The sequence below is a fragment of the Chlorocebus sabaeus genome, chromosome 1, assembly GCF_047675955.1.
Source record: "Chlorocebus sabaeus isolate Y175 chromosome 1, mChlSab1.0.hap1, whole genome shotgun sequence".
Classification (NCBI taxonomy): Eukaryota; Metazoa; Chordata; class Mammalia; order Primates; family Cercopithecidae; genus Chlorocebus; species Chlorocebus sabaeus.
Window position 1 is genome coordinate 16,228,492 of NC_132904.1, and position 60,948 is coordinate 16,289,439.

Sequence of the window (60,948 nt, forward strand, 5' to 3'; positions counted from 1 at the left end):
CTAAGTGGACTCTTTTCACTTTGTCTCAATTTTAATGGTTGGAAGAAAAATGAATGAATGGTTGGATGAGTAAAAGAACTATAGCCAGGACAATTCACCAACCCTCAGGGACAGAGAAGCTAGCCTGGCAAAGTAGACCCAGACAGAAGATCCATCAGGATCCCTCTGAGAAATACAGGCTGTTGGTATTAGACTGCAAATTACAAATGTAACAGGGAGGGAAACTCGTGTGTATTACACTTAGATATGCAAATAATCTGTACTTTTATTTTTTTCTATAATTAATTTCATCTTTATTATGAGCCCACATAATTCTAAGTAGCAGGGGCTACTACACTGAGTTCAATTTGTTAAATGCAATTGCACTGTTGATCTCAAAAACTCTGTATTTCAGATACCTCTTCTCCATACACCCCTCCAGATTGGCCTCTAGAGATATGAGGAAGGGGCTTTATGAGAATTTATGATGAATGGAATGGGAGAAGTCTCTTGGATTTACATGATAGCCCTCTGGCTTCCCTGTCTGTTATGGTAACTTTATTGTCAATTTAGTTGGGTCTCACCTTACTGGCTTCCTTAGCTGGTGATGTCCTGGCCTCTTCTTTAAGCACAGTCAGGAGAACAAGAACTGTGTTATTCCGTCTCCAAGGTCTCACTTTGGTTCAGCTGGTGATGATAGCGTGTGTTACAAGAAGAGGTGCAGAAAGTTTTGAAAGGATCAGATATCTGCCAAGTCAGTTTATAGACAGGTCAATATAGCTAGGTGTTTAAAGCAACCTAGACCTCAGAGTTTTCCTACTGTTAGGCTTAAGAGAGTACCTTCTATCCACCACTCCACCTTATAATCTCTCTTTCCAAATTAGCTTATACTAAGTTGAGAGTTGGAAGGGAGAAGAAGTGATGAAAATTCTTTTGATTAGTCAATGAATTTAGCAGGAATGGCCAGGAGTTCTGCTAGGAAGATTTGATTAACATCATCAAGAGGAATCTTGAGGAGACTTCAAAGATCAGGGACTCAGACTCCTGAAAAAAAATACCATAACTGTTCTTTCCTACCCACCATCCAACTTTGCCGGATGTTCTCTTTATAAGTGAAGTGACCTCTCTGAGTTAGACAAGCCATGAGGTACTCTGGCTCCCGGACAGTGAATAGATACTGATTGGAAAGGAACATTTGGGTTTGACTCCGAGTTATGAATCTCAGTCTTTTAACCTATCCCAGCAAAATTTATTCCAAGCTCAGAGGAAGAACGAGTGCACTACAAGAAATTAGTTAAAGCAATTAAAAATATAAATGAATATTTATTGAATACCAACCATGTGCCAGGCACTATTCTAGGTACTGAGGGAAAAACAGTGGGGCTGGAGGGAGGAGTGAGAAGGAAAAAAAAAAAAATAGACAAAATTATCCAATTTTCTGGAGTTTCTATTCAGGAAGGGATGTCAGATAATAAATAACATAACTAAGTAAACTATGCAGCACATTAACTAGTGATAAATTTAAAAAGAAATAAAGGAGGAAGGAGGATACAGGTAGAGTGGGGAGTGCAATTTAAGTTGGTTTGAACAGAGAACGTATCACTGAGATGACATTTGAGCAAAAACTAAGAAGGTAAAGAAGTGAGCCATGTGGTTGGATATCTGAAAGAGAATTCCAGTGAGAAGGTAGTACTGTTTCTGGTATATGTTAGAAGCACAGGACAGAGATCACTAGAGTTGGAAGGTACTGTCTGGTGAGGAGAAAATCTGTAAATGAGGCTAAAGAAATAAAGGAGTAGGGCTTTGATCTTGGAAAAGGATCTTGGTTTTTTCCCTTGAGCCCTTGAGCACAGGAGGTACCTGGTTTGATTTCAAGAATCATTTGTTTGCTGTGCTGAGAATCGACTCTCTCTACTATTCTAGGAGAAAAGTAGAAGCAGATAAACCAATTAGGATACTGTCACAATAATTCTAGTGAGAGAGATATTAGTAGCTTGGGATTGGGTATCAGCAAAAGAGAGGGGGAGAAATAATTAGATATGGATATATTTTGTAGTAGAACCACTAAATAGCATGGATTGGATATGGGGTAGAACAACAAAAGGAAAATCAAGGTTGTCTTCAAAATTTTTGGATTAACTAGAAAAATGGAATCACTATTAAGATGTGGAAGGCTTTAGGTGCATTAGGTTGAGGGGAAGATTAGAAGTTCGTTTTTGCACATATTAATTTTGAGATGCCTATAAAACATCCAATAATTATTTGTTGAGTAGGTATTTGGAGGCTGACTTTAAGGGACAAGTCTGAGCTGGACATATAAATTTGTGAATCATCAGCACATAGGTGATTTTGAAAGGCATGAAACTAGATGAGATCAACAAGAGAGTGACTGTAGACAAAACAAAAATGTAATAACATGGCAGAGCACTTTTTAGCATCCCAGGCCTTTAAATCCAGCTCTCAGTTGGATATCTCCACTTAGGTATCTCCAGGCACCTCAAATTTAACAGGTCCAAAACTCAATGTATTATCTGACCTCTTTCGAAACTTGCCATGTGAGCACAGTACTGATATTAAGCTGAATGATTATAGTAGGCACTATTTTTTGAGTGCATATTACGTGTCTGGCATTTTGCTAAGCACTTTACATGCATTATTTAGTTTAATCCTTACAGTATCATGTGAAGTAGATATTACTATTTTCTTTCTATCGCAGATAAGAAAAGCAAGGCTAGAAAGTTTGAATAAATTGCCCAGGGACACACGACTAGTAAGTGGTGAAGATTGATGGTAATCCCAGGTCTCTTGAATCCAGACCTTATATTTATAACAACTAAGTCATAAAGTATCTTGATATTCATGAAGAGTAAGTCTAGAGACTTTCTTAAATTTTTAATTTTGTAACTTGTTTTGCATTATGGGGTTCTTTGATAATCTGATGAGAGCTATAGATAATTCCCCTGGAAATATGCACATATGGAAAGAGATCTAACACTTTGTGTTCAATTCCAAGGTTCAATAGACGCTTTCAGATCCATCCATGGACCTTGTCCACTTAAATATCAGTGGGACCTCCACAAAAACTTTCTGCCTTATGATCCCCATAATTTCTCTCATAAATGGCACTTTCTCTTTTAGTAATTTACTGAAAAATTTAAGTGACCTTTTTTCAGGCTTTCATTTATTTATTTTAAAAGATATATATTCAGACAGGTAAATACTATAGACTTGTAGAAACCTCATTTCTATCTCTATTCTTATCTACTCCATCCCATCCCCCAAACCTCATAGAAAATGATGTAGGACTTTTCCTTAGTTCAGCTAAAGATGGGGTCCTTTTCCCATGGCCAAGAAAATTTAGGCTTGCAGACAATTTTAAGGGTGAGTAAGGCAGGGTTTTCCTGGGGAAAAGGAAAAAAAGGGGAACAGAGAATCTCTGCGAGGCCAGAGTTACTGCTAGTGTGCTTCCTGCCTGTCAGCTTGAATCCCCGGTTCCACACAGGAAGAGGTGGGGCTGCAAATGGCACAAACCTCTGTGACTGTATCCAGTGCTTATTCCTCCTAGTGCGCAGGCCTATTGGAAGCTCTGCCAGGGAGCCCTTCTCACCTGGCTGTCCCAGCAACAACTTCTGTTACTTCCTTTAGTATCTGTCCAGTGTTTATTTAACGTAAATATAAGCACGAATTTAGTTGTTGGTCCAGGCTCCATCTCTTTCTTATATAAAGACAACACAGTATGCTCATAATCCTTTGCTTTGCTTTTATTAATATACCCTGGGCATCTTTCCAGATCAATATGCAGAGAGCTTCTTCATTCATTTTTAATTGCCATCCATCTATCAGTCTCTTATGAATGCACATTTGGGAGCCTTCTATTTTTTTCTCCTTTAAACAATGCTGCAGTGGATAACTAACAAAAGTTATTTTGAACATATGCAGGAATATCTATCAGATAAAGTCCCAGTAGTGAGACACCAAAGTCAAAATGTAAATTCATTTGTATTTTTTGAACCATTTCTCAAGGCATTATTGCCATATAGAAAGCTGTGTATATTTGATGTATTCATCTCAATAAAGTTTGGAATAAAAGCACACACCCATGAAACCATCACAATCATCCAGGCCATGATTATATCCATCACCTCCCAAAGTTTCCTTCTGCTCTCTTTATTATTATTTTGTGGTAAGATAAAATAATAACATAACATAAAATCTATCCCCTTTTCATTTTAAAGTATACAATACAGTGTTGTTGCTATAGGCACTGTGCTACACATTGGATCTCCAGTATTAAATTCTCCTGCATAACTGAAACTTTGTCCCTTTAACCATCACTCCTCATTCTCCCCTCTCCCCAGCTCTTGGCAACCACCATTCTACCCTCTGCTTCTGTGAATTTGACTATTTTAGATTCCACATATAAGTGAAATCATACAGTGTCTTTCTGTATCTGACTCATTTTGCTTAATGTATAACCATGTTGCCACAAATGGCAGGATTTCTTTCTTTCTTAAGGCTAATATTCTGTTGTATGTATATACCATATTTTCTTTATCCATTCATCTGTCAATGGATAAAGAACAATGGATATTTTGCATTTATAATTTTGATAGCTGTTACACAATGGCATTCCTTAGAAGTTGAAACATACTGCACATTCATTAGCAATGTGAGAGAGTGCCTATTTCTCTAGTTTCCCTAGAAGCTGGTGTACTATTCAACTTTTGAATTTTTACCAAAGAGGTAAGAAATGTTATTTCTGTGTAGTCTTAATTTTCATTGTATGAAAGGGATGAGTATCTTTTCATAAGTTTAGAGCTGCAGTTACATTTCTTTTTCTGAGAACTTTCTGTTCTCTATTTTTCAGTTTGTTCTTTGGGCATTAATATTTCTATAAATATATGACTAAAGTAATGGATAAAGTTACTAAAATAAAGAATACTACTAAAATTTATTTCATGTGGCATTGTTGAAGCATTTTTATTTAATTTTATTTATTTTACTTTAAATTATGGGATACATGTTTTATCTCGGATACATGTTTTAATACATGAAAAAAATACTGGCATTATTATTCTTTCCTTTTTTTATGCTGCCAATATACCCTCAGTAAGTTCTTGTTCTCTCTTGGTATCATGGGGGTTTTCCTAAATGGTGAAACAAGTTCAGCTTAAAATGAAGACTTCAGCATTGTCCTAAAGAAGATGAGTCAGTTTTTACCTGCTTTATCCCAGCAGCTCATCTCTCCTGGGGATGTTTGTGTGCCAAAGCACTTTCATCTACTATAGATATATGCTGTCTGTGTTGAGCATTTATTTTGGTTTCTGATCTCCTCTGCTATGAGCCCCTTTGGTTTTTCAGTTCAGGAAAAACATAAAAACAAAAATATCTGATAAATCGGGAAAGTCAGTCAACGTTCTTTGTTTGATTACAATTATGTTAAGCAGGGGAAAAGAGCCCTGAAAATTATCTTACCAACTCAGTGGTAAACTTCTAACTCAATAGTGAACTTGGATTGGGCAAGCTCACTAGAACATTTTACTATTTATAATTTAAGAATGTGTATTGCCAAGTCTCTGACTTTGTCCTGAAGTACATTTCTACTAAGAAGCATTTGTTTTCCTGTACTAATCCTGGCATGAAAAGTAAACCACCTTTTCAGATTTCACTACTGTTGTATCTCTCACTTGACAAGTAGCTTTTTCAGTGTTGGCAATGCTCCTGAAATAGTTTCATTAAATTCTTCTCCTATTTCTGTGTAGGCAGCATTTGAACTTATTCAACTTGTAGGTACAAGCTTTTGCTAAATTTGATTTTCCATTTTTATATTATAGCAAATCTTTTGTTCTCAAGATGAGAACCATTACTCTTACTCTTTATTATTCTTTGTTTCCATCTCCAATACCAGAAGTTGGCTTTCTTTTTAAGGCCATTTAAAAAATAATCCCCCTACCCAAAAAGAGAAAAAGAGAGGTTCATAAGAGAGGTTATATGAGTTATCATATTTGCACTGAATATAAAGCAACAAAGCCTCGTACTTATGGGCGAATGGTTAGGCTCACTCACCAGCTCAGTGATTCCCCCTGGTATAGAATGTAAGACAAAAATTTGTGATACAAGAAAATTAAAGATGCCTGCAGAGCAAGTCTGGCAAGATTGCCCCCGGGTCCTCAGTATTCTAAGGGAGTATGTGTCTAAAGACGCTAAACCTTAAAATATGATGTGCTTATCCTCACAAACTGCCAAATGACAACGGCCTTTTATTCCTATAAACTTCCATTATCCTGCCACTGATGTAAAGATGAATTTCGTGTTAATCATTTAGTATCTGTATTTGTGTCAGGAGCCTCCCTGTCTAGACATTTTTAGCTGGAGGGATAGAGGCTGCAAATTAGCCACGCAGTCACGCAGCACAGAAGTGCTGTTCGCGTAAGGAACCTCTTAGGACTGGGGTTGAGAACCGCAGGGACGGCAGCATCTCTGTCGGTCCCCTGCTGCCACTCGCCATTTTGGTAGACTCAAACATGATGCCTTTTAAATCATCATTTTGTTGCAACACATTCTGATCTGTTAATGGGCATCCATATGTCTTTGGTGAATATCTTGCTTTTCTAAAAACATTTTCAAAGGAAGAAACTGTTTTTTACAATTTACCAAAAGCCTATTAAATTCAAATTCGAAGTGCCCATTTTCCACCTGTCCTCTGTTATTTTCCAGCACTCGAAACTTACAGGAGACACTCACTTTTCCACTTTAGAAATTTTTTCCTTCTCATTTCTGCCATATCGTCCCTGATCTCGCTTGTCTTTTGGTATTTCTCCCCTCCATTTGATGAGCAGCTTAGATGTCGTACATTTTCTGGTTTCAACTCCCCGGAGAGGGCAGTTTATTTTCCACTCTGATTTTCTTGCAAGGGTCTGTTCATCCCACTTCTGACCTTTCTCTTTGGAGAGAGAAAAAGAAGGCAGAGCACTAAATTGACCATGGCTAAATGTTTTGCCTGGACTGGGGAGCTGAAGAGAGAAAGCTGTACATCTAGATATGAGGACTGTTTTTGTTCATCACAGTCTTACCATGATCAATCTTTGTGTATTCCTGTGGACTGACACCCATGCCTAGTTTGCTTCTGTAGCCTTTTATTGAATTGTGAGTTTATCCCTGATGATTCTGGAATTGCTGCTGGGCAGAGCCTGGCTGAATACATTATTGTCCCTGCAAAAACCCTGGGCTGGGAAAGAGTTTTGTTTAAGAGTAAATTTATTAGAATTAGAATTTAGCTTCCCTCTCCATGACCAGATTCTTTGCTATGAACAGGAAATGAAATAAAGAGGAAAGAAGCCACTAGTTCTTAATCTCTGACTCCACTGTATTGGGATTTAGTCCATGTTTTCTGGGCTTTCCGATTAGAGGGTGAATGTACATCACTGCGTGACTCTGACTCCTTTTTGTGCTGTGTGGGAGGAAACCTGGGTCATGCGGTCTCTAACACGCACCCAGGTTGGCTGTGGTGGGGATGGCATTCACTCATCAACACTTTCAGGGCCCTCCTTGAGGTCTGCGTCTCAGTTCTGCATCCTGTTGTACATGAGATTCACTTTCTGTGTTCCCAAGTCATGTTTACATTCGAGTAGCATTTGGCTTCTTGGCATAGGGATAATTCCCAACCTTGTTTAATGAGTCCTGACTATATTGCTCAATCAAAAACTCAGCTTACTTGCTTATGAGCTTCCAAGCATTATTGTTTCTGTGGTTGGAAAATGGCGTGCTGGAGAATGGCATGCTACAGTGGCTTTTCAAGTCAGGACCTGAATCGTTAAACTGTCATCCAAATCCTAGTTGTAGTCCACCCTGATATACATTGTTTCTAGGACAGTGAGTCAGTCTTTTAGAGAAGCAGCAATTTTAATGGATTCAAGTCCATCAAAAGCCCTTAGGAGAAGGCTTGCAAAATATCCCAGAGATACCTCTGGGTCTGTGTGTCTTTGTGCTGCCTGCTCTATGTTCCTTCCTTGACTCAAAGTCCTTTCCATTTCTACTGCTGGAGAGTTCACCATGCAAATCCTGCAATCTGGGTAGAAAGCAATTTATGCAGGTAGGCTCCAAAGCTTGATATGAGGCCAATGCCACATGAGCAGCCAAGGCTTAAGAGTGTCCAGTCTTAACCACTGCAGAAGGTCAAAAGCTTTCATCTGTGGCAGGGACAGAAACAGTTACATCCCTTTTGCACCTGAGAGCAGCACAGTTACTGAGGCTGGAGAGAGAACTCACTAACTCCAGCAACAGACACGAGAGTAGTCAGCCATGAGTTGGGTATCAGTGATTCTCACAACTAACTCTGGCTCCAGGAGATCAGTCTCAATTGAAGCTGGAGTTCAAGAAGATTTTAGACACCTTCTGAGTCCTGATAAAGGCTGAAAGGGAAATATTTGAATGGGGGGAAAGGTACAGATGAGGAGTCGAAAAGGAGCCAGATATGCTGTTTCTATCATTGTTTTAACTGTTTAATTCTTAATTGTCTTCTGATTTGAGGAAGTGTTGTTATATACATAAAGACAAGATTAATCTCAGCTGATCTATTGCAATCCTATGTTTATTTCCAGGGATGCCTGGAGCCATTGTTGTCTAGAGGGAGGACTGACTTATTTCCACAGATTCCTGGAGACACTGCTAGAGCCTTAGCCAAATCAGAATATACTCAACTAACTGGTGATAAATATTCCTGTACTAGGACCTGAGACAGGCCAAGTGAGCTATCTGTAGTAGTTTATTAGCTGTGTTCATTAAAACAGCAACAACAACAAAAATCCAGATTAGTGTTTTTTAATCCAGGTTTTACTATTTTCTCTTCGTTTCTTCTGTTCAGTTTTGTCATGCAGCCCAATTTCAGTTATGAGACCAGACACATATAAAAGACTACTCCTTGGACAAGACTGTGATTCTCCAGAGCTCAAGTATCTTGGTAGTTCATGACTCAGATGAAAATCACATCCTAATCAATTGAAAAATGATCCTGGAAGCTGGGTCTGAAAGTCTTGGACTTTTCTGTGGTTTTCTGTGCTTTTTTCCCCTGGCTTAATAATATCTTTTACCTTTATTAAGACTGTACTCTGTGGAGTCTCATGAGTCATTTCAGTTGTTCAACCCTTTGTATTGATGCATTATGTTAGTTTTGTATTCTCTCTAGAATGTGATACAGTAAAAAGTCTATATATATTTTTTTCAACTCATCTAAAGTGTTTTAGATCTAGCTGGACTAGATCAAATGGCAATTGAGAAAGTCAGGCTTTAAGCAAGTCAGATATCTGGCTTTTGATTCTCCTCTTTCTCACTCTCTTCTCCTCATTCCCCTTAGATATAGAATACCTGCATATTTTTCTAATATCCTCCCATCAATGCCTTCTGTGGATTGCTCTAAGAAACTTCCCTAATTCTTTTCTACCCCATTTTCATTAAATAAAGTTAGTTTCCAGCCCTCTGCAGCCACAAGACCATGTTTTTACAAAACTGCTATGACACATCACATCCTATTAAATCATTCTCTCACCTGATACACTGTGAAATCTGTGAAAACAGAAGTCCTGTCTTATTCATTTCTAATTATTAGCACAGTCTCTTATAAGAGCAGGAACTCTTTAGATGCATTATCAAAGAAGTCAACGAATTCACAGATAGCTCTTTAGAGATAAAGAAGTTCTTTTACTTTGAAGAGTTATTCAAGTGTTGACCGACTGGCAACATATCTCACAGGTGTATTTGCATTCCAAATGTAACAGGTGGATAAAACCTTAAGCTAAAGTAATGCTATTTTAATCATGGCATGTCACATGTTGACAGACTCTAGCTGACTCAAGTGTTTGCATATGTTTTTCAGTGGGAGCACCAGGGACTTTCACAGAAATTTCAAATGGAGACACATAGATTCTTTTGACCGTAAATCCACTTTGGAACCTGGAAATGTCAGTGGATTTTCATCTAGTTTAAGTTGGGGTCAATTCTACCCTAAATAAAATCTCAATATTATTTTTATTGAGGTTATTTTTATCATGGCACCAGTGGCCACCATGGCATGGCAGTCAGTCTAAAGCTATGCCACCAAATAGCTGCATGACCATGAGTCAGGTTGCTTGTGTGAAAGTTTCATTTCCCTATTTGCAAAATAAAAGGTTGGATTCCATAATCTCTGGTGTGTCTGTCAGCTGAATATTTCATGTGACCATGAATACATCAATCACCCAGGTATACTTAACTAGAAAGAAGTGCTTTGTGTGAAATCAATGACATCAGTCACCTTTCACTGTCTTGGCAAATGGAAGGAAGGAGTGGTACATGAAAGATTAGCAAGTCACATTTGAACTGGGGAAAAAAAGCGTGACATTTTCAGTTGTCATTGTATTTGGCTTAAAACAATATTACAGCAAATTTGGTTCCTCCTGGAACATACTTACCCAATTGACTTTGATATTCTTTCTGATATCATCCAATTGTCTGATTGCCCATAAGGCTGAGAAAGAGACTAGATGGCAAATTAGCAGCCATCATAAAGTCTATGAAGTAGGTGAGTGACCGTTTTTCCATCCTGGCAGAGGACAAAAATAAGAGCATATTTGTAAGAAAACTGAATATGCCCAAAGCAGTTAAGTTGATGTATGAAAGGTAAGTCCCATAGACTTTAGGTGTCATGCGAGGAAGTGTCACGGTTGCCAAGAGATCTGAAAAAAATTTACGTTGGAGAAATCTGGTCCAGGATCGAATTAGGTTTTCAAGTACAGTATCTTGGTCTCAAGGGCAATTGGATATATGGGTACTGGATTCAGCCAAAGAATATCCAAAATGATACCTAAAAGTCCCTCAAAGCTCTCAAGAGAATGATACTTAAAAGTGGAGTGCCAGGTATCATTAGAAATGTATTTTTCTTAGGCAGGGACACTCACATGGGCCTGATTCATTCTGGCTTCCTGGGGAGAGGTTTTATGGTGGGGGTGCCATATGCTTATTTGAAGCTTGGTTGGTGAACATAACATGGGTAGGGAATATTAGTGGCATCTGGCTCAGCTGCCATAAGATTGACACTGCAGAGTTCCCTACTCCACTCTCCATTTTCTGCTTACTCCTTACTGCGTTTTGAGTGTTTTTTTTTTTTTTTTTTTTTTTTTTTTGTGGTTCCATTCAGCAAACGCCTCTTCTAATGGATCTGCTCTAATTTAGATAAGGAAATAATTGACTCTTATTGCCATCCGGTGTAATAAAACAGATCTTTCAAAAGCAACTTTGTGTATTGTTGTTCCCAATTATTTTACACTCACTTGTGGTTCTAACTTCAGAATGAGCAATCCTAATTTCCTTTTATTTCAAAGATTTGTTTTGGGTGGGAGGAGGCTGTCAGGGTGGAGATGAGACATCTTAACTTTCCCTTGTGAACTACCTGCAAAACATAAGGTAACATTTGCTACTTGATAAACACTAGAATGATTTAATCGGTAAATGTTAGGTGCAATGATGCTTTTAAATTTGTCAAGGTTGTTTTTGGTTCTGCAAATCAACAAACAAGGATTTCAGGAGCAAAGCTGTTGTGAGACATTGTGTTCTGAGTTGGTAACAAAGTTCGTGATTAGGATATTAGAAGATCACACAAGAAAAGGAGATACTGTGGCTTGGTCAAGATATTAACGGCTGAGTGTCAGGTTTTGTGTTACATTTCAGCAGGAAGAGGAAATAATTTGCTGACAGGAAATCAATACAGCTGGCTTCTTTGCATGTGGACGTGCTGCCACCTGTTGGTCTTTTCTTGTCATTGATGAGGTTTCAAAGACAGCTGAATCTACACTTTATTCCAGTTTTCTGCTCCTGGGATCTTAGAAAGTTTCCAGACTTTTTTGCACTAGGACTGGAATCAGAAGGAATGGGTTCTAGTTCCAAAAATGCGAGTAACTTGCTCTGTGATTTTGGGCTACTCATAACTACTCTGAGTGGTGGTTTTCTCATTTGCAAATAAGCCAAAAATATTGATCATGATAGCCAAATTTTTTTATGATTAAAATATAGTTTTAAAATACTTCAGATGTGTTATATGACTTAAACCAAACAATTATATCCACTTGCAATTAAGGAAAATGTGGCAGAGAGAGAGCAAGGAATTTGTTAGTTAAATGGCAGAGCCAGGATTTGACCATGATGCTAAACATGTTTTGCAGTTTCTTTCAGCTCTGGTTTTTCTACTTCTTTTCTAATTGAATTAACTTTAATGATCGCTAACACTTACTGGAAACTTGCTATTTGGCAACAAACTAGGATTTTTACATAAGTTCCCTCCTTTAATTATTGTTATAATAGTATAACACAGATACTATTATCCTTTCTATTTTATAGAACAAGAAAACTAAGGCTTAGATTAACTGATAGCTGACCACTTTAACTGGTGTGTCCCATTCTTTGTTTATCTTCCTGATGCAGCTGACAATAATATGCTACAAAACTTTTAAAAACTGGTATTTGGAAAAACTATATATATAATTAGTTTTTTTTTTTGTTTGTACAAAAAATTATGACAGTCAGTGTAGGGAGGGGGGAATACACAGTTTACTCTAATAAAGATCCAATCCTCAGAAAGAATTATGACTAATAGAGACCTATGTCATATGATTTATTGTGTATATTTGTGAGGTCCACAATGAAAAGGGTTCAGTTAAAGTATCAGGGATTCCAGTGTTCAGGGAGATGACAGCAGCCATATGCACATGCGTTCACACTTAGACATATGTACAAACAAAACTTAGTTCCATTGTAAATGTCAGTGAGAGGAAGTTTATCCTATCTTTGGTGTTTCTGAAGAGAGATTTAGGAAATAAAATATGTAGAACACACAGGAAAACAGTGTACCTATCATGCTAGGTGTCATCTGCAAAGCGTACTCTAGCACCACTCACAAGGCCATTCCAACATTCAGTTGGCTAGTAGCTTCTAGGTAATGTGACATGAAGGAAGCCATGTTGATTTTATGGTCATATGCTTATTGCTCCTTTCTCATCATAAACTATGTCCCTTGGTCTGAGATAATGTTAGATGGAATCCTATGATAATATATTAGACACTCTGTGAGATTTCAAAGTATAATATAGACAAAGCATCTGACATAGTTTGGCTGTGTCCCCACCCAAATCTCATCTTGAATGGTAGTTCCAATAATCCCCACATGTCGTGGGAGGGACCCAGTGGGAGGTAGCTGAATCATGGGAGCAGTTACTCTCATGATGTTCTCATGACAGTGAGTGAGTTCTCATGAGATTGATGGCTTTATAAGGGGCATTTTCCCCTTTGCTTGGCACTTTTCTCTCCTGCCACCATGTGAAGAAGGACGTGTTATCTTTCCTTTATAAATTACTCAGTCTTGGGTATGTCTTTATTAGCAGTGTGAGAATAAATGAATACAGTAATTTGGTACTGGTAGAGTGGGGTGCTGCTATAAGGATACCCGAACTATGGAAGCAACTTTGAAACTGGTAACAGGCAGAGGTTGGAACAGGTTGGAGAGCTCAGAAGAAGACAGAAAAATGTGGGAAAGTTTGGAACTTCCTAGAGACTTGCTGAATGACTCTAACCAGAATGCGATAGTGATATGAACAATGAAGTCCAGACTACAGCGATGAGGAACTTCTTGGGAACTGTAGCAAAGGTGACTCTTGCTATGCTTCAGCAAAGAGACCAGCGGCATTTTGTCCCTGACTTAGAGATCTGTGGAACTTTGAATTTAAGAGAGATGATTTAGGGTATCTGGTGGAAGAAATTTGTAAGCAGCAAAGCATTCAAGAGGGAGCAAAGCATACAAGTTTGGAAAATTTGCAGCCCAACAATGCAATAGAAAAGAAAAGCCCATTTTCTGGGGGGAAATTTAAGCCCACTGCAGAAATTTGCATAAGTAACATGGAGCCAAGTATTAATTGCCAAGACAATAAGGAAAATGTCTCCAGGTCATATCAGAGACCTTTACAGCAGCCCCTCCCATCACTGGCCAAGAGACTTAAGAGGGAAAAATGGTTTCATGGGTTGGGTCCCAGGATGCCCTGCTCTGTGCAGCCTCAGGACATGATGTCCTGCATTACAACTGCTCCAACCATGGCCAAAAGGGGCCAATATAAAGCTCAGACCATTGCTTCAGAGGGTGCAAGCCCCAAGCCTTGGTGGTTTACACATAGTATTGGGCCTGGAGACACACAGAAGTCAAGAACTGAGGTTTGGGAACCACTTGCCTAGATGTCAGAGGATGAATGGAAATGCCTGGATGTCCAGATAGACGTTTGCTGTAAGGACAGAGCCCTCACGGAGCTCTGTTAGGGCAATGAGGAAGGGAAACATGGGGATGGAGCCCCCACACAGAATCCTCACTGGTGCACTGCCTAGTGGAGCTGTGAGAAGAGGGCCACCATCCTCCAGATGCCAGAATAGTAGATTCACCGACGGCTTGCACCATGTGCCTGGAAGAGCTACAGACATGAAATGCCAGCCCATGAAAGCAGCCAGGAGGGGAGCTATACCCTGCAAAGCCCCAGAGGCAGAGCTGCCTAAATCATGAGAGTCCACCTCTTGCATCAGCATAACCTGGATGTGAGATATGGAGTCAAAGGATCATTTTGGAACTTTAAGGTTTAATGACAGGCCTATTGCAATTCAGACATGCATGGGGCCTGTAGCCCATTTGCTTTGTACAATTTATCCTCTTTTGACTGGGTGTATTTACCAGATGCCTGTACCCCCATTGTATCGAGGAAGTAACTAACTTGCTTTTGATTTTACAGGCTCATAGGTGGAAGAGGCTTGCTTTGTCTCAGATGAGACTTTAGACTTGGACTTTTGGGTTAAGGCTGGAATAAGTTAAGACTTTGGAGGACTGTTGGAAGGGTATGATTATGTTTTGAAATGTGAGGCCATGAGATTTGGAAGGGCCAGGGCTAAAATGATGTAGTTTGGCTGTGTCCTCACCCAAATCTCATCTTGAATTGTAGTTTCCATAATCCCTACATGTAGTGAGAGGAACCTGGTGGGAGGTAATTGAATCTTGGGGTTCTTACTCTCATGATGTTCCTGTGATAGTGATTGAGTTCTCACGAGATCTGATGGTTTCATAAGGAGCTTTTCCCCCTTTGCTCAGCACTTCTCTTTTCTGCCACCATGTGAAGAAGGGCCTGTTTGCTTCCTTTTTCGCCATGGTTGTAAGTTCCCTGACGCCTCCTCAGCCATGCCGAACTGAGTTAATTAAACTGCTATCTTTAATAAATTACCCAGTTTTAGGCAGTTCTTTATAGCAGTGTGAAAGTGGACTTACACAGCATCATACACTGGAAGGGCAAATTCATATCTAAAAATTTTGTTAATCCCAGTGAGATCCAAACATTGCTTCTTGCGATGTGGAAGGAATCTGATATGATCAACTTAACACCTGTGGCTCAGGGGATGGGGTAGTCAAGGGATGGGATTGTACTGATGGCCCAGAATCAGTCCTTTCTATTACAAGATGAACGTTCAGCAACAGTAACATCAACAGCATTAGTGAGGTTGTTTGATCCACCTTGGCAGGGGACAGCCCACGCTGTTGTGTTTCTGTATAGCTTCTATCCCTGCCACCATGGTTATGCTGTTCATGAATCCACTGCGTTAGCACTGAGGTGGTTGAGGAAAAAGGGTGGTTGCCATCAACTGGTTAAGTCATCTTGTCTACCTGTTCAATGACTTCCACAGGGGGGTGATATTTATTGACATTGAGATGAGACAAAGCAGTCTGCACCCATTGTGCACATAGCCATAGTTATATCCACATACTTCTTATCCAGGTTTCTTTGTCTCATATCTTCCAGTCATTTTTTCCCAGATATTTGAGTAACCAGTCGAACTATTTGCAACATCTCAGAAGTTGGAGTGTATTTTTAGTTCAGGCAACTTTTCCTTTCACTAACATGATGATTTCTTGCAGAATGCCCAGAAAATCAAGTGTGTTTCAAAGTGTACTATATACGAGAAGAGGAAATTTAAAATATCCCTGCAGCAAAACTTAATGTATACTACTATCCTTTCCAGGTGAACATAATATACTTCTATACTGTACCTGATAGAGATTGAAAATAAGTTGAAAAGGAGGGAATACTTGTAAAACATTTTATGAAGCCAGCACTATCCTAATACAAAGCCGGACAGAGGCACTACAAGAAAGGAAAATTACAGGCCGACATTCCTGATGAAGATAGAGGCAAAAACCCTGGACAAAATACTAGCAAACTAAATTCACAGCACATTAAAAAATCATTAAGGTTAAGTCGGCTTTACTCCTGGGGTGCAAGAATGGTTCAATATATACAAATCCATAAATGTAATATATTATATTAAAGTAGAAGTAAAACACCATTTGATTATCTCAATAGATGCAGTAAAGGCATTTGACAAAATTCAACATATTTTCATGACAAGAACTCTGAACAAATCAGATATGGAAGAAATTTACCTCAAAACAATAAAGGCCATACATGAAAAACCCAGAACAAATATCATACTTAATGGTTGAAAATTAAGTTTTTCTCTAAGATCAGGAGCAGGATGAGGATGCCCCTTTCATCTCTTTATTCAACATAATACTAGAGTCCTAGGCAAAAATGTAGGGAAGAAAAAGAAATGAGGCATGAATAAAGGAAAGGAAGACGTGAAATTGTTTCTGTTTTCTGACAACATTATCTTGTTTATGGTAAATCCTAAAGACCTCACCAAAAACTGTTGAACTAGTAAATAAATTCAGTAAAGTTGGAGGATACAAAACCAGTATACAAAAATCAAAAGTGTTTCTATACACTATCAACGAACTATCTGAAAAATAAACTAAGAAAATAATCCCATTTACAATAGCATCAAAAAATAGGAGTAAATTTACCCAAGGAGGTGTAAGATCGCTACAATGAAAATGGAAATACACTGATGAAATAAATTAAAAGAGATGCAAGTAAATAGAAAGATACCTATGTTTTTAAATTGGAAGAATGAATATTGTTATAATGTCTATACTACACAAATCAATCTACAGATTCAATGCAATGCTCCTCAAATTTTTAATGGCATTTTTCAGATACATGGAAAAAAGTTCTAAAGTTCATATGAAATCACAAAAGATGCCAAATGGACAAAGCAATCTGGAGTAGAGAGAATGAAAGTGGAGGCATCACACTACCTGACTTCAAAATGACAAAGATACAGAAATCAAAATAACATGGTTCTCGAATAAAAATAGACACATAGACGAGTGAAACAGAATAGAGAGCCCAGAAATAAATCCACACATTTATGACCAATTGATTTTTGACAAAGATGCCAGGAACACGCAATGGGGAAAGGAGGTTCTCTTCGATAAATGTTTTTGGGAAAATTGGATATCCACATATAGAAGAAAGAAATTGGACCTTATCTCATACCATATACAAAAATAATTTAAAGTGGATTAAAACTTAAATGTAAGACCTGAAACTGTAAAACTAATAGAATAAAACACAGGGAAAAACATCCACGACATTGATCTTAACAATGATGTCTTTAGATGTGACCCCAGAAACATAGCAACAGTAGCCACAGCAAAAATAGACAAATGAGATTGCACAAAACTAAAAGCTTCTGCATAGTAAAGCAAATAATTAACAGAGTGAAGACACAACCCACAGATTGAGAGAGAATATTTGCACATCATACATTTGATAAGCAAATTATATCCAAAACGTATAAGGAACTCGACTCAATGGCAAGAAAACACATATCCCCATTAAAGATGGCCAAAAACCTGAGTAAACATTTTTCGAAAGAAGATGTACAAATTGCTAACAGATATGTGAAAAATTGTTCAACATCACTAATCATCTTGGAAATGCAACTAAAAACTACAAACAAATATCATCTTATCACTGTTACAATGACTAGTATCAAAAAGATAAAAGACAACACCTGTTAGAATAACAATTATCAAAAAGATGAAATGCAACAAGTGTTGGCCAAGATGTGGAGCAAAGAGAATAATTGTACACTGTTGGTGAGAATATTAATTAGTACGGCCATTATGGAAGACAGTATGGAGGTTTCTCAAAACACTAAAAATAGAATTACCATATGATCTAGCAATCCTACTTCTGGTATAAATCTCAAGAAACTGAAATCAGTGTATTGAAGAGATATCTGCACTCCCAGGTTCATTGCAGCATTATTCACAATAGCTAAGATATGGAATCAGCCTAGGTATCCATCAGTGTTTGAGTGAAGAAAGAAAATGTGACACGTATACACAATATAATACATACAGACTTTGAAAGGAGGAAAATTCTGTGATTTGTGACAACATGAATGTTTGGAAGACATTATGATAAGTATATTTAGCCAGTCACAGAAACACGAAAACTGTATAATCTTATTTATATGTGAAATTTTAATGAAGTCCAACTCACAGAAGTAAAGTAGAACTGTGGTTTCTGGGCACTGGGTGTAGAAAAAATGGGGAGATGTTTGTCCAAGTTCAAACTTTAAGTTACAACATGACTAAGTTCTGGGGATCTCATGTACAGCCTGAGTGTGATGGATAGGTTCATTCATTTATTACAGTAATTGTTACACAATGTATACATATATCAAATCATTGCATTATACATCTTGAATAGATACAATATTTATTTGCCAATTAAATATCTTAAAATAGAAAATAATCTTCATACTTAAAAAGTTCACCCAGTGTTTAAAAAAAGAGAAAAGAATAAAGAAAACCTGCAGTTCAAAGTACCATTTGCTTTGTTCAAGGCAAAACATGCTGCAGAAATTTAGAAGGATGGATGACTGTCTGCTACAGTGGTGGGTACAAATTTCATGCAAGAAGTTAGTGATTATTCATAGTTAACAGAAAAGACATTCCAGGTTGGAGTAAGAAAATGTACAGAGGCAAAGAAAAAGGAACAGTGCAGTTGGTTGGAACGAAGTTTCACTTAGAAGAGAACAAAGTGTGGTATCTGTCATCTTCTTTTCATGTAATGTCTTCGTATGAGTTTGGCATCAGAGTAATTCTGGCCGAGAGTCATTTAAGAAATATTCCTTTTCTAATGGTGGTGGTTAGTGTTACAAACTTCCCTCTAAGTGCTGCTTTACTGGGTTTCCACTAATTTTTGATTCGTGTGTTTTCATCTTCCATCCATTAAAAATAATTAGTTATTTTTGCTCCTTTTTTTCACTCAGATTATTTAGAATTATTTTATTTATTTTCAGACTATTTAGGAATTTTCGAGAGAGCTTTCTATTTATCATTGGTCTCTCATTCAGTTACATTGAGTTAGAGAACATACTTTCCATGGCTTGGATTCTTTTAAATTTATTGAGGCTTTTTATTGAGATCAAATATAATCTATTTTGGCTAGTATTCTAAGTGTATTTAAAAACAATTGTGTTTTCTGCTACTCATTGAAGTGTTCTACAAATGATAATGTTTGTTTTGATAGTGCTGTCTAAGTCTTGTATATCAATACTGATATTTTATTGACTTGTTCTATTAATTTTTAGAGAACAATGTTGAAATTTCCATCTCTAGTTGTGGATTTATTCATTTCTCCTAACATTTCTGTCAGTATTTGCTTCATATATTTTGAAGCTCTGCTATTAGGTGCATAAATGCCTAGGATTGTTGTGTCTTCTTGATAAATTGGTTCCTCTGTTAATATGGATTACCATTGTTATCCCTGGTCATTTTCTTTGTTGTAGCATTTAATTAGTCTGATGTTAAGGCAGCTGTGCCAGCTCTCCTTTGCTTAGTTTTAGTAAGGCTTATCTTTTCCCAGCCTTTTAACTTTAACCTATTTGTCCCTTAATATTTAAAGTAAGTTGCTTTTAGAAGGTATGTTTTTTATCTTGCTTTATTCATAATAATATAAATTTTACATTTTAATTGGGGGTATTTAGAACACTTACATTTAGAGTGATTATTGATATGCTTGCACATAAATCTACATTCTTTTGTTTCCTTTTATCCCACTAGTTATTTTCACTTTTGCTTCATTTTCTCATTTTTTGAGTAAGTTTTTAGTTGAAAGTTGCTCTTTGGGAGTGTTAAATTTTTTAACACTTTTGGCTTGCTGGGTGTTGGAAAAGTAGTGGGAAGATAATCCTCCGATAAAGAAATGTAGATGGCATCAAGAAAGTTGGCTAGTGTGCACTGAAATGATAAGGGTGAGGCACAGGGTTTGCCACATTAACTGTTGTAAAAAAGGGAAGTAGTATGTAGACTACACTTTCAGAAGGTCCTGAAATGTAACTAACATCTTTCTTTTTATTTTGTCTATTACGTGTTTCACTTTAGATTCCTGGGGATACATGTGCAGGTTTGTTAAAAGGTACATTGCATGATGCTGAGGTTTGGAAGATGATTGAAACTGTCAGCCGATGATATAATTTGGGTGTCCGTCTCCTCCAAATCTGATGATGAATATGAATCCCCATGTTGGAGGCGGGGCCTTGCAGGGGATACTTGGGTCACAGGGGTGGATCCCTCATGAATGGCTTGGGTCTGTCCTCATGATAGTTAAAGAGTGAGTTTTCACAAGATCTGATTGTTTAAAAGTGTGTGTCTCTTCCCCCACATCTCCTGCTCCTACTTATGCTATGTGACATTGCCTACTTTTCCTTCACCTTCTGCAATGATTGTGAGCTCCCGAGTCCTCACCAGAATCAGATGCTGGTGTCATGCTTCTTGTACAGCCTGCAGAACTGTGAGACAATTAAACCTCTTTTTATGTTTATAACTTATCTAGCCTCAGGTATTTATAGCAGTGCAAAAATGGACTAACATAACCAAGAAGTGAAGACAGTACCCAACAGGTAATTTTTCAGCCCTTGACCCTCTCCCTTCCTCCTCCTCCTTGTATTTTCCAGTGTCTATTTTTCCCATCTTTATGTCAATGTGTACCCAATGTTTAGGTCGCACTTATAAGTGGGAACATATGGTATTTGTTTTTCTATTATTTTTTCTTTAGGAAAATGGCCTCCTGCTGCATCCGTGTTACTGCAAAGAACATAATTTTATTCTTTTTTTTTTTTTTTGAAACATAGTCTAGCTCTGTCGCCCAGGCTGGAGTGCAGTGGCGCATCTCAGCTCACTACAAGCTCCGCCTCCCAGGTTCACGCCATTCTCCTGCCTCAGCCTCTGGAGTAGCTGGGTCTACAGGCGCCCGCCACCACGCCTGGCTAATTTTTTGTGTTTTCAGTAGAGACGGGGTTTCACCGTGTTAGCCAGGATGGTCTGGATCTCCTGACCTCGTGATCTGCCCGTCTCGGCCTCCCAAAGTGCTGGGATTACAGGCATGAGCCACCGCGCCTGGCTGGTAATTTTATTTTTATTTATGGATGGATAATATTTAATGGTGCATATATATCATATTTTCTTTATCCAATCACCTATTGATAGACACCTAGGTTTATTCCATATTTTTGCACTTGTTAATAGTGCTGTGATGAACATACAGGTGGAGGTATCTGTTTGGTAGAAAAATTTATATTCCTTCAGGTATATACCTGCTAATGGGATAGCTGATTCAACTCAGTCCTTTGAGAAATTGCCAAACTGCTCTCCACAGTGAAGGAACTAATTTACATTCCCACCAATAGCGCATAGGCATTTTCTTTTCTCTACGGCTTGGCCAACACCTGTTTTTTTTTGTTTTTTTTTTTTTGACTTTTTAGCAAAAGCTATTCTGACTGGTGTGAGATGGTGTCTCATGTAGTTTTGATTTTGCATTTCTTTGATGACTGGTGATGATAAGCATTTTTTTTCATAGGTTTGTTGGCTGCATGGTTTTCTTCTTGTGAGAAGTGTCTGTTCATGTTCTTTGCCCACTTTGTAATGAGATTTACTTTTTGCTTGTTGATTTTTTAAAGTTGCTTATACATTCTGGACATTAGGTCTTTGTCAGATGCATAGTTTGTAAATATTTTCTCCCATTCTGTAGGTTGCCTGTTTACTCTGTTGATAGTTTCTTTTGCTGTGCAGAAGCTGTTTAGTTTAGTTGGGTCCCACTTGTTAACTATTGTTTTTGTTGCAATTGCTTTTGGGGGCTTAGTCAAACATTCTTTGTCAAGGTTCACGTCAAGAAGAGCACTTTCTAGGTTTTCTTCTAAGATTTTAATAGTTTGAGGTTTTAAACTGAAGTCTTTCATCCATCTAATATTAATTTTTGTATATCGTTAAAGATAGGGGCCCAATTTTATTCTTTTGTGTATGGCTAGCCAGTTATCCCATCCTCATTTGTTGAACAAAGAGTTCTTTCTCTATTGCTTTTTTTTTGTTTGTTACTTTGTTGAAGATCAGATGGATGTAGCTGTGCAGCTTTATTTCTAGCTTCTCTATTCTGTTCCATTGGTCTATGTGACTATTTTTATATAAGCACCATGCTATTTTGGTTATTGTAGCTTTGGGGTATGATTTGAAGTCAGATAATGTCGTGCCCCTAGCTTTGTTCTCTTTGCTTAGGACTGCTTTGGCTATTTGGGTTATGATTCCATATTTAATTTTTTTTTCAAATTCTGTGAAAAATGTCATTGGTAGTTGATAGAGCGTTGAAGTTGTAAACTGCTTCAGACAATATGATAATTTTAATAATATTGATTCTTCCAATTCATGAGCATGGAATTTTTTCCATTTGTTTGTGTCATCTCTGATTTCTTTGTGCAGTGTTTTTTATTTCTTCTTGTAGATATCTTTCATCTTTTGGTTAGATCTATTCCTAAGTATGTCATTCTTTTTGTGGATATTGTTTAAAAGGTATTATGCTCTTGATTTGGTTCTTAGTTTGAACATTATTAGTGTATAGAAATGCTACTGATTTTTGTATATTGATTTTGTATGCTGAAAGTTTACTAAAGTGGTTTATCAGTTTAAGGAGCCTCTTGCCAGAGTCTTTAGGGCTTTCTATGGATTGAATCATATCACTCATGAAAAGAGGTAGTTGATTTCTTCTTTTCCTATTTGAATGCCTTTTATTTCTTTCTCTTGCCTCATTGCTTTGACTAGGATGTATAGTACAATGTTGCATAGGACGGTAAGAGTGGGCATCTTTGTCCTATTCCAGTTCTCAAGGGAATGCTTCCAGCTTTTGTTCATTCTGTGTGATATGGACTAAGGGTTTATCATAGGTGGCTCTTAAGAGATGTTCTTTTGATGCCTAGTCTCTTGAGAGTTCTTATCACGAAGAGTTTTGATTTTATGGAAAGCTTTTTCTGCATCTATTGAGATGATCATATAGTTTATTTTTAATTCTGTTTATGTGGTGCATCACTCTTTTTCATTTACACATTTAACCAACTTTGCATTCCAGAAATAAAGCCTACTTGGTCATGGTGAATTAACTTTTTAATGCGTTGGTGGATTTGGTTTGCTAATGTTTTGTTGAGGACTTTTTTGCCTATGTTCATCATGAATATAAGCCTGTAGTTCTCTTTCTTTATTGTGTCTATCAGATTTTGGTACTGGGTGATGTTGTCTTCTTAGAATAACTAAGAGAAGAATCCCTGTTTCTGTTTTTTGCAATAGTTTCAGTAGGATTGATATCAGCTCTTCTTTGCATGTCAGGTAGAAATTGGCTGTGAATCCTTCTCATCCAGGGCTTTTTTTGGTTGCTAGTTTTTTTTTTTTTTTATTGTTATTGATTCATTTTGGAACTTGTTATTGGTCTGTTTAGGGATTCAATTACTACTTGGTTTAAGCTTGGGAATTTATGCATTTCTAGAAATTCTTTCATTTCCTCTAGATTTTCTAATTTGTGTACACAGAGGTGTTCATAGTAGTCTTGAGTTTTGTATTTCTGTGAGGTTGGCTATACTGTCATCTTTGTCATTTCTGATTGTGCTTTTTCGGATGTTCCTTTTTTCCCTTTGTTAGTAGTTTATCAGTGTTGTTTATTCTTTCAAAAAGCCAACTTTTGGTTTCACTGGTCTTTTCTATGGATTTTTGCTTATCAGTTTTGTAGATTTCTGTTTTGACTTCAGTTATTTGTTTTCTTCTATCTTTGGGGTTTTTCTTGTTTTTCTAGTTCCTACAGGTATCATGTTAAATTATTAATTTGATATCTTTCTAACTTCTTGAGGTAGGCATTTAGCACTATAAACTTTCCTCTTAACACTGCTTTAACTGCATCCCAGAGATTTTGGTATATTGTGTCTCTGTTTTCATTAATTTCAAATGATTTTTAAATTTCTATATCATTTTTTTTGTTTACCCCAAAGTCATTGAGGAGTAAGTTGTTTAATTTACATGTAATTGTGTGGTGTTGAGAAATCATCTTGGTATTGATTTATGTTTTTATTGCACTGTGGTCCAAGAGTATAATTGATGTGATTTTGAATATTTTGGAATTTATTGAGACTTGCTTTAGGGCTGAGCATGTGGTTAATCTTACAGTATGTTCCATGTGAAGTTGAGAAGAATGTATATTCTGTGGTTGTTAGGTGTTGTATTGTGTGGTTTTCTGTTAGATCCAATGATTCAAGTGTTTAATTTAAGCTCAGGGTTTCTTTGTTAGGTTTCTGCCTCAGGCATCTGTCTAACACTGTTAGTGAAGTATTAAAGATCTCATTTTTATTTTGTAGCTAATTTCTTCAAAGGTCTACAAGTACTTATTTTATGAATCTGGGTGCTCCAATGTTGGGTGTATATATATTTATGATAGTTAAATCTTCTTGTTGAATCGAACCCTTTATCTTTATATAATGTCTTTCTTTGTCCTTTGTTGCTAGAAGTCAGGGACCCCGAATGGAGGGATCAGCTGACACCTCAGCAGAAGAACACAAATTGTGAAGATTTCATGGACATTTATTAGTTCCCCAAATTAACACTTTTATAATTTCTTTCACCTGTCTTTACTGCAATCTCTGAACATGGTGAAGATTTCATGGACATTTATCACTTCCCCAATCAATACTCTTATAATTTCCTATGCCTGTCTTTAATCTCTTAATCCCATCATCTTTGTAAGCTGAGTATGTATGTTGCCTCAGGACCCTGTGATGATTGCATTATTTGTACAAAGTGTTTGTAAAACATGTGTGTTTGAACGATATGAAATCTGGGCATCCTGAAAAAGAATAGGATAACAGCGATTTTCAGGGAACAAGGGAGATAACCATAAGGTCTGACTGCCTGTGGGGCTGGGCAGAACAGTCATATTTCTCTTCTTGCAGAAAGCAAATAGGAGAAATATCACTGAATTCTTTTCCTAGCAAGGAATAACCCTGGGAAAGGAATGCATTCCCAGGAGTGGATCTATTGACGGCTGCTCTGGGAGTGTCTGTCTTATGCGGTTGAAGATAAGGGATGAAATACACCCTGGTCTCCTGCAGTGCCCTCAGGCATACTAGGATTGGGAAATTCCATCCTGGTAAATTCTAGTCAGACCGGTTGTCTGCTCTCAAACCCTGTTTCCTGTTAAGATGTTTATCAAGACAATATGTGCCCAGTGGGACATGGAACCTCATCAGTAATTCTAATTTTGCCCTGGTCTTGTGATCTTGCTCTGCCCTTCTGCCCTAGTGATCTTTTATTGCTTTTCGCAGCATGTGATCTTTGTGACTTACTTCCTGTTTGTAGCCCCCTCCCCTTTTGAAATCCCTAATAAAGACTTGCTGGTTTTGTGGCTCAAAGGGCATCATGGAAACTGCCAATATATGATGTCACCCCTGGAGGCCCAGCTGTAAAATTTCTCTCTTTGTGCTCTTTCTCCTTATTTCTCAGACCAGCCAATACTTAGGGAAAATAGAAAAGAACCTATGTTGAAATACTGGGGGCTGGTTCCCCCGATAGTCCTTTTACACTGTTGTTGATTTAAAGACTCCTTTAAGTGGTTTAAGAAGAGTCATCTCTGCTCTTTTTTGCTTTCTATTTGCATGATAGATCTTTTTCCATCCCTTTACTTTGAGCCTGTCAGTGTCATTACATATGAGCTGGGTCTCTTGAAAACTGTTCATGGTTAGGTTTTATTTTTTCTAACTTGTCCCTCTGCCAAGCAGTGCATTTCAATCATTTACATTCAAGGTTAATATTGATATGTGAGATTTTAATCATATCATTGTGTTGTTAGCTGTCAGAGTTCTGTGGCTCTAAAGAGGCTTTCAATTTAGCTTTTTTTTATTATTACTTCTTGCAATCTGGTACAAGATGTATAACATCTATAATATACAAATCTGCTTGAGTTCTCATGCACTCTGGGTTGAGTTTTCATGCAGTCCGGTTTCTAATTGCAGATGAAGGCTTTTTGAACGTTGCCTTTCTGACTTTGACACCATGCCTGAGTTGAAAATTGTCCTATGTGAGTCTATTTTCATCATTGAGCATATTAATGGCATTTAACATAAATTAATTTCATAGTTTAATAATTATAATGGCTCCCCATATTTCTCATGTTGCATAAGTCAACACACATCTCTCACATCTCATCTTTCATTCTCCTTTTGTTCAGTGGAAGCCCCATTTTTAGCTGGGCACATTGCAACCAAGATAGAACACTACATTTTCCAGTCTCCTTTGTAGGTGGCTGTTGCCATGTGACAAAGTACTGAAATGTAAGAGGAAAATTTGTGAGGTTATGCTGTGAAGTCTCCTTAGATGTTCAGGTTAGCATTCTTCCCGTCACCTGTCTCCTTTTTGTGACCTAAATGTAGATTCATTGGCAGTCATTTTCTACCATGGGGAAAGATTTGGGCTCCTGACACTGTATAGCAGCCATATCTGCCCTACATTGGCTATTTACTTACTCATTTTATGAGAAAGCAAAATAAAGTTTAAACCACTTGTTTAAGTTACTGCTATTTTAAATTTCCTATCACATGTAGGCAAACCTAATCTGAATGGATCAAATCCCTCTTTTAGGGGTAAGCAGGGAAAGAACATCCACATAACACCTTTGGTTGACTATTGGTTTGGCTTTTAAGTTTTAGTGCATTAAAGGAAAATAAAATTGGGACAATGTAGTTGGGAGAAGTTTTCTACTCATTTCTTTTCTGTCACTATTTGACACCATTCAAAAGAAATAAAAACTGTCTTTGATTGACCCATTTTTTTTTTTTTTTTTTTTTTTTTTTACTTACCTGGTAGCTGTGTCCAGAGTACTGGTGTCCTCCAACTGACTTATTATCCTGGATCAGGGGCTTACCTCTGTGGTTTTAAAGATTCAGAGCCTCATGGTTGACAATCACACCAGGTGTGGGAGGGACAAGTTATCTTAGAACCACTAAAAGAGTGGTTCTGTTGCCAAAAGAAGAGAAAAGGGACATCTGATTGGGAAGACAAACATATTTAAAATGGAACTTTGAGGAAAGAAAGAAAAAAATTTAAAGATGTTTTGAAGAAAGAGAGAGGAAAAGATTATTCTTAACACTATTACATTCAGGGATGTGTGTGCATGGTGTGGGTGTGTGAGAGAGAGAAAGAGAGGGGGGTTGTGATGGTCAATTGTAGGTGTCAAGTTGGTTGGATTAAGGGATGCCTAGATAGCTGGAAAAGAATTATTTCTGGGTGTGTCTGAGAGGGTGTTTCCAGAAGAGATTGGCATGTGAGTAGGTAGACTGAGGTGGGAAAATCGTCCCTCACTCAATGGAGGCAGGCACCATCCAGTCGTCTTGGGGCCTGGATGAAACAAAAAGATAGAAGAAAGGCAAATTCTATTTTTGTCTCTCTCTCGTAGTGTTGGGACATTCTTCTTTTCTTGTCCTTGGACATCACAGCTTCAGGCTCTCCAGCTTTTGGACTCCAGGACTTGCACCAGTGGCCCCAGGTTCTCAGTCCTCAAGCCTCAGATTTAGGGTTATATCATCAGCTTCCCTGTCTTTGAGGCCTTTAGGCTTGGACTGAGCCATGCTACTGGCATCCTAAGGCCTCTAGTTTGCAGACTATCTGTCTGGGACTTAACCTCCATAATCATGAACCAATTCCCCTCATAAATCCCCTCTTACGCATCTATATCTCTGTCTGTGTCTACATCTATCTATCTCTGATAGGTTCTGTCTCTCTGGTGAACCTAATATATTGTATTACAATATATTATATTACATATAAATTTAAATATGAATGGCATAACTATGTTAAGGTTATGTAAGTGAGGCTACATATTGCAAAATTCAAAATAAAATCAGTATCCAAAATTACACAAAATTTATAGAAATTTTTTTGTATTCTTAGTTATAAAATGGGGATAACATTATCTAAGGCATTGTATTACTATCAAAATTAAATAAAATGTTGCAGGTGAGTACTCAGAAATATTGGCTGATGTTTCTATTATTGTTATTATTGACATTCTTTTTCTTCTTCTTCTTGATATTCTTATGGTCATCTTTATGGCTATTAGAAAGGCATGGGACATTATCTGCTCCTGATTAAAACACAATTTTATTTACCTAGAAATAGAGGAATTCTTCCTAATCGTGTGTCCCGAAGAGCTACTACTTGTTTATCATGAGAGACTTGTACAGTGTCTGGCACAGAGCAGTTACTCAGTAAAAGGTTGTTAAACCCAACTGAGCATAACAGGCTTTTGTTTTCTTCAGATCCATTTGGAAAGAAATGCAAGGAAGGATTAACTATTAATGTTGATTCGTCTTTCTCCAATTTCTCTGTTAGTAAAGATTTCCTCAAAATGACCTTACATCCTGAGTTTTCAAAACCTAGTTTCAAATTTTAGTTCAATTTCCCAACGTGAGGATTAAATTTTGCTTTTATAATGTCTGCTTTCGGTACTCATGAAATATAAATTTTCATATTCTTCATGAAACATCCTTTTCCCCTTCCTTTTAGTAATATTAGGTAAGATATTGTGAAGGGAAAGAAATAGCTAATTCAATTAACTCCAGTGACACAACTTTCTACAGAACTTTTTTCCTGAGAAATTATCAGATTTGTACAAGGATGATATTTTTCAAAACTAAATTTTAATTAAAAATTACTCTAAGCTTATATAAAATATTTCACTAAGAAATATATTGTAGATCTTTAACTCTTAAGTCAACTCTTGTTAACATGGCCTCAGCGAATACAGAATACGTTTAAAGGTAAACAGTATTCCTAGCGAAATAACACGGTCGTGGTTTCTTCTTAAGTTGTTAAGCATTGCCACTAGATGGCAGCATCAACTTACCAATTAAGGTAACAACATTGTCTCATGTTTCGTTTATTAATTGGAAGCATCGCTAAGATGTTAGGCTTGGAATTTTGGAGGGCCGTGAAGTCCAAAGTTTGTGTGTTAAGGTCTATGCACATTTATTCCGCAGGAAAGGACCGGAGTTTTCATTAGATTCTCCAAGTTAATGGCACATCAATCTTTAAAATCGCTGATATACTTTCACATTCGTATCTTTTGATTTGTTAAACTAAAATATAAAAGGAGAAAATAATTTCCCTATGATATGTAACAGAATTATGGCATATCTTTTCTAGAAACACATAGTTAAGAGCTTTTGACCCCATCATTGAACATTCTTAATAGCTCCTTATATCATCATAACGATCATAAATAAAAAGGCGTAACATTAGCTGAAAATACTTTCTAGTCTGTCATTTGCTACTTCTCAAATAAATGAAAGTGAGTAAAATATGTATGTCTTTAAAATTACTGCTTCCACCTTTTAACATCAACCACAGACTAGAACGTTTGGCAGGTAATTATTTGTATGTTCCTGTAGTAACGTATTTGTATTTTACTCTAATTATTCAATAATTTAAAAATATTTAAAAAGTGATCTTCCTTTTCATGGGGTAGTACCTACATATTAATAATAATGGTAATTGTAAAATGCTGATGTTAATTGGGCTACTGGAACACTTTTTAAGAGCAAATAATATAAAACTTTTTAGCAACAGGTTAAGCCCTTTAAAAATTATTTTGTTAAAAAAAAACTCTGTAAAGTGGAAATTATTCTCATTCCAGAGATAAGAAATCCTGAGGTTCATAGGAGTGGAGTGACTTTCCTGAAGCTACATGGGAGGAAATGGCAGACACAGATGTCAAATTAAATTCTGCTTGGTTCCCAAGCTCTTCTTGCTCTTTACTGAAAATGCTCACAGCTTTCCTGGCTACGGGAGGGAGTTCCCCAACCCCTTTCGCTTCCCAGGTGAGATGACACCCTACCCTGTTTCTGATCGCCCTCCCCGGGCTTCACCCACTGTCTAACCAGTCCCAGTGAGACGAGCCAGGTACTTCAATTGGAAATGCAGAAATCACCCGCCTTCTGCATTGATCTTGCTGAGAGCTGCAGACCAGAACTGTTCCTATTCGTCCATCTTGCCCGGGAATCCAGTGCTTCTTAATTGTCAGCTTGTATTAATATTGGGGCAACTTAAGGCTGTTTAGAAAGAATAGGTATCTGAGTGAAGATTGTACATTTTAGTTTTCACGGTAGAGTGACTCACTGGGCCACTTCAATGAGGAACGCTCAAAGTCAGCATCCTAGTTCCTCTTTACACTTGCATTGAAATCTATAATCAAATATGGGCAAATGTTTAAAAACCAGAGCTTTCATATAATGAAAGGTATACCTTTCTTTAATCTCAGTATTTTCAAAATGGACTCTTGAGGTGAAGTGTTTTCAGTGAGTTCAGATTTAGATATTGTTTCCATAACATTTTCAAAATATCTGTTATCTGTTGGAATATTCTAGGTTATTCTGTAATGACCAACCAGCTTCCAATTTCTGAGCCTTTAGCTAATTAAGAAATACATTTATTTTCTTCCCTGAAGTACTTTCTCATTTCATGTTGGTGTATTCCATGTGCAAACTCTTCAGGTAGTTGTACACTCCACCATCTGGAACTTTCCTCCTCAGTTTGGGAGGAAAGAGGGTACAGGGGCTCTTCTTTGCATCTTCCCAAGAGTAACACATGCCTCTTTTCTTCAAATTGCAATGATCAAAGGAAGTTTTACGGCTGTGCCTACTTCAAATGGAGTGAGGAAAAGCAACACTTTGTAATGCTGTGATATCAAGGGGATAGGCATACCACATATTTATTTAGCATTATGAATGATTTATCTTCATTAGTTTGTTTGGGACACATTTGCAGCTCAAGCCTTTACAACTTCAGAGAGTGTAACTAGAGCTATTAACTTTTCTCTGTTATTAATGTCTAAAGATTCCTCAACCACTGTAAGGAAGCAATTTTGATATAATAATCTTTTGAATTAGTGTTATCTCCATCTTAGCAGGTATATTGTCAATTTGTCTGTTCATATTATTTTCTGCTTGTTTTATCTTACTGATTCTTAAATATAGTGTTGATGGTAAAACATAAAATCTGCTATTATATAAAGCATTTTTGCTTTAGCTATTGATTGCATGAATTTGCAACACAGTTTTCAGAATCAATCTGATACTACCACAAAAAACGAATAACATAACTTTTTTAAAAAAATATTTTACCCTCATTTTCAACTAAAAATATGCAAATCTTTGATGGCATAAGGTGAATGTTCTGTGGTAAGACCTGGAGTACTTTGTACCTTTCCTTCTTTTGCCAGCTGTTTCTTGCCCATTGATATGGTTTGGCTGTGTCCCCACCCAAATCTGATATTGAATTGTAGCTCCCATAATTCCCATACGTTGTGGGAGAGACCCAGTGGGATGTAATTGGATCATGGGGCAATTTCCCCCATACGGTTCTCATGGTAGTGAATAAGTCTCGCAAGATCTGATGGTTTTATAAGGCATTTTCCTTTTCATTTGTCTCTCATTTGCTCTCTTGCCTGCTGCCAAGTAGCCTTTTGTCTTCTACCATAATTGTGAGGCCTCCCCAGTCACATGGAACTGTGAGTCCATTAAACCTCTTTTTCTTTATAAATCACCCAGTCTCGGGTATGTCTTTATCAGCAGTGTGAAAACCAACTGATACAACCAGTAAATCATTCAGGTAAAGGAAGAAAATACTTTTTAAAAGCGCAGACATATACATTGAAAACAAAGTCAATCATCTGTCTTTTCTTTGACATATGGATTTGTTTTGTAAGTTTAACATCTTAACTTTAATCACGAGTAATTATCCCATTATGGCTAGAAAAGCACTATCTAGAAATTGTCTTTGTGGCTACAGAAAATACATTTTTACAAAAACTTAGATATATAGATTCTAAAGATTATTCAGCACAGATATACATAAAGAAATTTAAAATAATTATGTGATATGTAATGTAGGAAGAATTAAAGCATTAATATTGATTCTTATTTAAATCAGTAAATACAATTTCAAAACAATTAGAAAATACAAATACCCTCACACAATAATGAGGGACAGAGATAACTGACAGAATAATGAGGGACAGAGATAACTGAGGTCCTCTGGTGGCCTTCCCTCTCCTGTACTGTGGCAATTTAAGAAAGATACCTTGTAAATGGAGTTTCCTTGCTTAGCGTGGAACTAGAGAGAATTGGAGCCACTATATCCTGTTAGAAACAAAGCACAAAATTATCAAGAAATAGCTCTCACTGGACTTATTTAGAATAGGAAACAACATTAATTCCACTTTCCCTTAAGCAGCCTCATTCCCAACATATGGCACACTCTGGGGACAGAGTGCCTTCAATAAAAACAGCAAGAAAAAATTGATGCAACTAGGTCAGGGAACTTTTATCTAATTGAAAAAGAATCTGATTATGTTTTATACTGATGTCTTCCACATTTATTTGGAATAAGATAAAGAATAAAATTAAATGGCTAAAGTAAATTCTGACCCATTCTCTATGTCAAGGTAGTCATGTGAAGGGGAAGGATGAAACGTGAGACAGGGCTTAGTTCCTTTTGTTGTTGAAGTAGAGGGAACCCATTAGAATATAAGTTGAGAACTTTTAAATAATTTCTTTTCATCGTTATTAAAGAAGGAGTAACTCGTGCTTGCTTCGGCAGCACATATACTAAAATTGGAACAATACAGAGAAGATTAGCATTGCCCCTGTGCAAGGATGACATGCAAATTCATGAAGCGTTCCGTATTTTTGTACCAGCCATTGCAACAACATGCCAAAATGTAAAGACCATCGATGCTAGGAAGAAACTGCATCAACTAATGAGCAAAATAACCAGCTAATATCACAATGACAGGATCAAGTTCACACATAACAATATTAACCTTAAATGTAAATGGACTAAATGGTCCAATTAAAAGACACAAACTGGCAAATTGGATAAAGAGTCAAGACCCATCAGTTTGCTGTATTCAGGAGACCCATCTCACATGCAGAGACACACATAGGCTCAAAATAAAGGGATGGAGAAAGATCTACCAAGCAAATAGAAAACAAAAAAAAGCAGGGGTTGCAATCCTAGTCTCTGATAAAACAGACTTTAAACCATCAAAGATTAAAAGAGACAAAGAAAGCCATTACATAATGGTAAAGGGATCAATTCAACAGGAAGAGCTAACTATCCTAAATACATATGCACCCAATACAGGAGTACCCGATTCATAAAGCAAGTCCTTTGAGACTTACAAAGAGACTTAGACTCCCATACAATAATAATGGGAGACTTCGACACCCCACTGTCAACATTAGACAGATCAACGAGACAGAAAGTTAACAAGGATATCCAGGAACTGAACTCAGCTCTGCACCAAGCGGACCTAATAGACATCTACAGAACTCTCCACCCCAAATCAACAGAATATACATTCTTCTCAGCACCATATCACACTTATTCCAAAATTGACCACATAGTTGGAAGTAAAACACTCCTCAGCAAATGTAAAAGAACAGAAATTATAGCAAACTGTCTCTCAGACCACAGCACAATCAAACTAGAACTCAGGACTAAGAAACTCAATCAAAACCGCTCAACTACATGGAAACTGAACAACCTGCTCCTGAATGACTACTGGGTACATAACGAAATGAAGGCAGAAATAAAGATTTTCTTTGAAACCAATGAGAACAAAGATACAAAATACCAGAATGTTGGGGACACATTTAAAGCAGTGTGTAGAGGGAAATTTATAGCACTAAATGCCCACAAAAGAAAGCTGGAAAGATCTAAAATTGACACCCTAGCATCACAATTAAAAGAACTAGAGAAGCAAGAGCAAACACATTCAAAAGATAACAGAAGGCAAGAAATAACTAAGATCAGAGCAGAACTGAAGGAGGTAGAGACACAAAAAACCCTCCAAAAAATCAATGAATCCAGGAGCTGGTTTTTTGAAAACATCAACAAAATTGATAGACTGCTAGCAAGACTAATAAAGAAGAAGAAAGAGAAGAATCAAATAGATGCAATAAAAAATGGTAAAGGGGATATCACCACTGATCCCACAGAAATACAAACTACCATCAGAGAATACTGTAAACACCTCTATGCAAATAAACTAGAAAACCTAGAAGAAATGGATAATTTCCTGGACACTTACAGTCTGCCAAGACTAAACCAGGAAAAAGTTGAATCCCTGAATAGACCAATAGCAGGTTCTGAAATTGAGGCAATAATTAATAGCCTACCAACCAAAAAAAGTCCAGGACCAGATGGGTTCACAGCTGAATTCTACCAGAGGTACTAGGAGGAGTTGGTACCATTCCTTCTGAAACTATTCCAATCAATAGAAAAAGAGGGAATCCTTTCTAACTCATTTTATGAGGCCAACATCATCCTGATACCAAAGCCTGGCAGAGACACAACAAAAAAAGAGAATTTTAGACCAATATCCCTGATGAACATCGATGCAAAAATCCTCAATAAAATACTGGCAAACCGAATCCAGCAGCACATTAAAAAGCTTATCCACCATGATCAAGTGGGCCTTATCCCTGGGATGCAAGGCTGTTCAACATACACAAATCAATAAACGTAATCCAGCATATACACAGAACCAAAGACAAAAACCACATGATTATCTCAATAGATGCAGAAAAGGCCTTTGGCAAAATTCAACAGCCCTTCATGCTACAAACTCTCAATAAATTCGGTATTGCTGGAACGTATCTCAAAATAATAAGAGCTATTTATGACAAACCCACAGCCAATATCATACTGAATGGATAAAAACTGAATGAAAGTATTCTATTATGAGTTAGATCCATTAAGAGAGTCAACTTTTAATGACATACTACTCATTTCATCATATCCTAATTTATTTAATGTCCCCAAACTCCAGATGAACTCTAATTGAGTCTTTGGAGACAGAGGTACGGATTTCTGTGCTGGTGTGAGGGAGGTGTCTCAAAGGGCTGTTAAGGAAATACATACATTGAGTGCAACAAAGATGCATTACACACCAGAAGAGAGGGAAAGGTGTCACTTCCAAGAGCTGGTCTTCCAAACCAAGGGTAAGCACCTGAGATCAGGGGCAACTAGGAAGTCTGGCCGCTCTCTGACCTCAGCTGCAAATCAGAAGGGGGATACAGAATCTGGCATGACTGTCAAAGGATTTACTGCTGTGCCACACATGCACACAGGTGCACGTGCAGACTCCCTAGTACATCAAATTCCATTCAGTGATACATCCTGCCCTCACCTAGAATTTGAAACTCAGTCTTATATCCATGCTGGACCATCATATATTCACTTACACGGTGAAGAAATCAAGGGAGCAAAAAAAATGTGACTTGCTTTTCTGACTCCAGTGATTGTGCTACTCTAAACTACTAGTGCATGGCATTTTCACTTCTTGGTAGTAATTTTCAGGTGCCAGGAAGGCACATTCCTACCAAAGAGTTTTTCTTGCTCCAGTGAAGGGAGCAGAGACCTGGGCTGCTGCAGGGGAAGGTACATCTTGATAGGCTGAAGAATCTATAGGAGATTCTTTAGCACGATTGGATTAGATATTTTCTGTGCCTTTTATTTCACATTCACAGATATTTGGTAACTTGTTTCAAATTCAAGATGGACTTGAGGTCTTGGAAGTGAGCCTTCTCTTTCATTTACTCTTATTTCTTATTTTGATACAGTACACTGTGCTGGGAAAGTCCACTTGAGGATAGATCTTGTTCTGAATATTTTGAACCAGGTTAGAAATAGACAGTAGTGGCTGGGCATGGTGGTTCAAGCCTGTGATCTTAGCACTTTGGGAGGCCGAGGAGGGCAGATCACGGAGGTGAGGAGTTCAAGACCAGCCTGGCCAACATAGTAAAACCCTGTCTCTACTAAAAATACAAAATATTAGCTAGGCATGGTAGTGGGTGTCTGTAATCCCAGCTACTTGGGAGGCTGAGGCAGGAGAATCACTTGAACCCAGGAGGCGGAGGTTGCAGTGAGTGGAGACTGTGCCACTGTACTCCAGCCTGAGTGACAGTATCTCTATCTCAAAGAAAAAAAAAAAAAAGAAATACACAGTACTTTATTAAGCCAGCTTCAAGATATGATGGTAATTAACCAATTACTCACTCTAGAAATATTTACTGAGTGTCAATTCATTAATAGGAGCTGTTCCTCATGCTGGGATATAGCAATAAACAAGGCAGAGGAATATTTTGCCCTATAGATGTTGCATTCTGGTGAGGAGAAGCAGGCAACAGATTTAATAAACAGGAGTTAGAGGATGACAATAGATGAGGGGGATAACACAGTAGAATCAGAGTAGAGTAATAAGGATAAAGATTGTTGGAGGGAAAGGGGCATGGAATTTAAAAGGAGTGGTTAGCATGTACCTTTGTTAGAAAACGACATTTGAAAGGAACTTAAAGAAGATGAATGAGTGAGCCTTGCTAATGTCTGGAGAATAGTGTTCCAGGCAGAGGGAACAGACAGTCAAAAATCTTTGATGCTGGGACAGAGACGGCACATTTGAGAAAAAGTGAGAAAGCCTTCAAGACTGGGGCAGAAGGAAGGAGGAGGTCAGTGTGGTGACTGTTAGGAGATAAGGTTCTTTAGGTAAGGGAGAGACAGATTATGGGTTTTAACTTCAAATAAATTGGGAGCCTTCACAGGGTTTTAAAAACAGAAGCAAGTTATTTATGTGTTTAATGGCCTACTCTGGCTGATGCATTGAAAATATACCATAGGGAACAAGGGTGCAGATGAGTTAGAAGGTGGTGGCACTATTCTTGACAGTAGATCATAGTGGTTTGAACAAGAGTGGTAGCAGTGGAAGTGGGGAGAAGTGATCAGAGTCAGGATACATTTTGAAGGTAGGAAAATCACAACTTTCTGAAAGATGGAAAAGTAGATAAGAAAGAAACAGGGTAGATTGATTCCAAATTTTTGACTTCAGATACTGGAAGAGTGGAATCTTATTAACCAATACGGGGAATGAACAAATCAATTTTTGGAACTGAAGATTAGGAATTCAACTTTAAACATGGTTACTTTTAAATACCTATTACTCCTCTCTTATTACACCATATTAGCACCTGAGCAAACTTAGTAATCTTCCAGTAGCAGAATTTTTAAATCTGAAATCATAACCAGCAAATTAATAGATTTTTGGGAATTTGTGAACCCATTAACATTTTGCATTCTTTTACATATGTACATATTCATATTTGAGAATTATCATTGCTGAGTTTATCAAGTTCTCAAAGAGGTTCATGAGTCCAAAAATTTAAGAGCATTAATTATTTGCAGATAAAGAAATTAAGAAATGCAGTGTTTAGAAAATATGCACAACTTCATAGGACTGTATTTTAAGGACACAAGAATATGTATGCAAATCGTGAGATGAAAAGAAAGGTGCAGTTGTCTTCAGCAAATTTAATTTCTCACTTCAACCAAGACAGCGGTAATATCCTGTATATCCCAAGATACGTGTGTATATAAGGACTGTTAATCTGCTCTGCCACACTGTATTGCAACAAGTGAGGCTATCTATTGTCTCATGAAAGTTTTTCTTTTTCTTTCTTTTTTTTGTTTTGTTTTGAGACACAGCATCTCTCTGTCGCCCATGTGGAGTGCAGTGGTGCAATCTCAGCTCACTGCAACCTCTGCCTCTTGGGTTCAAGAGATTCTCCTGCCTCAGCCTCCTGAGTAGCTGGGATTACAGCCGTGTACCACCATGCCTGGCTAATTTTTAGTAGATACATGATTTTGCTGTGTTGGTCAGGCTGGTCCTGAACTCCTGGCCTCAACGGATATGCCTGCCTCAGCCTCCCAAAGTGCTGAGATTTACAGGTGTGAGCCACCGCGCCTGGCCCATGATAATTTCTATAAGAGATTTTACCAAATTGGAATCATAGAAGTTTGGCGCTGGGAATAGGATCAACCAAAATTTTCAGATGGGTGAACTGTGTTCCTGGGATGCAGAATTACTTTTGTAAGTTATACAGGTGATTAGTGTCAGGGATATGTACCAAATATTGGAACCCGCAATCCTAAACCCTGTAACTCCTTTGTCAAATTACATGGGAGTAGTTGACAAAAATATCAAATTCTAGGATTTTAGCAAGATACTGAAAGACACCACCATTCTGGCTGAAATTGCTTATTTCTAGAAACTTGGCCTTATTTATTTATGTTTTACAAGCTCAGAGTTTATAATTAAGTCAGATAATTACCCTCCCACTCAGAATAATGACAGTTAAAAATTTGTAGATTGATTTTCTGTCCAGAAAATGGGCTGTTTTCTTAACATTGATGTTTTCTTACCCCTTTTGAGGTAAAAACATGTAGGTTAGGAATTGTTACAATACTTTTCCAAGATTACAGAACCATCAAGAAAGAAGATCTGGTTTTGAACTCAGACACCATATCACTTGGGCAATTCTACCTATGCCAGGCCTGTCTTTTCTCACCTGGGCTTGCTCATGTCTGTGGGCAGCTCTTAGCACCACTGTAGACTGGATCATATAGAAGGGCCCCACCCGCATGTTTCGGGGACAGCTTGCAGTTAGCTGGGGTGACAGAGTGAGCACAGCCAGATGTCTTATCCAGCAAACTAACCCAGGCTTATTTACATGGTGGTGGTAGGTAGGATTCTAAAAGTGAGAAGAGAAACATAAAAAGCCTCTTGAAATCCAGGCTTTGAATCCACATGGAGCTGCCTATCTTTCAATCTATTGGCCAAAGCAAACCACCAAGCCATCCAAGACTCAAGGGGTTAAGTATAAGAATTAGAATAGTAACTGGTACATGGTCAAAATGTATTTGTATTTGTAATATAAAGAGCAGCTTTAATAATCTAATACTTAATGTAAATACTTGACACATAAGAAGTTTTCAATAACTTATGGAAAGATAGTGAAATTTTTTGAGTGCCCACTAATGGACCCAATATTGGGCTGTGTTATTTTTATGTATGTTTTCTTTATTCAATCAGTCTGTCTGTCAAGAATTTATTAGTCAGCCAGGTACGATGGCTCATGCCTGTAATCCCAGCACTTTGGGAGGCTGAGGTAGGTGGATCACCTGAGGTCAGCAATTTGAGACCAGCCTGGCCAACATGGTGAAACGCCGTCTCTACTGAAAATAAAAAAATTAGTCGGGTGTGGTGGTGGGCGCCCATAATCCCAACTACTTGGGAGGCTGAGGCAGGAGAATTGCTTAAACCCAGGAGGCAGAGTTTGTAGTGAATGGAGATCATGCCACTGCACTCTAGCCTGGGTGACAGAGTGAGAGTCTGTCTCAAAAAAAAAAAAAAAAAAAAAAAGAAGAGGAAGTAATTAGTTATCCTTGTGAGTTTCTTTTTTTTTTTTTTCATGTTTTGTGAGCATATGGGACTTGCCCTGCATTAAATAGTTAATAAGCAAAATTCCTAATTTTCAAATTATTTTTGACTCCAATTCCAGGAATTTTTCCAAATCATGGACTGAAGTCCTATAATTCTAGATAGTAAGGGAGAAAAATCTACAAGCTTCTTAGTAATTGTTGATTTGTAAATTAGTAATAATTGATACCCTTGTTAACTTGTGTCAATACAAAAATCACTAAGTGATGCCTTTCCCTTCTCGTGATAGTCAGGCTTTCACCTCTGTGGACATGGACGTGGGAAATCGCACCATCCTGACTGAATTCATCTTGTTGGGTTTCTCAGCGGAACCCCAGTGGCAGCTGATTCTATTTGGAATGTTTCTGATGCTCTATTTGATAACCTTGTCGGGAAACATGACCTTGGTTGTCTTAATTCGAATTGATTCCCACTTGCATACGCCTATGTACTTTTTCATTGGCAATCTGTCTTTTTTGGATTTCTGGTATACCTCTGTGTATACCCCCAAAATCCTGGCCAGTTGTGTCTCAGAAGATAAGCGCATTTCCTTGGCTGGATGTGGGGCTCAGCTGTTTTTTTCCTGTGTTGTAGCCTACACTGAATGCTATCTCCTGGCAGCCATGGCTTATGACCGCCATGCAGCAATTTGTAACCCATTGCTTTACTCAGGTACCATGTCCACTGCCCTCTGTACTGGGCTTGTTGCTGGCTCCTACATAGGAGGATTTTTGAATGCCATAGCCCATACTGCCAATACATTCCGCCTGCGTTTTTGTGGTAAAAATATCATTGACCACTTTTTCTGTGATGCACCACCATTGGTAAAAATGTCCTGTATAGACACCAGGGTCTATGAAAAAGTTCTCCTTGGTGTGGTGGGCTTCACAGTCCTCTCCAGCATTCTTGCTATCCTGATTTCCTATGTCAACATCCTCCTGGCTATCCTGAGAATCCACTCAGCTTCAGGAAGACGCAAGGCATTCTCCACCTGTGCTTCCCACCTCATCTCAGTCATGCTCTTCTATGGATCATTGTTGTTTATGTATTCAAGGCCTAGTTCCACCTACTCCCTAGAAAGGGACAAAGTAGCTGCTCTCTTCTACACTGTGATCAACCCACTGCTCAACCCTCTCATCTATAGCCTGAGAAACAAAGATATCAAAGAGGCCTTCAGGAAAGCAACACAGACTATACGACCGCAAACGTGAAGGTTATTCTCTTTGCAAATGCTGTTATTGAATCTTCCAGATTATTGGCTTATAAATATGTTCGTTTGCATTTCTGTAGTTCATTTAAATTCAGTAAGTCATATTTAAGACATTAAAAGATTGACCACATGAGTCTTTAATTGTTATTAGTTTGTTGTGATGTAAGCAAAACAAAGCAATATTTAAAACTTATAGTATTGGGTTGTTTGACATTCTGCAATATGGTATTCTGCCTTGGCAATATTCAATCTTTCATAGATTTCATTGTGTTTGCTGCCTTTGGGAGATCTTGGGGAACAAAAGAAATTATATGGTTTAATGAGTATAGTTTGACTTTGCAGCTTGGTAAGCAATCTTTACTAGGTGACAAGAATATTTGAAAGGGTGAGACTTCTGGAAATATGCTCAAGATTTTACAAATATTTATTTTAAGAAAATCATTTCCTCAAAATTTCTCCAGAAAGCTCTAATTGAGCATATAGGAAGTATCTTTGTAAACCTCATGCCTTCTACGTAAAGAGAATATTAGGAAGATGTTTAAGAGTTGTTCAGGTTACAAACAACAATGAAAACAGCAAAACTATCTCTAAATGAATAAATATGTGTCTTTAGAATTGCATATCATCCTAAAAGAGTGTTCTCTCTTACAAGGAGTGAGTACTCCACAGTACTCTCTCTCAGGTCACACAGCGATGTAACAACATCAAACAAAATGAAACAAATGGACAACAGTAACCACCGCTCCCTAGTTACCTTTCTTTTTCCTTTGTCCTGACCAAAAGACATAAGTTGCATGTTTGCCCCTGGCCTGAACCTAGCCTGGGCCTTGAACATTCCTAAGAACTGATAAACTTCTTTAGGTCGATGCCTGAAATCCTGAAAAATCAAACGTGTTGCTAACCACGTGGAAACGAGGCTTGGCCTTGAGCCCAGTTCCCTAAACCCTGATATAAACTCCGTAACCGAACCCCCTTGTGATGGCAGGTTGAGTTGATATTTCACTCAGTAGCCTTTAGAAGACGGCAAGTTAAGGATTATTGGTTACAGTTATCAAATCAGAAGCTTGTGGCTCAGAGGTTAGCACTTTGTTAATGAAAGGTTATAGCATTTGCTGGAATGAGCACATTTACAAAATTAATTAAAATTTTAAAATTTGGGACATACAGTTGCAGCCATTTCATTTGTCTTTGCTGTGACATTTCTCATCTTTCTCTTCAGCTGCATTTATTTTCCAACACATCCTGCCTCTTTCCATCAAAATAATCATAACATTCTTATTCCTCTATCACAAAGGAAGCTGTTTGGATTTGGGGTGTATCCCACAAATATCAATGATCCATATTATGATTTCTTTTCATCTCCATAATACGCACTATGTAGGAAAAATAATCGGGTCAATATTAGGGGAAATAACAAAGTAAAATTTAGTTTTACTTTAGGATGTCAGAAGTATTACTCTTCCATTTTGCATTAATCGGAGATACTGAATTTTAAAAACTGTATCAATATTCACTTGAACCTACAATTCTGTAGTATCTATTATAGTCTGATATCAAAACCATAAAAAACAAACAAGCAAACAAACAAAAATACAAAGAAACAAAATTTTTCCTGTTGAATTTTGTTCAATGGTAAAAAAGAAATAAAAATCTAGTTCTGTAACCTCTCTGAGCAGTTTGTTATCACTTAGCACTGATTTAGGAAGTTTATGTCAATTCGGACTTTGGATTATGCTGACTTGAAGAATTTTTTCAGAGCTTCTTTCATGTCTTTATTCCTCAGACTGTAGATCATAGGGTTGAACATGGGGAACAGCACAGTATAAAAGGTAGAAACAATTTTGTCCCTCTCAAGGGAGTAGCTGGAACTTGGCCGAGAGTAGATTTAGAGAATGGAGCCACAGTATAAGGTAACAGAGATCAGGTGGGAGGAGCACGTGGAGAAGGCTTTGAGGTGGCCCTGGGTGGAGCAGATCCTCAGGATGGTGGCGATGATGGAAAGGTAAGAGGCCAGGATGAGCACAGTAAGGGAGATGACACTGGAGGCCAGCAGGAAGTGCAGTACAGCCTGATAGCTCTCTCTTACCTTGCATGCCAGCTTCACCAGGGGTGGGACATCACAGAAAAAGTCATCAATGACATTGTCACCACAAAAATCCAGTGTGAATGTGTTGCTGGTTAATATTATCGCATTGACAAAACCCCCAGTATAGGAATATAAAACCAAACAGATGCACAATCTCCCTGGCATAGCCTGAGCGTAAAGCAGGGGCTTGGAGATGGCTACGTAACGGTCGTAAGCCATGGCAGCCAGCAGGTAGCACTCACTATAGGCCAGCCCTGCAGAGAAGAAGAACTGACACAGGCAGCCAGCAAAAGAGATGCTTTTGCCTTCAGAGATGCAGATCACTAGGATCTTTGGGGTGTAGACAGAGGAATACCAGAGATCCAGAAATGACAGATTTCCAGTGAAAAAATATATGGGTGTGTGGAGGCGGGAGTCATTACAAATCAACATGATGAGGGTGTTATTTCCTACCCCAGTCAGAGAGTACACGCCCAGGAACACCACAAACAGGCCCAGCTGCATCCCTGGATCTGTGGTGAAGGCCAGCAGGATGAACTCAGTCACTGTGTGATTGCTCCTCTCCATGGCTTACGGATACCGCACCTACAAATAGAGTAGAAGAGAGTTTAATTGCCTCAACCAACACCAAATGACGGCATTTTCCATGCTAAGCACCTGCAATAATATAATCAACACTAAGCAGGAATTTTGGCTGCCTTGGGCAGGTGATGGAAGTTTTCTGAGCTTCCATATATTTATTGTAATAAAATGCATTTAATAACAGAAAAGCCTTCATGCTATTGAGAGGTTTATTAATTTTTTTCTTGAAGAACAAAATATTTGTTGAGCCCTATGTGCTGTTCCAGACAGTGGGATATAGCAGTGAAGATGATAGGGCTGACTCCTATCCTACTGAGCTTTTATTCTAGAAGGGAGAGATACATAAAAAATAAGTACAGTGTCAATTAATGTTAAATGCTAATAAGAAAATAAAACTAGATGATGGGATAAAAACCAACTAGGAAAGAGCTCGTCTAATTTAGACACTGAGAGAAAAAAAAATTCTTTTCCTGTTCCCAGCTATGGATGGACAAATTGTTCAGAGCCTATGAAAACTGAAACCTTCTAAACACTATGGTTTAGAGGGTGATAACAATGTATATTTCCAGAATCACAGAAAAAATTATCTGCTTAGTTACTCCGCAGGAGTCTTTGGTACATTTATCATGAATTCCAGGGAAGGAATCTGGTTGAGAATTAGGGTGAAGCTTGGGTAAAGACCAATGAGTTTATCTGTTTCTGCCAAGTAAAAAAATGTGTGATTTCTTTATGGGTATTTGGGGTTTAAAATGTTGAGACTCAGCATTACTTGTTAATCTCTATAAGCAGCCCTGGACATGGTTCTTAAAAAGACAGTTATCCCAAGTTGATATTGTCTAGAGCAATAGTTCTGAATGCCATAATATTGGAAAAATCTTCAAGTCAAACAAACATTTAGAAATGCTTCCTTTAGATTCTTGAAATCATATGTATAGTTGATGTAACGTAAGTATAAACATGTATGTATATGTATGCAAACTATCCTAAGTCTAATGTAAATAGATGTAAAAGAAAAATAATTCACAATACAAATAATGAAATAATTATAATATAGGTTGTATTATAAAATAATTTGAATTTCAATATATAAATGCTGGATCACTTAGTGAGATATAAATAGTAAAATCGGCACATGTAGAATCATCATTAATGTGTTGGTGACTCAAATATCAGGAGTCACGTTGATATTGGTGATATTTTCCTGATAAGTTCATCAAGTCTTGACAAAGTTCCAAACAAAATAAACCACAATCTTTCCTTGGTTTTATTAAATTGTTATATAGGAGGACCTTGCAAAATATAAGTTTTCTTTGTCTGTAGAGCAGAGTAGATTTCAAACTGATGTAATTATAACAATATCTTCTAAAGCACAAATATGCATTGGGAGTCTGGGTGTAGGGAATGGAACATTTTTCTTTGCATAGGGCTGTCCCTATGGATGCAGGATGTGTTCATACTTGTCTACTACATACTAAACATCCAGTAGTCCACTTATCTTTGTGATAATAATAAATCCAACCACACACTTAAGAAATGCCCATCAATGATAGACTGGATAAAGAAAATGTGACACATATACACATGGAATACTATGCATCTATAAAAAAGAATGAGTTCATGTTCTTTGCAGGGACATGGATGAAGCTGGAAGCCATCATTGTCAGTAAACTAACACAAGAACAGAAAACCAAACACTACATGTTCTCACTCATAAGTGGTAGTTGAACAATGAGAACACATGGACACAGGAAGGGGAATATCACACGCTTGGGCCTACTGGGGGTTGGAGGGCAAGGGGAGGGAGAGCATTAGGACAAATACCTAATGCATGCAGGGCTTAAAACCTAGATGATGGGTTGACAGGTGCAGAAAACCACCACGGCACATGTATTCCTAGGTAAGACAAATCTGCACGTTCTGCACATGTATCTCAGAACTTAAAGTAAAATAAAGAAAAAAAGAAAAGAAAAAGAAAACCCAGCAGCTATGAGCACACACAAAGCACGAGTTTTGGTAGCTAAATACCATTTTTCCACTGAAGGGATCCCAGAACTCCTTAAACTTCCCAAGTTTTGGTCAAGGATTGCATAAGATGAGTCTGGGACATCTTGTGGCAGAAACTAAGAAAATATTCAAAGATTATAGGGACATGTTAAAACGACCCAGAGGCTAGTTTGAAGAAGTTTCCCGTGGATGCATTTTAGACAATTTCATATTAAAAGTATAATTACCATAATTGAATAAAACATATTGAATATAAAATAGAAAAAGAAACACTCTTTAAAGGATGTTTTCATTTATTGAGACTCCACTCCTCCAAAACTTTGCATTTTACTTTGTGAAGCTTCATAGGCTTTTCTAGGAATTGTGTAAAGAAATACAAAATAACTAGAAAATGTTTCTAAGTGGTCAAATTACCTGTGGCAGTATGGCTCTCCATTTACTTTTTTTACTGGGTCACTGGGGTAAAGTGGAGATAGAAGCCCACAGGACAGAGCAAGGATTTTTGTTTCTTTTGCATGTTACATATCCCCACTGCCTAGAATAGTACCTGGCATATAATAGATATACAATAAATACTTATGGAATAAACAAATGGGTAACCCTGACTCAGAAGAGAAACAAGTCAAGAGAATTGATGTTCTGGGTGTCCTCTAATGATGTCATTATACCCTAAAACCACTACAGAATTGTTTGATATTCTGCAAGCATTTCCTGGCACCAGTAATCCCAGGCCATTTGTGTTTTTTGCAGACAGGTGCAGGGACAAAGAAATCAGTCCACAATACAGCCAGCCTAAACAAATATTTGTTTTCCCAAATGGAGTGTCTGTGAAGAAATTGTTTTTCATCTGAGCAACAGATTGCCTGTCATTATGTGTCATGACGTTTAGGAAGCACGCCTAAGAAATCAGAGCTGACTGCTCACACTAGAGACAGATGGGATATCCTCGAAAAAGCATTTGTCTTTCAACAACTGAGAAAGATTCAAGTTCTTCATCACTAGTCAACAATGTAAAGCCTCAATTTCTTCATATGTAAGACAGGGATAATTCATCTCTTCTTAGGGTTGTTGTAAAGGAGTTTACTCAAGTAAGGACTACATACAGTGCCTAGCATGTCATAAACAGTCAAGTAACAAATGGTTCTCAAATTCTTTGCACCTAAGAGTGCCCCAGTATTTCTAACTTAGGAAGTTGCAGGTGAGCCCCCAGGAAACTGCTTTCATTAAAGCAGCCCAAGTACTTGTAATGTGGGTTGCCTGTAGGTCATGTTGAGAAACACTAAAATGAATATCAGTTGTATTTATAAAAGTTTCCAGAATCAAAATGAAGTTACTAGTGTTAAATAAAAACAAGTGACAAATATGGCTGGGCATGGTGATTCATGCTTTTAATCCCAGAACTTTGGGAGGCTGAGTTGGGAGGGTCTCTGAAGCCCAGGAGTTCAAAAACAGTGTGGGCAACACAGTGGGACTATGTTTCTATAATACATACATATATAAAAATAATTTGGCCGGGCGCGGTGGCTCAAGCCTGTAATCCCAGCACTTTGGGAGGCCGAGACGGGCGGATCACGAGGTCAGGAGATCAAGACCATCCTGGCTAACCCGGTGAAACCCCGTCTCTACTAAAAAATACAAAAATCTAGCCGGGCGAGGTGGCGGGCGCCTGTAGTCCCAGCTACTCGGGAGGCTGAGGCAGGAGAATGGCGTGAACCCGGGAGGCGGAGCTTGCAGTGAGCTGAGATCCGGCCACTGCACTCCAGCCTGGGCGACAGAGTGAAACTCCGCCTCAAAAAAAAAAAAAAAAAAAAAAAATTTAAAAAGTGACAAAAAGAGCCAGAGAAGGCAATTAAGAGAAGTTTCTCATGCTTGTATGCCTGATAAAACTATCACAAGGACTGCAAAAACCACACTCCTGCACAAAGGTCATCACAACTTTACACAAAAAAGAGTACGTCTGCAAGGACATCTGCCCAGAAACTGCCTGTCCAACTGGGCATCGACCGGGCCACGCACCGCCTGCCACTGCTGGGTGCTGGTAAAAGCAGATGAGGATCCTACATGTTAATAGGTTTAATGGAGAGGGCACTGAAGAGGACCCGCAGGCTGCAAGGAGCAACAGAGATGGAATATATTACCCCTGGATGATGGCTACAGTTTCTCATCTTCCCGGCTATGTCCTATCACAATTCACATGCTGGAATTGCTCCGTCTTAGGAACTTCTAATAAGAACACTATTCTGTTGTCTGGAAGGGAGGGGGGATGGGGCCCCTACTACCTGACCTTGAACTATGATTGAAAAAAATAACCAAAAATGGCCTGAAATACTTAATTGGTAAAAATGTAGTATGACAACTATCCAAAAAGGCATCTATATAAGAAATGACTAATTGACAACCTACGGTACCAAAAGTTGGCATTTGAGCAAAATATGGCAAGTCCTTAGTAAGCAACCTACTGTGTTGTGTGAAACCCTTGAACCCTACTAATACCTTGTCTGCATATCTCTCTGTGACTCTGTTCTGCAAGTAAATATAAGTATTAACATTTGTGATCAATAAAAATTCTCCGCATGTTTCAGCAAAACCAACAAACAACAAAACAACAACAAAAAAACAGGCATCACCCTTGTCATCAATCTTTGTAGCCAAAGATTATTATTCCAAAATAATCACATAATTCTCATTAAAAAAAAAATCTTTGTCTTCCATTACCTCCCCGAATATGCATATAGTTGACAGTGGCATTTGTATTCCCATGGCAACACTCTATTCTCAAATAAACCTATTTTTCTTTTAGATAGCCTCTCTGTGTTTGTTATTTAGGTTGACACATATGGTGTCAGAAATAGAACCCGAAAAAGATAATGATCCACAGAAAATGGTGATTCTTGAACTGATAGCAGTGCTCACTTGAGCCCTTTGTGCTTTCCTCCACTTCCTTGGCTCACTTTTCTGCCCTGATGAGTCTTCTCTTAGGCTGAGCCTGCCTCTTTTAGTATAGGCTTTTGTATATTAGTCAGGACCTGTTTTTTGTTTGTTTTTTTTTTAAATAAAGTCGCCTAATAAGGGACTATGCATCCCTCCTGGGGTGATAAAAGACTTTTCGTCTTTTGTGGTAAATGTTTTCTGGTGTAAAGACATGTGTCTTTCTGGATTGAGTACTCGGTTTCTACAGAATTTGCATTCTATCTAGGAGGCATGTCTTTTGTAGAGAATTCACTTTTGGTCTCTGTGCCTAGTTTAATATTTTGTTTGATCTTTATGCCGAGGTTGAAATTTTTATGAACACTCTTATCTTGGTTTCTTTTGATTTGGTTTGATTCTTTCCCCTTGATTTTTAAAAAAATTATTCTGAAAGCAAAAATATATTCTAAATGGTGGGTGCAGAAAGGCTAATTAAAAGCCATTAGTGCAATTGCTACCATCTAAAACACTGATCTAAACTACTGACATTTCCTGATAAGAATGATAGTATTTTCTTTGCTCTCAAGAGATAACTAAGAAACAGAATGGGTTTTTTTAAACATAAAGGCATGACAGGTTTTTGGGACTCCAGCTAGCCACATTTTATGGTCCATGCTTATGCATATTTTAAAATTGACAAGCAATGTTCCATCAAGAAAAATTCAGAGCTCAAATGTCCATTATTTAAACTCTTTTTAAAGACCTGCAACTATCATGCTAACACGTAGAGACTTCTAAGTTCTCTCTCTTTCTCGTTTTTTCTTACTGCCTACTTTGAATCTGCTGACTTTTCTACTGGGGATGACATAAAACTCTCTGCTTATGGCATTCTAGTCAAGATTTTTTTTAAAGTATTAAAGTGCTTTTAAATTAATAGTTTCACAAATTACAAGAACTCCATGGTAACCAACAACCTAGACACCATTAGAAAATGTAAATTTAGGTTTACCTGACTAAAATTTGTTTATGGTGATGAAATAATTTATTGAAAAATTAATAATCTATAAAAAGAACTAGGTAAATATATACAAATATTAGGATCTCAGGTCTAACAGGTCAAAATCTTGAACTCAAAACAATATAAGTCATCTCTGTCTGGCATAAAAATATTTGCTTTTTCTGCCACACAAAGACTAACCCCCAAGCCCCTGCCAAAAAACACAACACATCCTGCTAAAATTCTTTCTTGCCTGCATTTGTTAATCAAACAAAACAGACCTGCAAAAAAAAAAAAAAAAAAAAAAAAAAAAAAAAAAAGGCAGATTTGTTACTAGTTCACCACTGTTTGGAGATTTTGTTTTTCTAATACAGTTCAACCAGTCCTAGCTAAAATGTAAACAATTGAAAATTTAACTCTAAACTCACTTGAGACTGAATAAACAAAATAGAAATGTTAAAGAGGCTAAGAAAAACAGACAAACAAACAACAATAAAACCCAAGCTACTATATAAATTGCTTCACCCAAAATTTTGATCTGCAGCTTTCATTAGATTACCTATTGATGGTTATCACATTTTTGTGTCTGCATATATGTGTTTAGGTGTATATATGTGCATGAACATGTATTATGTCGCATGTTGTTTCTACATGGTAAAATCTGGCATAGTTGGCAAAAAAATTTCTTATTATTTTTTTGAGATGGAGTCTTACTCTGTCACCCAGACTGGACTGCAGTGGCACTATCTCAGCTCACTGCAACCTCTGCCTCCCAGGTTCAAGCGATTCTTCTGCCTCAGCCTCCTGAGTAACCCTCTTGGGATTACAGCACATGCCACCACCATTCCTGGCTAAGTTTTGTATTTTTAGTAGAGATGGGGTTTCACCATGCCAATTGGTCAGGCTGGTCTCGAACTCCTGACCCCGTGATCTGCCCTCCTCGGCCTCCCAAAGTTCTGGGATAACAGGCGTGAGCCACTGTGCCCTACGGCAAAAAATTTCTTAAGGAATTCTATTTACATAGCTTAGACAAATGAGCACTTATATAAAATGTATAATAACCCGAATGCTTTTTCGTTCATGTGACTTAAGTACATCTTTAATAAAAAAGCTGGTTTTAAAATTATCAGCAAATTATCAACATATCCTTTTTGCCCAGGTGTACTGGTAGAGTTTTATATTTGTCTTTGCTAGATGTTTTAGGGTGTTGGGGTTTGACCCAAAGATTATAAAACTTAAAACCCAGCCTAAAATAGAATAATCTTTGTCAACTCTTTGATAATTAAGGCTAGTTTAATAATGTTTGTTTAGTAAAAATAGCTATCTCTTCTAAGTTATAATTAAAATATTCATACAATTAACTTTAAGATTTCTACTTAAGTGCACACCTGATACTCATAAGTTATAAAAATAGGAAAATAACTAGAAATGATGACTAGCTTTATTTCATATCTCAATTTTCATAACTAATCTATGTAAAGTATAAAAAATTGAATAAATTAGATAATAGAAATGAGGTAAATGTCTGTAAATATAGTTTTCATGTAATTTGAAATCTTAAAGTTATGTTATATTGATTTAAATGAGATATTCATTAAATGTCTGAGTCATATCCAAATAAGATCAAAAGATAAAACAAAATTCTGACCATAAATATGTTTCTTTTCTTGGATTCTAAAATAATATAGAAAGACTAAATAGATTTGGTTCTATGAATATACATAAAATTATGTTATAGAAAAATATGTTTTTAAAATTATACAAATTTTCATATATAAAATACGGGATATGACAGATAATTCAAGATTTCTGGCTTCCTAGGTTTTCACTAAAATTTAAGGTTATTAAATTAAAAATACTAATTAGTATCTCTAGAACTATAATATAAAATCTCTCAAAAAGTAAGATGTATTTTAATAAAAAATTATAAGAAAGGCATAAAAGCATATTCTTTATCAAGAAAAAAGAATAATTTTGTCTAATTTAGAGGTTATTTAAAGATTTTTTTGCAAAATACAAATTTAACAAGTATAAAACAATAAGCTACAATGTGACGGAAAAGTACCAGTAAGTAGGAGAGAGACAGAGATAGGAAAAAAGTTATGGGTATGAAAATATATTTTCACAAAAAAAGTCAATAATAACTTAATTGTGTATTTTAAAATAACTTAAAGAATGTAATTGGATTATTTGTAACTCAAAGGATAAATGCTTGAGGGGATGGATACGCCATTCTTCATGACGTGCTTATTTCACATTGTATGCCTGTATCAAAACATCTCATGTACGCCATAAATACGTACACCTACTATGTACCCACGACAATTAAAAATAAAAAATTAAAATAATAATTTAAAATAAATAAAATGAGGGTAATGTCTGTTTCAAATGATTATTGTGTGAATTTAATAAGATTTAAAGTGGTTTGTTTATTGCATGAGTACAGGAAATTAGAAAAGGTGACCCTGCAGCCACAAGGTCACTGATTAAAGATTTAGCAATGGGATTCTAAGATTCCTGATTCTAAGGCAACTTAAATTCTAAGTATACGTTCAATTCTGATTCTAAGTATATGCTCAATTATAACATATACTTCGTTTGTAGTTAATGGGATAGGAAAGCACTTTTTTCTTATATTTCACAGAGCACACCTGATTTTCACAATGGTGAAAAAAAGAAACTGAAGGCTAGATCTGGACTGTTTCTGAACTGTCAACTCTATGTCTGTGCATTAGCTACAGGTGGTTCTTTCCCCAAAATGAGTTGTGATGTGACTAATTTTAAACTAGATCAATTACAACTTGTGTACAGATAAACCCCAGTAAGTCCTAGGTTTTTTATCTTAAAAACTCTTCAGTGCCTTTCATGATGAATATGGCAGCTCTATACTTTAAGGCAACCATTGTGTTCCCCTGACTTTTAACTATGTTGCACTGGAGGAAGGGTTGAAATAGAACGATGATTGATTATAAGTATTCAAAACTGTTATGATGACAATTTCAGCACATCTGGGAAAATGTTAGCTTTTCCAAGATCTCAATCTGCTGCTGATACCTGGCATTCTTGTTTTCAATTGAGTATTTTGTAGCCTTTAGAACATGTGAATAAAAATTATATAATTTTTTCTTGTCAGTCATTCACACATCAGGGTTAATGAGATTGTTCTTTGAAAAGGGCCTGGGGATGCTGGTGGAGGGCATGGAGACCCACGGCACCCAAGGGAAGCGGGGGTCTAATTAAGATACAAGACAGGACTAATTTTAGACGGGAACAGGTAAGCTAATCTTGTGGACATCACAATCTTGCCAAAATTAGCCTTAGAGATTACACCCAACTTTATCTTTCTTAGAGTCCCAGAGTTCTTGGATTTTCTGAGGGCCAAGAAGATGTCAATATATAAAGTTGACAAAACTTTGATGCCTACTCCCTTTTAACATCAGGCAGAGAAGGTCAAAGAAATCCCGTGGTTATTAGTTGAACCCAACCACTTAACCAACTAAAGGGAAAGCTGAGGACAGAAAAAGACGACAATTTTATTCCTTAATTACAGCTAGTTACCAGCAGAACTTAAATCCCCACTCTTATCCTTGGACTTTGCAGAGTTACTGATTTAGTTACTGGCGGCAGCAGATTCAGAAAGACAATACAGTCACTGAAAGCACAGCAAACTCCTTGTTGGCAAAAAAAAGCCTTGTGTTTATACCCTCTAGAACCTGGCACATACATAACACTTAAAATATTTTGCTAAATATATGAATGGATAGATCTCAGATTGAGTTAATTTGTCCCTCACACCAACCCCATTCTCCATGTTTTTAACTACATTTTCTCTGACTTCTTTTGAGAATAAAAAAAATTCAACATTTGGACCTGGCATTCCTCATGACCCCAGGGGGAAAAAAAATGCTTCAGAGTGACTGGTTATTTCTTTCTCCTACTGAGTCCTGTCCCAATTTCTAATTAATATGTAAACCGACTTTGAATAAGAAATGAATGCATCTTGCCCAGTATGTCTTTCAAAAATTCTAATTTAGTTTATATTTCTTTCGGATTGTAGAGTTAAGGATTAAAGCCCACCCTTCAGAATTTAATATTCACTTAGCAAGGAGATGGTAACTTGGGTAGTGTTTATCAAAAAGTTATTTGCATTTTCTATCTCCTTCCACTACTATTATTTACTTATGACAGAAACAGATTTTCATTTTGTGTTATTATTGAGGTTTTTAAGAATTAGTTTTTTGAAAGCAGCTTTCACATCTTTGTTCCGCAAACTGTAGATCAAGGGATTCAACATGGGGATGATAATCGTGTAGAACACAGAGGCCCACTTGTCTTGGTCCAGAGAGTAGCTGGATGTTGGCCTGAGGTACATAAACATGACTGTGCCATAGAAGAGGGTGACGCCAGTAAGGTGAGACCCACAGGTGGAGAAAGCCTTAAGGCGGCCTTCGGCTGAACGCATTCTGATGATTGCAACGAGGATAAAGGTATAGGAGATGAAGATGATGAGGATGGTGCTGAATTCAATGAAGCCACACAGACTGAAGAGCAAGATCTCACTGATGTAGGTGTCTGAACAAGAGAGGGCCAAGAGTGGTGGGATTTCGCAGAAGAAATGGTTGATGATATTGGAACCACAGTAACTCAGGCTGAAGGTGAGGGTAGTGTGGGCTACTAAACTTACTAGACCAGCCAGGTAAGAGCCCAGCATGAGAGCCAAGCAGACCCGCTTGGACATGAGGGTGTTATAGTGGAGGGGTTGACAGATAGCCACAAAACGATCATAGGCCATGGCTGCCAGGACATAGCACTCAGCATCCACAAAACCTACAAAGAAAGCAAACTGGGTGGCACAGCTGGAGAAGGAGATAACTTTGTGCTTTGTTAGGAAGTCAGCCAGCATCCTGGGGGCAATGGCTGAGGAGTAGCCCAGGTCAACAAAGGAGAGGTTGCAGAGGAAAAAATACATGGGTGTGTGAAGCTGAGTGTCTGTTATAATCAGGATAATCATACCAATGTTCCCCACTACATTAACCAGGTAAACTATGAGAAAAACCACGAAGAAGATGATCTGCATCTGAGGGTCCTGGGTGATGCCCATGAAGATAAACTCAGTCACCACTGAGTGGTTTTCTGTATCCATTGCTTCAAGGTTGTATGTGCCTGGATTTAGTTTTTAGTTTACTGATGGATGTAGTAAATTCCCTGTCACTGAAAATATTCAAACTAAAGACAAGCAATCATATGCCATATATATATATATATAGTGTATATGTGTATACATATAGTTCTACAGTAAATGAAGGCTTTGTTTAGGATGATTCATAAAAATCTTTCCAGTAATTAGATTCTACGACAGATAGAATAACCCAAATGCTTTGTTAAAAGTGGTGATGTGTCCTCTCCGTGTGCCCATTCACAACAGAAGGAGGTGTTAACTTCTTGGGACTGGCAACTTCTGCTTCTCCAATGACCTTGGTGTTCTGGGGTAATTTATCACATGGTACTACATGTTTGACTCAGTCTGCACAATTGTGTGTCTTATTAATGAGTAAAGAAGAACAACGTTGGGTATTTCTTCTTTCTAAAACAAAGCAAATATAAATGCAGATAATGAATAAACTTTAATTTTCATTACAGGTAGACACAGAAAGGAAAATAAGTGACACAAGGACCTCAAAGTACAACGCATCACACATATACAGAAAGTGAAAAACTTGGAGCAGAAGGTCAGAAATGTAAGAAAAGACAGTAAAAGATAATTTTTTTAAAAGCCGGAGTTACTGAGTAGCCCGAGAGAAATAAAAAGAAACACATTTCTGATTTAAAAAACTTGTATCCATAACATACAAAGACATTTTAATACCTAATAATAAGAAATCCAACAATCCAGTAAGAATCGGCCAAAAATTTCAATAGAGAATTACTTATCAAAGGAGATAGCCGAATAACAAATAAACGCATAAAAGTGCTCAAATATTCATTAGGGGAATACAAGTTAAAAACACAATAAAATAATGTTACATACTAATGATTACAATTTAAAAAAACTGACTATACCAAGTGTTGACAAGGAAATAGAATAATTGGAAATTTCATCATTATTGGTAGAAATGTAAAATAGTACAACCACTTTGCAAAACACCTTTGTAGTTTCTTATGAACTCAAACACATGCATACCAACTCTATGATCCAGCCACTAAATAACTGTACATAGGTGACAGGGTAAGTAAATTAGGGTATGTCCATAAAATGAAATGCTACTTGATGATTAAAAGAATCAGATTATTCACACACGCAATGTGGTGAATGAATCTCAAAATAATTAGACTGAGAGAAAACAGCCAGATAAAAAAGAGTATACCTTGTATGATTCCATTTATAAAAATCCAGAAAGTGTAAGATAATTAACATTGATAGGAGGCAGATCAATGGTCACCAGGATAGAGGTGTGTGTGAGGTGGAACAGAGGGGAGGGAGTATCAAGGGGCATGAGGAAACTTTTGGGGGTAATGGATTTATTTACTATCTTGATAGTGATAATGGTTTTGTCTCACACACACACACACACATATATGCATACACACTTTATATATATATATATATAAAGACATATCAAATTTTATACTTTAAACATATTTCATTTGTTGTACATCAGTTATACCTGAATAAAGCTGCTACAAAAAAAGAGGAAAATACTTGTCCCTACTCCAGTTCAGCTATTTCTCACTACATGTGAATGCAGACATGGTTTCAGAGATGAAATTGATGAGGAAATAAAAACCTAGGTTGAGGGGGCTGGCAAAGTCACTTGATGATTCTCTGAGTTGCAGAATCAGCCATTGAATTCGGGACTACCAATTGCCTATGTAGTGCTGTAATCATTGGATTCATTTTTCCCTTTATTTCTTCATGCAGGGATTTTAAAATAACCCACCAGGAAAAAACAAAACAAACAAAAAAAACAGCAAAGAATGATATATTATTTGTCAGCATATTCTTCAACTTTAGCAAGAGAAAAAATAATCCTAGTGTTGAAAATGAACCCATCTAGCCAACCTTATACTTACACTGTATGTATGTATGTATGTATGTATGTATGTATTATTAAGATGGAGTTTTGCTGTGTCTCCCAGGCTGAAGTACAGTGGTGTGTTCTCAGCTCACTGCAGCAACCTCCGCCTCCTAGGTTCAAGCAATTATCTTGCCTCAGCCTCCCGAGTAGCTGGGACTACAGGTGCTCACCACCACACCTGGCTAATTTTTCTATTTTTAGTAGAGGCGGGGTTTCACCACGTAGGCCAAGCTGATCTTGAACTCCTGACCTCCCAAAGTGCTAGGACTACAGGCATGCGCCACCGTGCCTGGCCTATACTTGTACCTTTATAGGTGAGGAAACAGACACTAATTAAAATGCAGATACCAGATTGCAGTATTTAAAGGAGTAAGAGATAACCTTATAAGAGGCACGAGGAGTCAGTACTCTAATCCACAGCTGAGTATGTGCCAGTCAATCCATTTCATTTGATTGGAAATGTAATTATAAAATAATTCCTCCTCCCTTATAGATTCAAGGTTCTGATTATTAAAGCAGTGCATTAGAAGGTGCTTCAGCAGCCATAAAGTACCCTGCCTGTTCTCATTTACAGTGGACAGACAATTTCAGGTTTTACCATCTGCTACTCCTGATTTTCAACATAATACTCAGCTTCTTGGAGTCATAATTTTTCATTTGTTCATTGGGGCTAATAATGCCTCCCTTAAAAACTTTCTGTAAGAATTGATGACAATATATACAAAGGGCTGAATTTAGTGACATCCTGTGCTACATGTTTAATGCAATTGGCCATTGTGTGCAAGTATAGATGTTTTAAATCATTAGATGAGGATGCACTCATAATTCCTAGAAAAAAATGTTTCATGCTTATTCCCTAGAGAGGATGGATCACAAACTGCCTGAACTTTTAGGGAGACACAAATTTAATTCTGTAGCAATTCCATTAAATGATATTTAGAGACAAGGATGTAATATTCAAAATTGAGCTTGACTAAGACAAAAGGAAAGAAAACCTCTACATGTTTCTTTTTGGTCTCATATAGCCAATGTTCAGCTCATTAGACTCAAAGAAATGGTAGAATATTCAGCAAATAAGCATATTCCATTGTTAATAATAAACTCAAATATTTAACAAAAGACCAGCACAAGTATTCTGTTATGGAAGTAAATAAAGGAAAAAATGTATTTTAGATTTCTATGTATCACTTGCTTTTTCAAGTTCGTATGAAAAGAACAGTGGAGCAAGAGTCTGGATTCCTGGTTATAGTCCTACGGTTTTTAAAGAATAAATTGTTTGACCTCAGTAAATTGCTACATTAGATGCGCCTTTCTTATCTGTGATACAGATGGGGCGGCGAATACAAATTCTGTAGAATCTTCCATTCCTAGCATTTTTTGAATTTATACTTGTAACGAGATATCCTAAAAACCAAACCCATGATCTTTGTCTTTTTTTAAATATTAAAATGGCAGGGAATTTGTGCCAAGCAGACCCCATGCTCAAAGGGCACTGGGCAGCATAACACTCCACTCCAGCAGGTCACATCACTTTCTACATTCTGACCTATGGCCTGGCCTGCTTTCTACCTGTTGGTGAGAGGTTGAGTGTTCCTCTTCTTTGATGGATCAAACCAAAGATATATTCCGAGAAGAACTGAAACACGGTAAATTAATCTGGTCGTTGTCTGAGCTACTTGCTCATCCCACCCTCGCTCCTGTGTGCAGGAGGTATTTAAGTGTCACAAACAATTCCCAGAAGAAATATGATGAAATGCTTTATGCACTCACAGGAAACACAAAGGTTTGATGAACTGTGATCCTCCAAGGAATTTCACTCTCTTCTCCTTCAAATTTAATGATAAAAGAAGGAAACACAGGGGAATTTTTAAAAGACATTCTACTGATGATTGAGTTAGTAAGAAGCACTGCATGGGGTGTTTGTGCAACCCAAAGATGCCTACATAAAGAGAATTAGGGAGTAGTTGAGAAAAGTCTTTTTGCTGATGCCTGAAAGTCTTCTGAAAGAGGAGGTTACTTTCTGTGTGTTGTGAACTGGCATATATGCATTGCTATAATGCTTAGAAAGAAATAAATACGAAGTTATTTCTAATTAAAAACAAAAATAAAGGAACACAGGGAAACCCTGGGTGGTGTTAGATACTTCTATTAACTCGATTGTGATGTTGATATCATGGGTGTTTTCTTATGTCTAAACTCATCAAACTGTACACATTAAATATGTGTAGTTATCTGTGTATCTTTATAACTCAGTAAAGCTTTTTAAAACTAATTTTAAGTGGCATAAAAGAGCTACCACAAAGTCTTATAGAAGTTTCTTGGAGAAACCAACATTTGTCAATGAAGAAAATGAAGAAGCATAAATTAAAAAGCAGTAATTCAGAGTTCTACATACCTGCCACCATGAACTATCCGATGTGTCTGGTCATTTTTCATAAACTAGAGGCCATTATCCTTAGCAAACTAAGGCAGGGACAGAAAACCAAATACCACATGTTCTCACTTATAAATGGGAGCTAAATGATGAGAATACATTGACCCATAAAGGGGAAAAACACACCCTGATGGAGGGTGGAGGATGGGAGAAGGGAGAGGATCAAGAAAAATAAAGGATACTCGGCTTATTAGCTGCCTGATGAAATAATCTGTACGATAAATCCTTGTGATGCAAGTTTACCTACGTAACAAACCTGAACATGTACCCTGACCTTAAACATTACAAAAAAAGGAATTAGTTTACATTTTCTTTTAATTTTTACATGAAAGAAACTTCAGGTGCTTCCTTTGGCAAAAAGGAATTTTTGATTTCATTCACTAGCGGATTGAAGAACTTCTTTCTATTTCTAATCAAAATGAAAAAGGATCATTGAAATTTCACTCAGGCTTATCTTTTTGCTGAGGCACTGACAGGGTTCTTTGAAAATAGTTAGGAAACAAGTAGAGGCCAAGTGCAGTGGTTCACATCTGTAATCCTAGCACTTAGGGAGGCTAAGATGCAAGGATCCCTTGAACCCAGGATTCAAGACCAGTGCAGGCAACATGGTGAAACCCTGACTCTACCAGAAAAATACAAAAATTAGCTGGGCATAGTGGTGCGCACCTATGGTCTCCAGCTACTTAGGAGGCTGAGATGGGAGGATCACTTGAGTCCAGGAGGTCAAGGCTGCAGTCAACTGAGATTGTGCCTTTGCATTTCAGCCTGGGTTACAGAGTCAGACCTTGCCACGAACAAACAAACAAACACTAGAAAAGTGTCAACCAGAAAAGCTGTAGGTATACAAAACATACACTAAAGTGGGGATTTGTTAGTAATGTCAGTAATAATTGCTATAGACAACTAAGCATTGACGTTTCTCCAGGGAGAACTGGTGGGACAAGACAATGCTAGCTGCTTCTGGCTATCAACTTCTTTCTTAGAGTCTCAGTTTTTACTAAGAGAATATTGAGTATAGGGACATTGGGGGAGATGTTCTATATTGTTCATTGTCAGGAAGGCACTAATCATCTTTCTACAAATGAAGGGAACCACTCTTTTTCAATCAGATGGACAAGAGAACAATGTGAGTGTTTGCATGAGAAATTGATGTATTGCAAGTTTTAGCTATTTAACAGTGTGGAGGCATCTAGAAATATAACATATTTAATGAAGATCTATAATAACCACTCTAGGGAACTTGAAACAAATTTGCAGTCTTTCTTACTCCTTGGTCATTAACAAAAAAAAATTGTGGAAAATGACTTCTTAGAGTAATTTGTGGATGAGTACTCTATCCTATCACATGTGAGGCTGTTCTAGTATCTAGTAACATCCTCTTTAGTAACATGAAAAAAGTATGAATAACTTACTTCCACACATAATTTCTAAAACATTATATATTGTTATAATTATTAAAGAATAAATACCTAAAAAGTTATTTCTAATTAAAAACTGTATATGAATCTGGCATAAGGGACATGTATCCGGAATTGAACATTGTCAGACAAATTAATAAGATTTAATCTTGTTTGAGAGCATATTTTGGTGGACAGGGAAAGGAAATTAATATTTTTAAAGAACATTTATTCACTAGAGATGCTGCAGGATTCCTTCACACATGTGATCAATTTAATCTTCTGAGGCTAATGTTGTCTCTGTTTTCAGATAAAATGAGTGAATTTCTTCTTTATAGATAAAGCGAGTGACTCAGAGTTAATTCACATTTCTAGGGTCACACAACTTAGTGAGGTAGATAGAACAAAAACACCCATCTGTTTGTGTATCATGTTCATGTTTTACTCCTTTTATAAGAAGGGTGAGAAGATCAAGGTCCACAAGGCTAAGATTCTCACCCAAGGAAAGGATTTAGGGCACCTTGATAAAAATTTTCATTCTTGAGGAAAATAGAATGAAGGAAAGATAAGATTCAAATATTAAACCAAAAAATGGGATTGAGTAAAAATTTTTATGCTTTTTTTTGGGTACACTTCAAGAAATA

At 37.3% G+C, this 60,948-nt stretch overlaps 3 protein-coding genes and 1 non-coding gene across 5 annotated transcripts; 2 read left to right on the forward strand and 2 right to left on the reverse strand.

Moving 5' to 3' along the window:
* The first annotated feature begins 32,877 nt into the window (after positions 1-32,877).
* LOC119624534 (U6 spliceosomal RNA) lies at positions 32,878-32,984 on the forward strand. Its single transcript, XR_005240700.2, has one exon. It is a non-coding gene; the product is annotated as a U6 spliceosomal RNA (small nuclear RNA).
* Positions 32,985-35,259: 2,275 nt separating this feature from the next.
* Positions 35,260-42,397, forward strand: OR9G4 (olfactory receptor family 9 subfamily G member 4). Of its 2 annotated transcripts, none has more exons than XM_073022937.1 (2): positions 35,260-35,301; positions 39,862-42,397. In XM_073022937.1, exon 2 carries the CDS (start codon positions 39,884-39,886, stop codon positions 40,820-40,822), a length of 939 nt encoding a protein of 312 aa, XP_072879038.1. In that variant the 5' UTR covers positions 35,260-35,301; positions 39,862-39,883; the 3' UTR covers positions 40,823-42,397. The 2 variants fall into 2 exon arrangements, with proteins under 2 accessions (XP_072879038.1, XP_072879040.1); XM_073022939.1 differs by having other exon boundaries at positions 39,866-42,397.
* A 111-nt stretch (positions 42,398-42,508) lies between these two features.
* Positions 42,509-43,541, reverse strand: OR9G1 (olfactory receptor family 9 subfamily G member 1). The gene is given in 1 exon segment (XM_037997605.2): positions 42,509-43,541. A coding segment is annotated over 1 exon segment (966 nt). The 5' UTR covers positions 43,475-43,541.
* Positions 43,542-53,595: 10,054 nt separating this feature from the next.
* On the reverse strand, positions 53,596-54,540 carry OR5AR1 (olfactory receptor family 5 subfamily AR member 1). Its single transcript, XM_037997606.2, has one exon. The coding sequence runs from the start codon at positions 54,538-54,540 to the stop codon at positions 53,596-53,598; it is 945 nt and encodes a 314-aa protein (XP_037853534.1).
* Between the last annotated feature and the right edge of the window lie 6,408 nt (positions 54,541-60,948).

Coding starts and splice junctions, on each gene's coding strand:
- OR9G4 (XM_073022937.1), top strand. CDS start 39,884: ATGGACGTGGGAAATCGCACCATCCTGACTGAATTCATCTTGTTGGGT.
- OR5AR1 (XM_037997606.2), bottom strand. CDS start 54,540: ATGGATACAGAAAACCACTCAGTGGTGACTGAGTTTATCTTCATGGGC.